At 42.1% G+C, this 72,089-nt stretch overlaps 1 protein-coding gene across 1 annotated transcript; it reads left to right on the forward strand.

The window, feature by feature from the left end:
- Window positions 1–6,290: 6,290 nt before the first annotated feature.
- Window positions 6,291–40,546, forward strand: LOC106939108 (teashirt homolog 1-like). The gene is made up of 2 exons (XM_015021403.1): window positions 6,291–7,002; window positions 36,870–40,546. The coding sequence occupies exons 1-2, from the start codon at window positions 6,750–6,752 to the stop codon at window positions 40,403–40,405; spliced, it is 3,789 nt and encodes a 1,262-aa protein (XP_014876889.1). The 5' UTR covers window positions 6,291–6,749; the 3' UTR covers window positions 40,406–40,546.
- Window positions 40,547–72,089: the final 31,543 nt, after the last annotated feature.

Consider the following 72,089-nt stretch of genomic DNA (forward strand, 5'->3'; position numbering starts at 1 on the left):
GTGTGTGTTCAGCTTGGAAAGGGTGGATAAGGGGTGCTTGTGGTGCCGCTGAGACGGAGGGAAGTAGGGGGATCTGTGTGTGTGTGTGTGGGGGGGGCGTGGGTGTTGGTGGATGTAAGGTTGCTTCCTGTTGGCTTCATTAGAGAGAGCCCTAATTATCTGCGGAGCTGATGGATTTGTGACAGGTCCTAACGATTAATGCTGACAAATTCAGTAAGGTGTCAAGTCCGCAGCTGCCTTGATGTAATCAAGTTGATATTATACAGTCCCCGTAGCCCCTAGTGCAGCACCGACTCAATTTACCAGTGCAGGTGACAAATGGACTTTGCTACCTGACTAATCACGTCAGGAGACAATGCCAATTAATGACCTCGGCGTGCCCCCCCACCCGTCTTTTACTCCCACCGTCCTCATAAGGTCGTAATAAGAGAACCCGGACCTGCTCCGACATGTCCCAGCCCTTTTTTCTGTTTGCACGTTAGATACAATTTTGCTTTTCTTCTTTCTTTAAACGCCGTGACCATTTCCACAAAAAAAAAATCCCCGCTCGAAATGTTCCTCTAAGTCGCCATCGTGGACGTTTTCCATATTTATTGATATTATTGTTATTTGTCAATGACACGGTTCAGGCCTCTTGGTGTATCAACTCGCCGAAGCGGTCCTGAGAGTCGTGTTTTATGTTTTTTTTTCTTAACGTTCTAGACATCCTGTGGGGGAGCTTTTTACGTTTTTCACATGTGTTGCTTGTAAATCAAAACAGTTTCCATGTACTTCAGCTGAACACACACACACACACACACACACACACACACACATGAGCTCCCTCTCTCCAGCCAGCTCACTGAAGGCCTCCGGTTTATTCCGACCCGGAGAATCGCAGTGCCCAGGGATTAATGATTTTGCATGTTCGGGGCGGATCAGATTACACGGTGACCTTTGTGCTCCCGGTTGATGACGCTGTTATGTGATAGTCCTCCCCTCAAAATAATCAGCAGGTAGAGATTTATGCCCACCCACCCTACACACACACACACACCACCTTTCTGATTTAATCGCTCTAAATATCTGTTTTTGTTTAGTTTTTTTTTTTATTTGACCAACTACTTCCTGCAAAAATCTGAAAAGGAATCTGGAGGGACTTACAATTTCAAAGGCTTCACAGTGTCTGAGTCAACTGTTGGTGTTTGAGCTTTGCCAAAAAAAAGAAAAGAGAGGAAAAGTGTGTGTGTGTGTGTGTGTGTGCGTGTGTGTGTGTGTGTGTGTGTGTGAAAGAAGCAGAAACAGCCGGGACCATGAGTGTGTGTGCCTCAGTGCTGACCGGTGTCAGTTTTCCTGGAATGAATAACTCAAACGAGCGCAGCGGCGACCACGCCAACTTAGTCATCCTCTTTAGCACGGCCAGCCTTCGCTTCTCATCCCCACCCTCCCCCCTCCTGCCTCCAACCACCGCCGCCGTTGCCTCGTTGGACCAGGAAAAAGAGCTGGAACGGTCAGGGTTTTCTCTCGTCTAGCATATTTTTAGCCATTTCCAATCAAAAGCCTTGAAAAAACTGGGACCACCTATTGATCCCCCCGCTGCCTGTCCGGTTTGTTCGCTTCCGGTGTGTTCCACACACCCTCTGAGTTCGTGAGTGAGTGTGTGTGTGTGTGTGTGTGTGTTTGGCACAGCGAGAGCTTGCGGCGCTGTACTTAGCAGGTGGGCTTCAGCTGACCTGGTCAATAGCTTTTTTTTTTTTTTTTTGTTTGCTCCTGCACCGGCCTCTGAAAACGATAGTTTAAATTTACATCTGGGATTCTGGGGGTCAGAGGTCAAACATGCTCAGCTTGCTCCTTTTTAATGCCTCAAGTAACCACATGTGCCTTTGCAAGCCATGGACTAGAATGAGATCATGGCTGTGTGTCAACCTTGAGTAAAAATATCACAGTATCACAGCTCTTACACAGAGATTTTATTTGAAGCAAATTGTTTTTACACCTGCATAAATAATATAACATAGTGCTTATTAAAGTCCTAATATAATACACTCATTGTTACCTTGATGTTTAAAGACCACAAGCCTGCATTCCGCTGCTTTACAGATATGTAGCTCGCGTCTTGTCGGATGTTAGCATAAGTGACAAGCGACGGATTCTTTTCCACCAAATATGGTTCCGTTGTCGCCTCCTTTCGACCAGCTGACCATGGGGAATGGGCGTCACCCTGCCGGTTACTGCTCCTCCAGTTCGAGGAAAACCCCACGCTGACACCTCGTTAGCAGGATTTTGAACTTTAAGAATGGCGTAATGGAAAAATCGAAGCTAACTTTCTAGAACCTCGCTTTTAGTTGATAACAGGCGTACGCCACTTCAGTTAACGTTTGTCAGAGCTCTTCTTGTTAGCAAACCACTAAATTAAGGCTGTTGCATGCAGCGCTATTACTAGCGAAGGAATCATTTTCAAGAACACTGCCTTGGTGAACGGTGATCAGCTTTCAGATCTGTCTCAAAGGCTGCATTTATAGCAAATGTGTGGCCTTTATTGCCACAAAGATCACCCTGTTTATGTGTAATTATACTTAAATGATGCATTGTTCTTTAGTCCTTCCAATCCCAATTGTTGCAGATAAAATGTCATATAACGTGTGACATTTTATCACACTTTTCTGTGAGGCAGCTGATCCTGTAGATTCAAAAAAAAAAAAAAAAGGGGGGGGGGGGAGTCAACGATGCAGTTTTGTTGCTATCTTCACCCGTCCCAAGCTTTTAAACCTCAGAGCACTTTTCAATTCATCATCCAAAAATGGGGGATGACACAACTGGAAACCTACAGAGACGGGCAGAAAACTCTTGCGCTTCCTCCTCGAAGGATGGCACGTTGAAAAATGTTTGTGATTTTTCACAAATTTTATTTTGTCGGTAATCGGCCCGTGCTTAACTCTAAGGCTTGCTTTGGTATTCTAACCTAAAGTCAGCATAGATAAATAATCAAACGGGAAAAACAGCTAATCTTGAGGTTTCTCCATTCACGTTAGTTTTCACTGTTACATCTTAACGCCAGATTTTGTCTTTTTCTTTTTTTATATTTCTTTACAATTCTTTTTCGGGGTGTTCTGACTAAAATCCTTTCCCCCGGCGGGGTGGGGCACGCTCCCGCCACCACTCGCAGTCTGTTGCCCCTCGCCGCACTTTAAAACACACATGCGCACTGTGAACCATAAACACCGTCAGACACTCGCACATTCACAGACACACACCTATACCTAATGCTTAAGTGCAGCCAGCATGTCTCTGTGGGAGGTCATAATGGAGGTGGCTTAGTATGATGGGAAATCATATCATTAAAGCAGCCAGATGTGCTTTGTTGCCTGCCTTGCAGCACATAAAAACAGCAGCAAGTCATGGGATCTGAAAAGGAAAAAAAAAGAAAAGAAATCCAAGTCTGAGAAAATCAAGTCTGAAACAGATAGAAAGCAGCCCTCTGGGACTGGGGCTGACAAGCAGTCTTACTGCTGACTGCCATAGAAAAACAATTTCCACCCAAATAAAGTATTTTTTCCCCTCTTCCCGTTTTTTAAAAATATTGCAGCAGCAGAAACAAACTCTTCTCTGAACTTTTTTTTTTTTTTGAGAAATTCCGATAAGGAACGAAAAAAAAGAAGCTTTGATAAATTGCTTCCTGTCACTGTTATCAGCTCTCTGCGAAGTGTGCTTAATTACGATGTAATAGTGGTGTTGTGCTGAGTAATTACATTTTGTTAAGGGTCCACAGCGGGGATGTAAGACTTAAGAGCTCATTAATAGAAAACTGTTGATATGATTTTTTTTCTTTCCTTCCTCGTCTGGCACATAGTTGGAGACATGAGGAAGATAAGAGGGGAAATGTTCGAGAGAACTAGTCATGCAACATTTAAGGCTCAAAAATTGATATCTCAAATTTTCTTAAGTAAAGTATTACATTAGCTGTGGGTAAATTTGCTTTCTTGATCAGCGCCGTGCCTCCTCAAGAGGCTACGAGAGAGTCTGCTAGAGCCAAATTTAACATGTTACTACTATCAATAAAAGATGAGCAATTACAGAATATTTTGTCTAATAAGTATTTGAGTTCCTCGGCGCTTGAAAAAACCCCAGAAAAAAAAAAACAACAACAAAAAAAAACATGTAGCTTACCCACTCATTACATCAGTTAGCAGGGGGAGTGAGAGGCAGCCCTTTGATGCTAACAAATAAACAAACAAGACAAACGAGACGAGGCCCTCTACAGAAGAACCAAAGCCCTATCCAGGGACACCCAAACCCCTGTGTACCCCTCCCTTCCCCCACTTCTTCTTCTTCTTCTTCTCTGGATCCTCCTCACATCTCTGCCTCTCCATCTCTTTCACGTGTCTCCCGTTTCGTAGCGCTCCCTCTCCTCTTTCTTTCGCGCTTTCCCGCCTCTCATGCGCCTTTCTCTTCTCTTGGAACCAAAGAGAAACTTTACTTTTGAGCATTTCGTTTACGGCAAAAAACTTCCCGTTCCCTCCTGCGTCTCATCAGGCAGAAGTCAAGGCGAGATAGAGAGGGGGTTTCCGCTGGGCGGTCTTTTGATTTTTAAGCTGCTTTTCCCTGCAAATAACAGATTATCCAAGCAATGTTTTGGTAACGCTAAGCGATGAGTAAAATCGGGTTTTCTTGATGTCAAGGTGCTCGGGAGTACCGGCTAAATGACGATCTTGGTCGCTGGTGTTGTGGTGTTTTTGTTTTTGAGTGGGAAGGAGTAGTGCTGGGGTGAGGCTTTTAGGAAGGATATTTAAGCTGACAGATGAACGGGACGACGGACAAATTCTCCCACAACAGCTGCGACTGCCACCATTATCCTGACAGGTGTCAATTAAGAATTACTGCCTGGCCCGCTGAGCGCCCCTCCGGACTCACTCACACGTCCCTCCGTCCCTCTAGTACGCCACCCCACCCCCCTTCCTAGGTCCAGCTGTCGACTTGTGAGAGAAATAACAGTCAGATCCTCCGTTTCCCCATCTCTTGATCAATGGTAGCACCCAGGATCACGATTATTGTACATCTGTTGACGACCAGCGTGCTGGTATTACTGCTTCCTAAATGCTTCTTGCTTTGCAACCCAAATAGACAGAAATGGTGCCTCAAGAAGCAGTACCTTGCCTTACACCAGCTATTTTGAATATAAATCGTCCAGCTCTCAGATCTGGCAGGTTAACAAGCCTCATTTCATCTCTGGTTGTGTTTGTACGAGTGTTTGGATCCATTTCGTGCATGATATGTGCTGCACTTGCCTTGAGTTGTTGGTTCTCCCGCTGTTCACTGGCTTTCATCGAACGAGTTGATGGACATGCTTTTGCAAACTTTTTGCACATCTTGATGGCTCACTTTGACAAATGTGCGCTTGAGTATCAACAGCAAAGATGCTTCAATCAAGCCTTTTCTCTGCGACACCTATTGTGGTCTAACTTTGTAACCCTTAAGAGGAAAAAATGCACCACAGGTTCTTTGAAAGATGCAAATATTTTTAATCCGATAGTGAGTTAAAGTACATGCAGTGGTTTATGGTAGGTTTGGTTTACGGTAAGTTTTTCCGCATTTGATCTGTTGAGCGTCAATCAAACGGGAAATCTTTCTTACTCTGACGTCTGGTCGAGTAATCGGTGAATCTCTACTCGACCATCTCACGGTTTTACTGCAAGAAAGTGAAACGCTAATTTATTTGGCATCTGCCTACCCACTTGTCTCGGTTTATGAGGGTCTTTAGTATGCAGTTGAACTTTTTTTCTTTGATTGGAAAGCTTTAACGGAAATGGGTAAGTCAGCGGGACATTGATTCCTGCAGGCATGAGGAATACAGAGGGAGAGCCTATATTTTCTACATACAGTATGGAATTCACCATCATGTTTACTGATTCTATGGTGATGTGTCATGCCGTTGACTCTGTAGTTATTGCTCAGACTCTGTAATGAATGCAGTTTTCAGTGCTGCCGCAGAGTAAACACGGGGAAGGCTTCAATCGGCTGAAGGAGGAAGCAAAAACAGCAACGCTTAAAAAGCAACACGAGAGTGAGTGAGTTTAAAAAAAAAAAAAAAAAGCTCGCCAGGAACACACAGATAGATTTGCATGTTCACTTGGGAGTTAGACTTTTGGATTTTTTTTCCTCCCTAGAAATCATTTGCCAAAAAAAATAACTGGGAAAGATAATATCACTGTTTTGTGTGTGTGTGTGTGTGTGTGTGTGTGTGTGTGTGTGTGTGCGTGTGTGTGTGTGTGTTTGTTTTATTTTTCCTGCTTCTCCTGCTTTATTTGCATATCACTTGTTTTAAATAAGGAAAACCCTCTGAGAGATTTCTCTCTCTCTCTATTTTTTCCTGTAGCTATGGTCGTTTTCATCATGACAAAACTATCATCTCTCTCGGCCTTTTCTCTCACCTTCTCTCCCCTCCCCACCTCTTTTTCTCCTCTTTTTATTTCATTCCTTCCTCAGGCCTGCCTCCATTCAGTCTCACTCCAGCATTATGCTGCTCCGAGCGATTATCAAACCTGAGAATATTTTTTTTTCCCCCATCCCCATGCAAATCACCTCACCGTGTTCTTTTATCTGCCCCCGCCCCACCCCAGCCAACCCCCCTCCGAACCGTTTTGTGTAATCAAAGTAAACGGCAGCTAAAGCAAAAAGGGAAACGCTCTTTGTGGAGATGGATGGAGGGATTAAATATTAACCGGATGCGGCCGACTTAAGGCGAGTGTTTTACATAGCTGCTCCCGCCACGGATGCCGCACATTGATCCCCCCCTCCGCCACCTCCTCCACTCACCCCACCTCACCCCACTTCCCTTCGCCCCGGTGCCTTTACTTGTTTGGTCGCCTGCCGTTAATTTTTCACCATCAACTCGCCGGCTGGGTCTGGAGAACAGAAACAGAGCGGGTGGAGGAGAGGGAGGCCAACGAATGGTTCAGCCATCATCCACCCTCTCTCCCTCTCCACCACCACCACCACCCACTCCTCTGCTTTTAACAGGGGCAGGTGAGATGGATGATAGCAATTTGAAATTTTGTTTGTGCGTGTGATCATGGAGATTGTTTTCTGTATTACCATGGTGTAACAATTCCAGTGATTAATTGAGGCGAATGCCGGGTTCTGACTGGCTGAATGGGGCTTGGGGTATTTGTGTGTGTGTGCGTGTGTGGGTGTGTGTGTGTGCGTGTGTGGTGGCTTCCAGAATGTCCACCATCCTGCAATCCTGGCTCGTGAATGTAGTGTTTATCAGCTGACCTTGGCTACTCCCTGCCAAAAAAAAAAAAAAAGAAAAAGAAATCGGCCCGTACAAACAGCGGATCCAGCCTGCCACACACTGCCCCTTCTGTTATATCGCTTCCTTCATTTCCTCCTTCCTCCTCTTCTCCAGCTGTGATTAAACGTAGCAAAATCAAGCCACTCAAGTCCAACTTTTTTTACACCAAAAAAAAAAAATGGGGGGGGGGGGGGAGGCGGTGGGGGAAAGACTAAACAAAAACAAAATGGCCACAGTGACTTCACTATTTGCGCTTGAAGGACATCAGAGGTAGGAATGCTCCTCCGGCGGCGGCGCTGCGGGTTCGCTCTCTGTTTGTTGTTTACATGTGTACAGCAATATCCTGTGGGTTACAGAGGCAGCTTGTTAACGAGGGAGGGAGAGGGGGCTCCGACCAGAGCCGGTTCATCCCACCCAGACCCCGCCGCCCCCAACACTCATCCCAGGCCATATACACAGACACTCTCAAACACGCACATACACAAAGTTGTTACACCAGTGCTGGTGACAGCACAGTGAAGGCCCTCTGGCATTTATAAATGTGTCCACCCTGCAGCAGAGAGAGACCCCCACCGCCAGCGGTCCCCTGTCCCTCCCTGCCTCTCCTGCATGCACCCTCCAGCCGGCGCACTCGTCTGACGAGGTCGTGGGCAGGTCGTGACCCCCAGGTGGCCACAGTCTGGTCTACGCGGGTCCTTGTTTGCTCTCTTTTGTTGTTTCTCTGCCCTGCCGCAGAATTCCGGTGAAATTCCTGTTCAGAGAATCCTAAAAAAAAAAAAAAAAGTTAAGAAATAACGCCTGTGTTTCACAGCTGGGAGGTTTCTGATGCCGCATGCTGGTAGCTCAACAGTTTTCATGCCACAAATCAGTGTAGTTTTTCTCCTTCATTTTCACAGAAAGTACCACAGTGTGGCTCTTCCTTAAACGCGTTCTAACGTAGGTGTCATGTGGTACCCCAATGTCTCTTGTCTGAGTAGTACCCGTCTTGTGAAGTCGTTATCTGCATGAAAGTTTAGGCTTTTATTATGACACGTGTTATGTTTTGTATTTAACTACTCTTATTTTGAAGTGAGAAAGGAAGTAGTTCTTGAGTTGCTCCTCTATGTTGCTAAAGGCAATAAATGATCATCGTTTTTAGACCAGTTCTTCTGATTCTTACATGATTGGCTGTTTGATCGTTTTCAGTAAGTTTGGATCACATTTGGTAATCTGTAGTTCAAAACAAATGAAATACAAACTTTTAATTTGATTTGAATGGTGAAGTAAGGTTATGCTATGGCAGGATATGAAGGATCCTTTAAATCTGGAACTCTTTATTTTGAAGTAAATGGCTGTATATACTCTGGAAAAACTGAGAAAAATCTTTGGTGGCAGGACGTTTTATACTTCACAACAAACTCGAGGACAGAACTCCTGGGAAAACCTTTCCAAGGTAAAGTGAGAATAAAAACATTACTCCTTTTGTGTGTGTGTGTGTGACCAAACCCATTTGAAATTTTCTGACCAATCACAGAACAGTTCTCTGATGCTAAGGGAGAAAAGCGCTCTGTCCAGCTGATGTGTCGAGAACAAGCACAACCAAGCACCAAATTTCTTGGTCAGTTCTTGCGGCGTAAGTGTTTTAAGACAAGAAGAAGTTCTTGAGTTGCCCCGTTGCATTGCTCGTCGTGAGCGGCAACGCAACAGAGCAACCTTGGGAATTCTGAAGAAAAAAGAATTGCTGGCAAAATTAAGAAACAAGTCATAACCGAGTTGTAAGGACGGTGAGGATAGAGTGGCTAATCGTTATGCGCTGACAATGCTAAAGTTAGCATCTACATCTTAGCTGCCAGTTATTGTCAAGCTAAAGGATTGTTTCCCAGTTTTCAATGAGTCTGGATTACATATGATCATCTTTAGTTCAGTATCTGAGACATTTAACTTGAATTTGCAAATTCCACACTAAAGTGACTGTCTAAATACAGTTTTGAATTCCTGAACGCTTTATTCAGTTTGGGAAAACACAAAAACGGAGCGTTTTCGCATACATTTTTCGTCTTTTCGCCATTTGGGACCTCTGAAAAAATGACACAGGCTAGTAAAAAAGACTAATATTGTACACTGATTACAGATTCTTTAAAAGACACTTTGTTCTCAGTGTCACATTTCGTCATCTACACCCCCATGTTACTAGCTACTGGTAACTCCTCCTCTGTCAGATCACAAACTTCTCCTGCTTCTCTGTTCTGTATCCTTCCTAGTGCTCTCCTCCCTGTCTTTTCTGTGTCTCTGTCTCTTTTGCACGCCTTCAGTAAAAGTAGCCCTGGTCCCCATAGCAACACATGGTGAACTCTTACTCATTACCCTGTGTATGCAAGCTGCTGAATGGCATGAATCCTGCTCCTCATTGCTGTAATTTTATGCCAATGGGACTGTCATGATTTTATTTTTCCCTTTCTCTCTCTCTCTCTCTCTCTCCCACCTGACCACCTTGAGCAGAAAATGACGGAAATATTTAATCTCCAAAATGTTAGGTCAGTTGGTTTGGTGTATGCCATCCATCCTTCGTGTTTCCTTTTCTTTCCTTCTTTCTTTTCCTTTTCTTTTCTTCTTTTGACCGTTAAAGCTCCTGTGTGCTGATAACAGGTCAGCCGTTGAGGGCGAAACAAGAGGGTGGGAGGAGTGGTGAAAAGTGAAAGGGATACAGATGAAGGGAGGGCAGGCGAAGAAGAGGAAGAAGAAGAATCAGGATGTGATTATTGAGAGTAAGAAAGTGTGTAAGCAAGAAGGGAGGAAGAAAAAAAAAGAGAAAGATTTTCTTTATGTTGGCTCACCCGTAGCGTAGGCGGTGCACGGAGTGGAAGAGGTCAATAGGATGCCGTGATAGGCTAATCTGCCAGGAAAGGGAGGGTTAGGGCAGGCCTCACGGGAGCAGCTCATTGGCTAGATTCATTTGCCCCTGTGAAATAAAATCTCACTGTGTCTTTGTGTTGCTTTCTTTTTCTCTCTCCCTCTCTCTCTCTCTCTCTCTCTCTCTTTCATCGCTCTAAGATTGATAGTGGAGGCATTTTGCTCTGAAAAGTTCCTCTCGAGTGTGTGAATATTTATCCGCTCACGTACATATCCCGTATCTGCTCGTTTAGCTGTGTGTGTGGCATACTTTTCTCAGTCCATCCCAGTTCCTGTGGGAGCGCGAGTGTGTGTCTGTGGGCGTGTACGCTCAACATTTCCAGAGCTCTGTGTGTGTGTGTGCTTCCCCTATTCCAGTCAGACACATGGATGACAGATGACCCAGTGGGAGACACCAGCCATCCTGCCCAACCGGAATCTCTCCACACTCCCTCCGCCCTCCTCCCTTTTGCCTATTAAAAAGTGTGCTCTTTGTTTACTTCCTCGGCTTTTTGCCATAAATCCTGGATCCACCTCCTATGTGGCGCTGCCCTCTTTTCCTCAGGTTATGGCTTTGAACGCGATCATAATGGCTGCGTCACGGCGACTGTGTGTGTGCGTGCATGCAAGAGGGAACAAACCAGCCGCAACCTGTCTACGTGCGAGCTCGTCTGTCGTTTTGTGTGTGTGTGTCTGTGTGTGTGTGTGTGTGTGTAGAGGGGGGCTCAGTGGACCAGAGGAAACCTAAATCCTTATATATAAAAAGGCCGTGCACTCAGCCCGGGCCGAGGGAATGGAGGGAGGGGAGAAGAAAGAAGGGGGACAGAATCCGAAGGAGAGAGGGAGAGGGAGAAGGGGAAAAAAGTTGATTTCCTTTTTCAGCAGAGCCATATATCACCGGGCCTCCCAGCTGCAGTGTCACAAGCTGACAGAATGACATGTGTCATTTATCAAAGGGGCCAGGCGGGGGCCTTGGGAAACGTGCACCACAAAGCCTGAGAGAGTTCATTCCAACACTCAACCCTCCCTTCCTCCTTCCCTCCCCTCATCTCCACTCCTTCAGCCCGCCCCCACTGTTCACTCTCCTCCTCATTCACCCCCCTCGACATCACCACCCACCCACTCACTTCGCCTGGTGCTGAAAAAAACAAAAAGAGAAGGGCCCTGTAATGTTTGCTGTCTTCACAGCAGCTGTGTCTCTGTGTGTATGCAGGGTTACCCCCACTGAGTTCAGAGCTGGGCTGCACCTTAGAGCCAAACTCTGCTCAACTTTGAGGCAGAGAAAACGAGACGGGAAGAGGATCTTCGTTCGGTTAAGCGAGCGCTCATAAACACCTCGACCTGATGCACTAAATATCTTTCTGAAGCCGTTAAACATAAAAGCAATTTCAGTGGGTTGCAAAAGTAATTATACCCCTTAAAATTCCTAAACGTTTGTTAGATTTGTAACAAAAAAAAAAGTGTTTCGGTGCATTTTGCTGGTGTTTTATGACAGATCAAAGCACATTAGTGCATAATTGTAGCCTGGCCATCGCCTTCCTACGCTATTCCTCCCAGTTCTAATCTCGCTTCACAGCTCAGTCTGGGCTTTTTCCTGTTGAAGTGGATTCCTCTGGTAAAATTTCTACCGGGCCAACCAGCGAACAGAAGAGGTTGTGAATGATGTTGATTTTCTGCGCTGTTTTAGAATTGTAATCTGCCTGTAGTTTTAACAATTCCAGCAGAGGAAGTGAATGAATCTGTTCAGTCCATGTTGGCCACATTTCCAAATGTTAAATTAGCACCAGCAGCCATCTCGTTCAGCTGGGCTCTTCTTTCCCTTCAGTGGCGATTGGTTGTTTACAGCGCAGGCAGCTTTTGGTAAGCTTCATAGCATCAAACTGAAGCATTGCATATGTCACGGGCAAATGGTAGCGATTGGGTAAAAAAAATAGTTTTTTTTTTTAAGTCTGGCATGCATCATCTGTCCTCAGCTGGTGTTTTGGACCACCTGTCTCCACCAGGTCTGCACACCTAGAGATTCATTTTTTCCTTGCAAAACAGCTCAACATCAATCAGATTGGTTGGCATCCGTGAAGTTCAATGTTCAAGTCTTGCTATAGGTTTTTATTTTATGTCTGGACGTTGACATCCTAACACATGTATGTGCTTTTCTCTAAGCCGTTGTATCGCAGCTCTAGTTTGAATGCTTAGGTTTATTCTTCTGCTAAAAGGTGAACCTCCACCTCAGGCTCAAGTCTTCTGTGATCCAGGATTTTCCTCCCTGTTGTTAACTCCATCTCTGACCAGCTTGGGCCACCATGTAATTTGCACAGTTATAAGTCATGTAGGCCAAAAAGTTCTGACCGGAACGTCTTCTTCCCACATGCTTTGTGGAAAACGGAACTCCTTATTTTGCTTTCTTGTTGCTGCTACTACTTGTTGTTTTGGCAACAAGATTTTTATATCTGTTCCAAAAGTTACCAAGGGCCTCTTGACTACTTCTCTTCTTAATGCTCTCCTTGGCAGTGGAGGTTGGTGTCCAGGTTTTCAGGCCTTGTTTTCACGATTCCGTGTTTTTCTCAGCTAAACCTGAGACTTTCAAAGAACAGCTGGACTCATACAGAGATTAAATTCCACAGAAATGTACTCTATTTACTAACTAGTTGACTTCTAAAAGTAATTGCAGTGAATGGAGCTGAATACAAACACAAGTTACGCTAAGAAAAGACTGTGATTCACTTCTTTCTACTCCAAAATTAAGAGCTGCTTTGTGTTTGTCTAGCACATAAATTTCCCCCTAAAAATATATTGAAATTTGTGGTTTTTAACATGACAAATAGTTGATACTTTTACATAGCTGTATACCGAAGCATTGATCTTAACGCTCTGGCTGTTTCAGTTGTGGTTTCAGACTGTTTAAAAGAATCACCGTTTGCATCCATCAGCCAAGAGTTACACACTGCAACTTAGAACAAAGTTACAAGAGTTTTTTTTTTTTTTTCCCCCTCTGAGAGGCTACAGCTTTCATGGTGTGCTAGATACCGCAGCCCCTGATTTAACAGCCCATTACGTCGATGAGCAGAGGAATGCATTTTGTATACAATGTGCCACCTACAATATAAAGCAGCGTCAGTCCAGTCGTGGCATGTCTGTCTACCAGCTTTTTCTCCCCTCCCCCCCCCCTCTTCTTCTTCTTCTTCTTCTTCTTCTTTTTTGCCGAAGTCTTACCTCAGCGCACAGACTCCAAACCTGACTTCCTCTCATCCATCATCGGCTCACCTTTTATCCCGGGCCTTCATCCACCCCCACACCCGGCCTCAGCTGGGGCAGACTCCATTCTGGCCACATCCTGAATGAATGACTTAACCTACCTGTATGCCCTTCACCGCCATGAGCTCCCCCTTTGTTTGTTAATAGGCCTCGTTGTCGTTTCTGTTCTCTCTAATGTTGCTTCTTCCTTCACGGGAAGTTTCTTTGTGAATGTTGTCACCAGGTATGGGTGTTATTTGTTTTATTTTATTTTTTTTAAATGATTTTAAGCATTACTCAAAGCATACATACTGTTTTGTCATCTGTCTAGACGGGCTTGTGATGCTTTCTGATTAATTTTTAACCACGCTCACATGGCATAATGAATGTCACAACATACACCTTTTTTCTTTTCACTGAACTTGCAACACATAGAGTGCAATAAATAACTAGATAATTGCTTTGAACAGAAAGTTCAGAAGGTGACAGTAAGTTTGCAGAATCAACACCTCTACAGGCTGACTTTGTTAACCTATAGGGATGTGATAAGATTTTGTGGAACAATAGGAAAAAAGCACCGTATTTGTTGTCAAAGTAAAGACTCCCTTGTTAAGCTGCTGTTAGCGTTTGTCTTTGTCTCGTGACGCAAGTTTAAACAACCATCGTGAGTACGAGATAGAAAGGCGTGCGCTTTAATCTTGTCACATTGTGTAAGTTTGAGATTCTTTTTTTCGAAGGAAAAAAGGAGGCTTCTGTTGATTTGGTGCCATGCTGACAGAGTCGGGTAATCAAGACGTAGTCAGGCTAGCTAGCACAAAGTCTGTCCAACGTTCAAAATGCTTCTATGGGAGCATTTTGAGAACCGAGTTAAAAATTGAAATGGTGGCAGAATGATTGACAAGAGATGACATAAGCAGTATGACTACCATGACTGGCTAACCCGAGCTGCTAACAGTGGACAAGTTTGTTGTTAGCTTAGAGCTTTCTGCTAGCATTCAACTAAAGGGATATTGTGCTGGTTTTATTGGGTTTGAACTGCATTTAATTGTCATCATTTCTAAACTCAAGTAGACTTGTGAAACCTGACATCGGATGATTTTTACACTGAAAAGAAACTCTTCAAATCGCAGTTGGAGTCGTATGTTCTTGTGTTTTTATTCATCCTCTCCCACGTACATTTCTCCTGAATGTTGAAGATGTTGAAACTGCAATGTTTGCTTCAGCTTCTTCTTCTTTTTGCTTGACCTTCATTCATCCATTGCCTTAATATTTCCAGAATTTAGAAGCTGCCTCATGTTAACATTTTTGGGGGGTTTAGCTTGTGCTTCTTTCTTATTTATTTATTTTTTTCAGTTTCTTGACAGCTGCTGAACTATTTTGGTTAGAGTTTGTTTGATGTTTTTTCACTAAGTAATACATTAAAGTCTTTTCACTTGACTAAAAAAGAGCTGCACATTTGAAAGCTTAAGCCGCTTGTTACACCAAAATAGTGGAGTGACTGTTTGCACCTGTGCGTTACACATACTGCAATAATTCGCCTGAACAGAAGGGGTCACTGTTGAGGACCCCACTACTGCTACACATAAGTAACTTTAGCAGAAGAGTCAGCAGGAAGCAATCTCTACATTAAAACATAAGTCAGAAATGTATACTTATCTTTGCACTTTTGGCATCAAATGTGAAATCAACATCATGAATATGCAATAGTACAGCTAACTCAAGCTATTATAATTAGATTTTAAATAAATCACAAGTTGTACAGCTTTTATCAGGATTATTGCCACAAACATCTTGCAGCGACTTTCAGTATTGAATGCAGGGACATTTCTAAAGGTTAAGAAGAAGAAAAATCAATGCAGCTTGAACAGTCGGGGTGGGGGGGCTTCCGATACAAACCATCGAGATGCAACTTGCAGGAATTCGTCCCTCCTTTTTATGCTGACTCGTGATGGCAATTACAAACGTTTATTCATCTCTAAACAGAAAGCATATCGTTTTGCGGTGCAGACAGCCTCGTCCTGGCAGACCAGACAGCCTCAAGAAAAGCAGAGGAGCTCTCTCTGGGTGGAATTCTCCTTTTAATTATTCAAAATCTAACACGGCGCAGACCGAGGTAGAGAAGGGGAGACGGGGAAAGTGAATGAGAGGTGAGAAAGCAGAAGAAGACGAAGAAGAAGAGGTGGGGGGTGGGAAGGAGCCCTACTGACAGTGTGACGCTCCTTTGCTTTGTCTGTGGGGGTTAAAAGACGTGGTCGATCATTAAGGGGAATATTCAGCGGCCGCGTCACAGAGGAGCGACCCTTCAAACAGGTCGCGGACAGTTCACTCTTTAAACACTTCCTCCCTTCCCCCCACTGTTCCTCTTTGCGTGCTGTGAAAGGTGTTTTCACTCGCACTGTGACAGGTTTTAGGTCTTCGCTCGGTAACCAGCATTCAGACGCAAGTTGATTTCATGACTCAATTCGGGTTGGATGAGCAGTCACCTAAAATCATCTGCATAAATGTGGATAGAATCTTTGTTTTGGCTCAACATATTCATCCTTTTCTCCGCTCCTCGCTTTATTTCCGATCGTCTATGTGATTTTTGTCTCGTTCTGAGTGGGTAAGCGGAAAAGTAGAAAGCAAAAGAGGAAAACCTGTTTTTATTTTATTTTTAATCTGTCTTCATAACCCATATTCAGGTATGCAGCTAAATATGAGCTGACAGATATAACTCAATCGCTGAAAAGCCTTCATATGATGGCCTTTCCTCTGTCAGCACCTTTAGGCCATCAATTGCCCTACCGCCCGCCCAAACCAAGAGAGATCCTGAACATCTCCCCCACCACCAGCATCTTCAACCAATTCAGCATTTTAGGAGATGGATGCTTCTTTAAAGCAGAGATTGATTGTGGGTATCAGAGTTATGGTGCCATTCATCACAGTAGATATTATTCAGATGAGCAGCAATGAGCAGGGAAGTGAGACCCTTAGCCCATTGATGAGGAGGGGAAGTGGGGGGAGGGGGGGCTGATGGATTCTATATGAATGCATGTGAGTTTCAAGGGGCCCTTCCACAATTAGTACCTCCTTTTGGGGCCTTTATAGTTTTATTTTTGGGAATAATGAGCATAAATAGTCATAAAAATGCTCAAATCTCATCTATGATCTGAATGAAGTTTGTAGCATTTTCTGAAAGCTTTTGACTCCACCCAGTTTCCGATCGGGCTTTTTCTAGTCCGTTCTGATTTCCAGTTTCCCTTAAGGTCAGAACTGTCGATTCTGAATTGGACCTGTTCGTTTCTTCTTAACAGAATTGCATAGAGATAGATGTGAAAGTTCTGAATCCGACTGAAAATGAAGAAGTATATATATATATATATATATATATATATATAAAAACATATTTATGCTAAATTTGGTTGCAACAATATCTTGCCGCTGGGTAAGAGCTGACTGGCAGACTGAACAAAACATCCATGACGGACCCGTCTCCTTAAGTTACCAAGCGACCAAAACTACAAAGCGACAAAATGACTCGCTCCTTTTTTTTAGGTGACACATAGTTTTGCCTTTATTGTTGGTAATGTTTCTGCATCTTGCTGTTAATTATATATACATTCTCATCGGTGTGTGAGTGTGTCTGTCTGCATTGGTCTCCGCTGATGCGATCTCTCTACTCACCGGTCTCGGATTTACGGCTTCATTAGGATCCTTGCGCTACCTCCCCGTCCTTCCTCTTTTTTTTTTCTTTTTTTTTGTACGCGTCTGCCTCCTTCTGTGCGGCCGCATTTGCAGACAAAACGCACAGCCAGCCGTACGGTCAACACGCCGCTCTCTCTCTCTCTCTCTCTCTCTCTCTCTCTCTCTCTCTCTCTCTCTCTCTCTTCAGGGAAAGCTGCAGCTAAAGTACTTTTCATTCTGGCACTTTGTATAGTTTGTTTCAGTTCTTGTTTGTCATCCTTATAAATAATCTGTCATTGTTCGTCAAGGCTTAGCACCTCATTGTGACTCGAGAGTTGAGGCGCTGTGGCGGTTTTTCGGAGGTGCTTCCCTGCCCCCAGGCAGCCCCACTCGTCTGAAAAGAGCCCCCTTATTGTGTGTGTCGTCTTTTATGGCGCTGTCTGAAAGAGAGGGATGCACTCCAGTCGGCATTCAAATGCACGTGGTGAAGCAGCCAGCAGAGCAGGACAAACACCACTGGTTGTAAAACGCTTTGAAAAGGAGTGTCTGCATTTGAGTGTGTGAAGGGGCAATGGATGTGTGTGTGTGTGTGTGTGTGTGTGTGTGTGTGTGCGTGCGTGCGTGAGTGAGAGGGTGCAAGCTTGGAACTGAAAGGATTTCACTCACTTTACATCCACTTTTTTACTTCCTTGATACAGCTTGTGTCCACCTGTCTCCTGTAATCGCCTGAAATGACTTTCTTCTTGCAGGACTAAGAAAAGAGCCTTAAAGTTTGGGCTTTTCAAAGTTCCCCCTCCCCATCACCAACACTATTATCAGGAGTCAAGTCATGCAGAAACATAAAAAAGAAAAAAAAGAGAAGGTAATCATACTTTGTGCTGGTGCTTTTGTCGTCAGTCCGTGATGGAAATAGGTCTAAATATGAGATTAGAACCTGCCAGTGACTGATGCTATTAGGCAGATATGCCATAGACTTCACTATCTTCTGCGAAGGATTAACGCAAATTATACTGGGAGACGGGCTTGATTTCTCCTCTGCCTGGCTGGATGTGGGCATTTGAGGCACTCTAAGTTGACAGCGTCTGTCTCTGCTTAGTTCTCCGAGACAGGTTGTGTGACAGCTGATGCCAGCCGAGGGCTTAAAAAGTGTGTATACGTGTGGGTGTCGATTTATTTTTTTTGCATGTGTGTGTATGTGTGTTGGACGCCGTTTGGTCTGCTCGTGCGGCGAGTTTGTCTTTGCGTGTGTGTGTGAGCAGGAGAGTTATAAACTGACAGGCGAACGCGTTTGAATGTGATTGCACGTCAGTGACTTTTTCTCTTTCCTTGATGTTGGGAAACAGGTTCTCTTTGAGTTGGGTGACAATTGGGAAAGGCTAAATTTAAGCTTGGTGGCGTCCTCTTTATTTCTACACTTTATTTTCCAAGTGTTTAGTTAAATAACTCCAACGTCTGCAAGACTGTCCAGGTAAAGCCAGACGGGTGGTTTGGATAACTTTCCTGTGATTATTTGAAGTGTAGTACTGTTGATTCCCATCAGGACTGTTTTAAAGTCTGTGTAGATGCTTCCTGTTTTAGCCTGAGGGTTTCCTCTTGGTGCACAGATTTAAAAGGGGAACATGTTCTATAAGTCTGTGCAGTGAGCTGGAAGACTGGATGTATAGTCTGAATCCCTGTTTCTCCCATGAGTAAGTCTTGCCTTGTCACCCTCATGATTATAACAAAGGTTCCACCTTAAACTAAACTTGGCCAAAGATTGGGCTTGAGATTCACCTTGAATCTTTAACCTTTTGTAATATCATGAATTGGGGGGGTCACGTTAGTGCTGGATTTAGAGACGTTGGTAATCTTTTGGAAAGAGTCTATGTTCTACAGTCAGACACTGTTGTCTCTACGGTTTGTAAAGCTAACCATACTGCTCAGTAAAAGAAGACACTTTGGCCAATTTAAAATGTCAACTCCATTACAATTTTGTTTGTTGAAGATAATAACAAAACCCTGTTTGACCACAGCTACTCTCTTGTAAATATGCCTCGATCTCCAAATCCCGATGGCTGCATGTTTAGTTCGACTGTCTACTTAGTAAAGCCTGGAGTTGGGTGACTAGCAGGCAAGCCTGCTAGTCACCCAACCGTAGGGCTTCGTTTCTACACTGCAGGTGATGAGGACATTCCCACATAACTGTCTGTGTATTTTATGACCAGAAATTTCTGATACCTTGAGCTTTATTTCTTACATACAAAGGAAAAGATCTCTACCTTTCTCTCACCCAGATGGCCATCAGTGCACAGCAACTGCTGGGAGAGACAGGCATTGCGGAGCTGCTTTGGTTTTACATTTAGTTGGAGGAAATCGTGGTCACACCTGTGCCTCCTGTGGCATTTCACAAAAAGTACCTCGGACAGTGGGGGAGATGTGATGCAAACTCTTCAGTGCTTTTCTTTCCTTTGTGCATCTTAGACCTGTGTTGGGAATTTGCCACACAGAAAGCAAACAAAGAAGTTTCTTACAACAGAGGACAGTCGTTTGAGTTAAAAATAGAGACCTCAACCCAACTGAAGCCTAATCAGGATTTTTTGAAGGGTTTCCTACTTGAGCAAAAATTAAAATTTTAAGTCCTAAGGTACAAACTCCTCCTTTCTTCCAGTGTGTTTTGCTGTTTCCCTCCTAGAATTACTTGAGATTAAACTTGAGGAATCCGACCAAAACCACCTCAAATGTCTAGAAAACAATATTAACACCTTGAAGTAACTTTCAAAATATCGATCTCCACTGTGTCTCCTCCTTGTTCTAACTTCAGCTGCCCCCCCCTGAGATTTCTGCCCCTTCCACCTACTCATCACAGTCCTCTCTCGTCTTCACCTCTCTCCTTCGTTTGTTCTGATGTACGGCCCGAAGCCCTCGCTTTGCTGCGTCAGCAGGACCGAGCGGGTCAAAATACAGAGTGACTCACATAAGGCTGCAAAGATATACCACATACTGTTAAGGCTGTAAGTCGGCCCACTTCTAATATAATGTCATTTTGACAGCTGCTAAGTGTGCACGGTTAGGAAGAGTTCCCTGACTGTCTGAATGTGGAGATTTCATTGTTTTCCCTTTCAAGGGTACTTTTGAAACAATCCAGCGGATGAAACTGATCCTAGAAGAAGAACAGTAAATATTTCAACATTATAGAAGTGATGTTAGCTGTCACTTAGGCACCCGAGAAGCCCATATCTGTCTTCTTATATGTAGCATGTGCCAAATCAGTCTCTTCCTGTCCTAGACGGGGTTTGACTGATCCGTCCGAGGCACAGTTTGCTGCTGCCAACATGGGACTTGATGTTTCTCTATTTATTTCCACGGCCGATGCGTTTTTCCCCATATAAAGACAGACTATGTCTGACCGTGTCACCCAGTGATGGATTGCTTAGTCCTCTTCTCTCAGGAAGAAAAGGGTGGGGGGGAAGGGGAGGAGAAGGATGGAGGAGGAGAAGAAGACGGGAAAGAATGAGAGGGAGAGGAAGCGGAGTGGTGCGGTACGGCAGTGAAGGACATGGCAGCTTAGCGCTGGCCAAAAAGACTGTGCAGAACACCTGCTCCTGTCTCCAACGCCCCTTCAACCTCCTCATTACCTGTCAATCTATCACAAGGCAGCCAGATCAAATGTCTGCAGCAGCCAGGACTCTCAGAGGGAGGGAGAGCAGGGGGTGGGAAGACGAAGAGAGGAGGGGGCTTAAAAGAAAGAAGGGAAGGACTGGGACAGATTGCGTGTGTGGGAGAGCTGAAAATGAAGATGAAGTTATTAGAGCAGCTGCATGTGCATATATTGAGTTTGTCGGGGTAAACTTTCTTTGGGGCGTGATTACTTGAAACTTCTGGAGGGAGCTTGACGTGTTGCTGCTTTGCTGGCAGAACTTATAGAACGCTGTCGTCAAAACCCCCCTACCAAGCGGGCAACGCATTTTTTTAAATAGCAGCAGGACACATCTTCTCACGTTCATGAATAATTCAGTTCCTAGCATTGAAGGGTTAATACAGAGACCTAAAACGTGTTTAAGATTTGTTTTTTCAGAAGTCTATGTTTCTCATTTGAAACGACAACACATAAAGCTTCCCCATAAACAATAAAAATTGATTTCGATGCGAGGCATTTTGAGTATTGGTGAACTGTTAGCATTGTGGAATACTGTGGCTAGCTAACTGTTATCCGCTAACACTTTGTAGTTGTTCATTGACTTTGCAGTATTTTACAAAGAAAAATACAAATAATAACCAAAAACTGTGAGAGTACAATCCCCGCTTACTGTTAGCGCTAGCTTCGCAGAAATTACAGTTTGCTTCATATAGCTTCGTCTCCACCCAAAATTTTGACATCTGGCACTTTGATTAATCAGTGGGGAATTTCAAACAGGAAAGTGACAGATAAAATAAATGTGATTAATTAAAAACTACATTAATACAGGGACATAGCTGTTAGCTGCTAACTATGCTAAAATTGGAGTGTGCTTTGTCCCTTTTATTGCAGAAACAAAGGATAATTTCATAACATTCAGCACATAAAAAATTTGCTCATGAAACAATAACAAACATTTTCACAGTATTATTTTTGATAATATTGGTTACGCTTCCTCCAGATCATTATGGCAATTCATGAAAACTTATTTCAATATTTATGAGCTTAGTCTCATCAAAATGAGAAACTTTTTGACAAACTGAGTTTTGGGCAACTCTCCACCATCTCATTGAAGTATGTTCCTATATATCAGTCGTAAAGGCCTACTGAACTGGTTAACAACCTTGTGGCTGAATCCCTTGATGCAGCACCATCCAGAACTATTACAACCCCTACTAAAGACGAATATAAAGTCTCAAAATAGATTAGCCCTCAGTGCAGTGGCATAATGCCCCCCTCCCCCCAATAAATGCTGCAGTTCTCTTAACAGTGAGCTGTGGAGATTTATTCCTAACCAGGCTCCTCAGTGTCCTCGTTGTGGGTGGTGATGGTGAGATAAACTTATCTTCCTATCCCGCCATGTTTGTCTCAGTTTCGGTTGCTTTAAACATTTTGATCCTAATTCTCTAGAAACAGCTGAGGACCATTTGTATTTTCTTAAAACCATCTCCCGACTTATGAAGATCAACACACATCTACATTACCTGAATGGTGTGTTCCTCTGACTGTTAAATATGACTGTCATGTTACATTTATATCCCACATATACAGCGGCAGATTCCTGCCGCAGTTTGGTGATTTACTTAATTTATGCATAGGGTTTATTAGAGTTGAAACTATTGTAAAGGTGCTGAAATTAAAGGTTTGATTTAGGTTTTCTGGCTTTTTAAGTGTGAAATTCTGCTACTCCGATAAAATATTTTATTTTTAGATGTTACTGCAGAGATTTTTCCAGAGAGACCAATACCTGTGGGGAGTGTTGAGTGTGATTCTGCATTGTGATGTTTTAGATGTGTTCCACAGGATCTTCCCATTTTCTTTTCTATATGTCTTAGATTTGAATTATTTTTAAAAAAAAAAAAAAAAAAAAAAAAAAAAGAAAATACATGCACATCTGTTTCCAAGCATGGCCTGTAGTTTCAGGGTGAAACGAATTGCACATACGTAAGCATGCGGTAATATGTGCATTTGTGCAGTCAACACTTAGCATCTGTGAGCTTTAAAAGACAGCTGAATTTCAGCTCATCAAAGTGCATTAGTGCACACATGACAAGTCCCAGCCCTCCAGTTCTGATCTTTTTTTTCCCCCCTGTCTTTACTCTCTCTCTCTCTCTCACCTTGTTTTTTAACGCTCTCTCGGCCCTCTCTTGCCTTTAGTATGTGAGCTGCGGTGATTTACGGTAATTATCCATCGTAGGGTCATCTATCAGGCTTGCTGTTGCTAGGAGATGGAAGCAGCTGCTGCTTGCTGTTGTCTCGTTGGGGACGGTGCATGTGTGCGTGTGTGTGTGTTTATGTGTGTTTATGTGTGTTTCCTGCGACCTGAGCAGGGACGTGTGCACGGGGTGGAGTGTATTTATTGGCGGTGTGCGAGTGTGTGTTTGCCTTGATGCGGGGATTTAAAAGCACAGGTGGTAGGAGCAACACAGAACTGTTAGTCAATGGAGGTAAGGATTATCAGAAGGAGGCAGACTTTGGCGAGGGCGGGGTCAGAGGTTGAAAAGGGCCAGGTGGAGTCTGAGTGTATGTTCTTTTTGGGGTGGGTAGGCGGGGGTGGGATATGGGGGGGCTTAAAAGACACAGGTGTGGTGATAGACAGAGGAGCTGGATGATAAATTCATCCGGCCATATGGAAGTTGGAAGAAGTCGAACCTGGGGGGAGTAGTTTTCACAGCAGTGAAAATTGCAAGATTTGGTTTCTCTCCTTGTGTGTGTGTGTGTGTGTGTGTGTGTGTGTGTGTGTGTGCGTGTGCGTGTGCGTGCATGTGTGTGTGTGTAGAAGAGCAAGCCGCATTTCCTACGGCAGCTGATCGACCACAGATGGGTGCTGGTTCAAATCCCTGCCGAGGGGGCCCGCTCCCTCTTCACTGTGCCATTGTAATCCGGCGGTAACCCATTGTGTTGACACCGTCTCATGTTTCGTGTTATACAAAAACCATTAGACATCAGCTCCCACACACACACACACACACACACATACAAGTAGGACACACCGAAAGGTCAGCTGCAAATATTATGTCCTTGCAGCGGTGCGCTTTTACTGGCAATCAGACAGGAAGTTTCAAAGAAGAGCAGGAAATTGTCACAGGTAACCTGGTTGAAGGTTTCCAGATGTGAAAGAGAGGTGAGATCAACAACAATAAATAACACATTTACTAGAGCCGTAACAAGACCTTATTGTATTGAAATGGCCCTGCACTTTCCATCAAGTCAAGTCTAGTTGCTGTCATCGTGTGACATCATCTGGTGAAGGAGGTTAAAGCTGTTATTGTGTCGTATTTATGTTGGAGACTCTCATCCTAAAGGAAGAAGGAAAGTAAATCTTGACTTGTTTTGACAGAGTTAGCTTGCTAATGCCTGCTGGTGGGAGACCACAGTTATAGAATTGAGGGATCCTTCACCATTCTTAAAAATTGTTTGGCATTTTGGGATTTTCAGCAGAAAACTGAAATTTTGACAGAGTGACTGACAGGTTAGGAAGAATCCGTAAGCTAGCAGCTAACAACTATAAATGTGGCGTCTTCGTTGCAGCTTAAGCTAAAAAGCTATTTCAACGTTTTCATCTGGATTACGTTTGATCCTGTCGCTAAGCATGTCGCAGCTAGCAGTAACTCAATTAATCGCTTGATAAATTAAAATGTGCTCGATGGTTTCCTTTATTATTATGGCAGTTTTGTTTAGAGTGATGTCATAATTTATGTAAGGTTGTGTGTTGTTTTTGTTTCCTTTTTATTTCTTGTTTTTGGTTGTTGTGCTTTACTTTGAAATTTTAACGTCTTCCAGTTCCAATATGGAGCATAAAATTTAATTCACTACAAGTAGAGAGATTGAACTTGCAATATAATGCCATTTTTATTATATTACTGGTTAATATTACATTTCTCACAATCATTTGTGGGACAATTTATCGTCCAGTAAGATTTGATATCATGACTACCTGTCGTTTTAAATCACACCTGGAGTGAACCATTCTAGTCTGACCATAGACTCATTAAAAACACAGTTTTGAGGGGGGTTTTTGTGTTTTTTTAAGTATGCGTTTTATTTGTAAAAACAAAAAACATAAGCATTTAGAGTGCATCAAAAAGCAATCTTTGGATAAATAAAACCTGGACTTTTTTTTGCAGCAAAGTATGTGGAGCTCATAGTTTTTCCCCAAAATGTTGCTGAACTCTTCTCTCGTGTTGTTGACATGAACCTAATGTAATGTCTCATGAGTTTAATGTATGCCAACACCAAAGATATGTACAACAAATTCCAAGGGTTAGGGTTGAGTAAAGCAAACTTTATCAAATAAAATACCAACGCCTTTGTCCTGAATATCCGCCTCAACGCTTTTTTTTTTTTTTTAGCCTGTCTGTTTACGGAGGTTTTATTTGCTTAACCTGTCAGCAGATCTGAGGGAGGGAACCGAACGCGTCCATATGAGCCACAGCAACTGTAAATACAACCTCCACTCTCTGCTCCCCATACCAGCCTAATTAGCGCCAGTTAGCATTTGTCATTGCAGTTAGGGGTGAAGATTAAGAACACCTCTCAATTAATCTGCAATCAGCCTGTTTGTTAATTAGCTAACCTGTTCTAAGTGGCCTTCGGGGCTCTCGTGTAATTAGCTAAGCTGCTGAGAAGCGGGCCCGTGTGTTGACTTTGACCTAAAACGTACACACGCACAAACAATGCACAAACGCACGCACACACACACACACACACACGCACACACACACACACACACACACTTTTTTTTGTTCACATATATTAAATAAGACAAACACTTCACAAGGCATCTGCAGTCGCGTTCAAGTGGGACAAGAGTCGATGTAAATTACATGCAAACACAAACACGGGTTCTGCGTGTTCAGGAGAAGAAAAAAAATAGAAGAAAAAAAAAACCGGTGCACACTCACACATATTTATTAGAAGTGCACTCAACTCCCATCCACGTATAAATATTTTCACATTGTCACGCCTGCGCTGATATGCTGATTATTTCCCTCCCTTCACTCCGAGGTAAAACCGCATCCCTCAAAAGCATTCTTAGATAAAGCTAAAGGAGGAAAAACTATACAGTCCCCCCCTTTCCCTTTCCCTTCTCTTCCAGCGCCCCCCCACTTTCTCGTGCACGCACACCCTTTTGAACATTTCATCCTTTTCAAGTGCAACAACATTCCAACCAAAAATGAGCAGCTTCTTCGTTGCTGTGTCGAAGCGTTTTTTTTTTTTTTTTTCCCCTTGCTCACTTCAAAGCCATTTGTTTACTCTGCTGCCTCCTGACATTGTCTGTGGTAATTAAAGGAGCGCGCTGAAATTTATGGTTTAATTATACGGGCCTTGTTATGCAGAGAGGACCAGGATAAGGTGATATGCTCAATAAAAATAAATAAATTCCGTACGGGTTTATTGAACTTTTTTTCTTATACGCAGAGGAGGCGTCCCTTTTCAGGTGTGTGTGTGTTCGTGTGTTGCATGGTCGTGCTCGCGCACCCTTATGTATGCAAATGCGTGTCCGTTTATTTATGTATTGCCCCGCAGGACAGCTGCAGCTCAGTGTGCAGTGCGTGAGAGTGAAATATGAAAAAATAAATAAATAAAGAGAGACAGATGAATTGCAATCGATTGGGCGCTGGTTCACTCTATTGATCCCTGAACATGTTAAAGCCTGCTGTACTCCATGAAGGCACTCTCAGTCAGTAAGCCCCTCCACCCATTAACACATGCTTACACTGTGCATACCGCGCCGCGCTGGACGCGGAGGCTGCAGCTCACATACGGGGGCTATAAGAGAGTGTGTGAGTGCGTTATTAGTGTGTGTGTGTTTGTGTGGGTTGTTGTGCGTGCTCGGTAATGGAGAGTGATCTTGGCTCTGGCCCATGAGCAGCTTCTCTGAACTGATCTTTGAGTTGGGTATAAATAGTGCTCACTCTATAAATAAAACAGCAGCACCTTTTAGTCACTCACACACACACACACTCTCTCTCTCTCTCTCTTTCTCTCTCTTTCTGACACACACATTCAGGTCAGGCCTTTGACTTAATGGCTCTCGCACCTGTCCGGACGCGATCATGTAGACAAATGCTCCCGTCTATACTCTGCCATTCATCCCCGCGTCATTTTTCTAAAGGTCACCGAATCGCGAGTCTTCGGACATATTGACGTGTTTACACGAGTGCGTGACCCGGACCGACCTTGTTCTGGTTGAGCATCAGATGTCTGACACAAGATTTCAAAATGTGCTTTCTGCCAGACGTGTCGCATCCTAATCAAACTTCTGTGTGTCTTACTGATGGACCCATTCAGTGAATTAGAACATTATTGAAAAGTCCATTATTTCAGGAACTTTATCTCTAGTTGAAAACACATTATATTGATGAACTGCACATAGTCTGGTGTGTGTAGTTGATGGATTTTCTGCTTAAAGTATTGCAAACATGACATTTAAAATTAGAATGTGACATTAGACCAATAAAAAAAATTCTGCTTAATTCCAGCTGAAGGGTTATTTTCCAAAAGGCACTTCTCATCTGACAAATGAGCCTCATCAGAAAGTACATCCTAATTTATTCAGTATGACTGGAGTACAACAATGTGAACCTGAAGCTTAGATTTTTCGAATTTTGTACGAATGAAAACCTCAAAAGTGTGGCATGCATTTGTATTTGGCAACTTTATTCCAAAACCCCAAAATGAAATCATGTGTCATTATATCCAGCTGTTCTGTGTGAGCCTCGGCGGTGCATTGGAGGCAAACAGCAAACAGGTTGGCTGTTTAGAGAAGTTTAGGCGTCTTATAGATACTTAAACTTCGACAAGATGCTTTGAACATTATGTAAAATAATGCTCAAGCCATTATTCTACTTGGAATAGCATATGGCTCAATTTTCAAACCTGCCAAGACACGGTAGTCCACCTAAAGTGACAGGAAGACTAAAATCTGATGAGGCATCAGTAACTCAAGAGGTAGATGTTTGTCGTCTGTCTGTCTCAGTTGTGTCACTGGGCAAGACGCATCAGTTGCCTAGCCTGGTTGTCAGAGGGTCAGGTGGTTTTGATTGTATGGCAGTCTGTTAGTCTTGTCCAGGAAATTTATACGTGAATGGGTGTATGACTGATCCTCTGGATTGGATAAACCACTATTCAAGCATTGGCCGTGTACCAATACCATGAACTCTCCATTGCCACCATGAAACAAGGTGGTGGCAGAATCATGCTGAGCTAAATACAAGACATTCCTGGACGGACGCTTGTTAGAAAACCTGCCTGAGCTTTTTGTGAAACATTATTTAGATGCGTAAAGCTGGAATAATGGCAAAAAGGGTTCTTGTCCAAAGTGTCGACTCGATAGGGCTGAATGCAAATGTATGCCACACTTTTCAGATTGAATGTGTCCTTTTTCTCCCTCTTCACATTTATGCTTCTTGTTGACCTACCATATAGTATCCCAACAAAATGCACTGAGGTTTGTGTGAATATTGCTAAAAAAGAGTGTGAACCTGAAACCTTTCTGGGACATTTGTGAAGTTTAAGCAATGCCAACTTCTACCCTTGACGTTGAGTTGAATTTGCCGCTCCAGATTTGGAGCAACCTTCTAGAGACTGCAGCCACCGCCTCGTCACCCTACCTGCTCGCGAGGCGAAAACACACAGTCTGCTGTCGGAAGCATCCGCAGCATGATTTTCCATAATGCCACAGGCCAAGTGTAACTCAACATGACTTGAAGCGTTTGCATAGAGCCACCAGTGCGAACGATTACCAGGAAAGCCGGCGGTTAGCTCGCGGAATATCTGCCAATAAAATAGCATTTCCACACTAATCCTGTTTGCACAGCACTTATTCACTTTCACACCACTCTTTGCATCAGTCTATAATAGCAGCTGTGTGTCTGAGGAGCAACGTGTCCCATCCGCCGCCGTCTGCCCCAGCTCAAACTCGAGCTAGGGGTGTTTTTTTTTTTTGTGAAACGGCGGGGAGGGGCGGGGAGATAAATTGGTACAGCGAGCTGGAATGCTGCAGTAGTTATTTAAGGCCCTGTAGGTGCTGCCTAGGCCATATGCTCCCATTATTCCGCTTGGGAGGGGCCCATGTGGGCGTATGAGTGAGGCTGAACAGAGGAGGGGAGGGAGGGGCTAGTGAAAAGGAGGAAGGTAGCTGAGGAATTATTTTAAGGAGAGCTCTCCTATCAAGCACACGAGGAATTTTAGGCAGGGAGAAGCCTTCAGATGAGATTGAGAACGAATTAGCTGGGAAAGTAAACGATCACCTTCGATCGCTCACCATCATCTTTGCATAATCCATCCCGTCCAAATCGGACACAGAGTGTAAGTTGTGAACTTTTGCGGGTTTTTTAGCAGCTAAACATAATGAGGTCTGGATGGAATCCTTCCTTATGAACTTTGTTGGTACTTGTTGATATCTTATGAACTTTTGTTTTCTTTTTTCTTTTTTAAAATGTGGTAGGGATGCACTCATCCATTTTTTTTCACTGCTGGTATTGATACAGATATCTGAGGTTTTGTATCGGCTGATACCGATCCGATACAGAAAAACATTGCTGAATTGTCGTCTTTTTAAACACAGAGGTAACTGTACCGAAATACACATTTATTTATTTAACTCTGCAGCAGTACAACACACTTAAATATACCAATAACTTCACAAGCTTGGTCTAACATGTAAAAACAACTTTTATTTGTTCAGTCAGTGCAATGTCAGTAAAATAAACAATAAAGATGCTGAAACTGACATAAACAATAAGTTTAGTGCTTTGGTCAAACATGTAAACAATAAACTGCAAGAAATTTTTCAAGCGGTTCAGAAAGTCTGATTAGGATTTCTAAATATGATGCAAAATAAACAATAAATTATGACGTCACTCACAGCACAAAGTATAGAAATAGACTGTATAGATGTGCCCCTTTGGGCACATTGTCATCAATACTCAATATCCACAATTTTTGTCAATATCAGGATCAATACATATATTACAATCGGATCAATGCATCTCCATTTGCATTCTGACTGGGATGAAACTCCTGCTCTCCTTCAGTTCTGGATCATCAGACTAAACAGCTTCTCTGCTGCAGATAGCTCAATATTTATCCGTTCGGGAAAACAAGGCCCACACGCAGATTTTTTGCAGTTTGATTCATATCTCTTTCTCTCTCCCTCTCTCACACTCTCTCTCTCGCCTTATTTCTTTCTCTTCCTCCTATCTGCTCTGTCTCTTGTCAGGATGGGGCCCGCGTTCCTGATCAGGGGCATTGCTCTCATGTTAGCCGCTTCACGGGAAGCACATCCCAGCATTCCCTCTGACACGCCGGCAGCGGCATTACCATAATTGGCTTTTCTACATGACGGGACAGAGGAAATAATAATGTCATTTTATTTACAGCCCTCTTGTCCCGGCCCGAGAGCTATCAGCCCGCCCCGCGCCCCCCCTCTTCCTCCCTCAGCCCCCCTCTCTGCTCTGCACCATGCGCTGACATACACCCTCCTCCTCTTCCTCCTCCTCCTCCCACCTTCGCCTCATCTCGCCCCGTGCCTGCGACGGGCGCGGGCCGCGTTCTGCCACGGCGTGTAGGTCAAGCGATGGCTTTTTGATCAGCTCCTGTCCGAAGCCATCAGGGCTGAGAGGCACGTAATGGAGAGCGGGGTGACAAACAGAATCTGGGGAAGGAATAAGACTGCCAGTTTCCTATTAGGGGCCCGGCCTAAACGGCCCCGGCCCTCCCCAACCTGTACCCACCACCTACCCCACTATCCCCTGCCACGGACCCACTCCTGCACTGCCTAAATCACATGAGTGAAGGGGTGCGTGATTGGACATTAGTGCCGCAAATGACTGCAGTGATTGCCCCCTCTTCCCGAACCCACATCAAATAAATAAAGAAATGTGTGTAAATAAATAGAAGGAGGGGGGCGGGGGGAACGTCGGGGAAACGGGGCCCCGGCGGTGGAGGAGTGGGGGGAAGCCGAATCGTTTCATCCCCTATCTCTCCCTCCCTCTCCCGTCTCATCGCCTTTCTGCCTTTCTTATCTGGTTTGTTTGGCTTTGACAGCGGCCAAATGGTGAAGCTCCTCGGGCCTGACAGAGAGTTATATTGATTTAACAACCAGCAGACTCTCAGCAAAGAAAAGGGAGAAGGCAACAGAGAAAAAAATAAAGCCAAAGAGGATGGGGAGAATAGCAAAGTTTTGAAAAGGAGTGATATGTTTCTTGCCAAGAGGCTGACGTGTCTGCTGGTTCTGTTTCATTCGGAGTGTTTACAAAAATCAAGACATCCGATGAGTTACGGCGCGCGAGTAGGAGTGTTGCAGACATGACCCGAACTGGATCGTGTTCCAGTGCGAGGTTCAGCGTCGGTTGGGATTCTAGGCCGTTCAGCATCATCAAAAACAAACCGGCGAAGACGTTGGTGCTCATTGAATCTTTCCATGTTTCGTCTCACAACCACAAGCCTGCATGTTGATAAAGTTGCCTGTTATTGCAGAGTAGAAGAAAAGAGATTTTTTTTCCAGACTTTTCAGCCATTAAAAATCTGATGGTTAAATTCCAGTATGGAAAAAGAATGTTTCTTTGCCGCTATCGTTTTTGGTGGAAAACTATCATCCTGCCAACGGGGCAACATGGTGGTGGCAGCATCTCGGATTGGGATGCTTTTCTTCTGCAGAGACAGGGAACCTGGTCAGAGTTGCTAGGAAGACGAACGAAGATAAAGACAAGGCAGTTCTGGGGGAAAAAAAGCTGTAAAGCAGAAGACTTGAGACTGGGGTGGAGGTTCCCCTTCTAGTAAAACAGCAAACCTAAAGATACAGCCAAAGCTACAGTGGAATGGAGCATGATTGTATCCAGCTGAGAACGTGTGGCAATGCTGCAAATGTCTGAATAGCAGTAAGAAGCTTGTTTCTATTTGTAAAAACAACATTGCACTTTACAATTATACACCTCCACTGAAGTAGTCCTTCTGGAACACTTTCATTTATATAATAATAAGGACAGGACCCAAACACATACATGGATTCTTTTAAAAGTTCTTATCCAAGGTAATGGGCGTATCTGTGTTATTCTTTGTAGCTGGAGACATAGAAACCTTTGCAAGTGCAAGTCAGTGTTATTGTGCGGTAGGCTATTTTAAGACATCTCTATAGCATATTCAGCATATGACATTTTTCAAAAAGCTTTATGTGTTTTATTCAGATTTTATGTAATAGACCAACACAAAGTAGAGCGTAATTGTGAAGTGGAAGGAAGATGTTGTATGTTTGCAACATCCGTTTTCAGTTTTTTTTTCCCCCACCCACAGATCCTCAACTGGAATTTGACTGGGTCACAGTAACACAGGAGCATTCTCTGCTATGAACCGTTCCTTTGCAGCTCCGGCTGGATGTTTAGGGTTGTTCTGTCTGCTGGAAGGGAGAACTGCCTTCTATTTACCTGCTTCAATCTGCCCATCAACTCTGATCAGCTTCACTGTCCCTGCTGAAGAAAAGTGTTGTCACAGCACCATGCAGCCTCCACCATGTTGTTAAAGCTCCCACACACTTCATCTGAAGTGTCGAAATGGAAAATTCATCAATTTTCAAGTGATGAAAATTGTCACTTTATTCGACATCAGGCCTGAGTCAAACTATTTCCACAGACCTACGTGCTAAGTGTTGTGTGATTGGTCAGAAGTTTGCTATTTTGTGTGGTTTTTTCTAGAAATGCACACGGACAGCAAAGTTTATATTTCTCTTGAACTAGTCAACTTCCACTATCCGGTTTTTGTATCCAGACCAAACAGGAGTAATGTTGATGAATGTTTGTTTGACACAGTGAGCCTTTTGTGCGATTTCTCTTTTTCACTAAATAACTAGTCAAATGGCTAAAAAACCCAGGATTGAAATTTCATCATCGTTGTGCTCAGAGAAGGTTGTCTGAACAGAGGACATAGGGAGAGAATGGAAAATCTGGTGCGTTGGTGGCGTGACTTATACTGAAGCAAGGTGGAGGGCAGTGTGTCTCCTAGGTGGTCTGTGCCATTGTATGAAAGCTGTGTGCAAAAACAAACATGCCAAAACCACATTACCCTTCATCCACTGCTCACCTTTGAATGAAGTACATAGGAACGTTTAGTCTGTTTAGGGTAATGACCTTTGTTTTGGATGTAGACCGCAGGTCTCCAACATTGGTCCTCGAGATCTACTGTTCTGCAGGGTTTAGACGCAGCTGAATCAAACGATTGAATTACCTTGTCAGCATACCAGCAAGTTTGGCAAAGACTTTCTAACAAGCCATTAACTGATTCAGCTGTGTTGGAGCAGGGTTGCATCTAAAATCTGCAGTGCAGCAGATCTTGAGGACCAGGGTTGGAGGCCCCTGAGGTAGACGTCTTTTCCCGTGAGGTGAAAAAATACCAAGGGCTGTGAGCACCTGTGCAAGAAACTCGGCTACAAAATAATTTTGTGTCTTATTGTGTTCCTCTTTGTCAATACAGCATTAGTAATAGATCAGTGAGAGAGGGGTGGTAACATGTTTATGTATTTTCTGGGAGTGTGATGGTTCTGATCTGGCTTGGCTGGTGGCGGCCTTGATCGCTGCCGCTTCTGACAGCGATTACGCCGTGCCGTCCTGGCCGCACTGCCGCCTGTCTACTTGACGGCGGCGTGTCCCCGAGCAAAAGTGACAGGCGCTTTGGCGCTTGTGCAGCTGGCCCTGCTCACAGGCATCACCCACTCTGCAAACCAAACCACCAGGGACGGCCCCTGCCAGCCCCGTGCCCCTTCCTTGAGCCCCGTCCTCGTCGCTGCCGATGCTCGCTGTGCCTATGTGCGCCCAGAACCAGACAAGAGGGCATGGGAGGTGGAGGAAGTGAGAAGCCTAATCTGCTCGCCAGTCAGAAGCATGCATCTTCCAAGTTGCGGTGATTGAGCTGATGTGCAGCTTTTGATATTCTCTCTTCATCACGTGCCGTGTTTCATCGTCCCGTCCGAACAGATGCAGATTAAGCGATCAGGCTCACGCTAACCACATTTCATCACTAATATCGCTCGCTGGTGGCGTGCAAAGCCGCCCACTTTGCTGCCTGTGATTCTTACAGATGTCGGTTGCTGCCAGTCTTTTGTCTGCATGCTTTTGATATCTCCTCTCTTTGTTGTTTCCATGACAACATGGCAGGACAGGAATTGATTGACAGGGATCGTCAAAGGGTTCCCTGGTGACCTGCTCATCGCTGCAAGCCCCTCCCTGGCGCATTTTGGGTTTTTTTGTCACTCACCCAGGGATATTTCTGATCCGCCGCCTCTCAACCTGCTCTCTGTGTGTGTTAAACACTGCCAAATATTGGGGTTTAGCTTCTCTTTTTTTTTAATTATTTCTTTTTGGCTACAGCAGACATGAGTTGCTCACGTAGGTAATTCCTATCGCATGTTTGCACTGTGCCGCCGAGCTGGTGAAGAGCGGACAGCCATTCTCCAGGATGCGTTTGTGTATTTTGTTTTTTCTTTTTTTTTTTTTTTTTTTTAAATGGCTGATGCGTATTGATAGCCCGCTTCTCTGGCAACATGTTATGGGAGAGGAGAGGTGCTGGAACAGAAGACGCTCTGCAGATGTGTTGTAGGGAGAACAGCACATAATGCTAATCTGCTGTGTTAGGGATTTTCAGGAGTTTTAGAAACTGTCTCGGTCTCAGTCTGTCAGTTGGATTGAAGCGCAGCCAGGTTCTCCTGTAGTGCTCTCATTTCACAGAAATCTTGTCAGGCGTTAGGGGAGTATGTTGCTCATTTGGGGGAGGGATGTATCAGTGGGTACCCGGCGAACTCAGACTTATAGGCAACATTATGGCTGGTGGCTGCTGGGTTCGCGTTCTACAAGCAAACGTATGAAGTGTAAAAAGTGCATACACAGATATGCACGGGAAGGTAAACGTGCGGACAAACTCGCATTTACAAAGGCGTGCACGCGCGCGCGCACACACACACACACATGCGCATCATCATCATCATGCAGTCACAGTTGATGGTGCAGCTGCTCACCTTCCCCCACCCCTTCCTCCACCCATCTCCTCTCAGGCAGCAGTAAATGGTGCCAGTGTATATATATCAGGTATTATGTCCACTTAGATTATGATGTGACAGGTTAGCGTGCCGTTTGAAGTTGACAGCACATCTGTTTCATCAGGAGAGACTGATACTGGCATCTAGGACTCACATCTCACCATGCAGGAAGGAGATAAAGGAAGAAGCTAGGGGGCTGTCTTTCCTGTCTCCCTGCTTCACTCACTTACTCCTCTCCCTATGTTTTTTCTTTCTCCCTTCTACAGCCCTTCCCTCCACCACCTCCTCCTGCTTACTTTTCCTTTCTTCCCCACATCTTTTCATTCACTTATCCCTTCCTTACTCGCTCGCTTTCTTGCTCTGTAGCTTACAGATGCTTAGCTAACTACCACAAGCATGTGGATGCACACGTCTTTTCCAGGGACGGGTTTTGTGGCCGATTTCCGGTTACGGAATTTACATTTTGAGCTATCTTTTAACATCTACGCTTTGCCTGATTAGCATTCACGACTCTTAGTCAGAGATGTGTATCCTACCTTAACTCAGATGTAGGAGACTCATTCGACTCTTAAGACATTTTGAAGACTTAAAAGGATAAAACAGGACAAGTTTGTTGTTTTACTCTTAGCCTTCTTGTCATCTGCTGAGTAAGATGTCAGAACGTTCATTCTTACTTTTTTGTGCTTCGTCTCACTTCATTTTTAAACTCCTCGCTCGTTCTAAAAATAACTAGTTTTGAGTCTCTTTCCCATAGTAACAGCTTCCACCCAGAGGAAGGTTGTTCATTCACTTTACAACCGCAAAGCTTGACGACATGCAGGTATTCTGCATTCAGGATTAGCTTTAGAGACCAAGATTGTGTGTGCAAACAAGGAGTTTGACTTCAGTGTTCAAGCTTAGATTTACAAATCCAAACTTGTTTTCCTTCACCAGTTTTTTTGTAAAACGTTAACCTGCAGATACAGATTTTAGCTAATTCCAGGTCTGGTTGTGGTAAAGGGTAGGCTAACCATTTGTGTGTCAGAGAAAATTTGCAATGAAATTACAAAACGAAACATTCGCTATCACTAAATTGCATAATATATTGGGCAGCTAGCATAATTAGCTGTATTCCTTCATGAATTTAGAGCCTTTAACTGTCACCCTCAAAACACTTGCATGTAAGTCAACTAGACACTGGACACCGGTTAAGGGGTGTTTAACCAAAGGGCTGCAAGCATGTTACAGGACAGTAACATGTTAGTTGAAAGCTGAAAACTCAAAATAATAAAACAGAACAACTTTGGTGCAATGCATTTAGCCATTATGTTATCTAGTGATGTCTCAACCCCTGTTTAAATCAAGATGAATTGTGAATGAGTGTATGAATTAGAAATAGCTGTCTTTCAAATGGTTTCATACACATTTAACTTCTACTGTTTTTGGTAAAAAGTAAAAGTGCGAGTCTCCACACCAGAGACTGTGCATCCTGTCTCTGGACAGTGTGGTGCATTTACAGGTCAGTAAAAACAACGAGCTTCGGGTCAGGGAAGATAAAGTGGAACATTTTCTAACTCATTTCTTCATACATCTATGAAAATCAACTCAAAATTTGTGAATTACAAAAAGCTAGACTATCTCCAAAGTAGAATTTTACTAATTTCAGGTACGAGTTTCTGATGGAACTTAAGTGTGTGAAGATGTGGACTTTATGAAGCCTGATGAATAAAATGAAGTAAAAACATTGGAGAAGAGAGAAAGAGAGGGGGGAAGAGGAGTTGAGCATGCAAGCATGCAGCTGGGCTAACAAGGCCAAACAGCCAGTGATTTCCTGGGGAACATGAGACACGTGTGGAAGAATAGATAGCCGAGAAGGAAAAGGACAACTGTCAGAAGCTCAGCGATTTATTTTTCCCTTGGAGGCTTTTTTCACCACTGCCTCTCAGAGCCACATGTGTGTAAAATACACACAAGCTCACGCATGCATACAGTCACACACACACACACACACACACACACACAGACACTCTGGAAGAGAATAAAAGCCTGCATTTCCATCATTGACTATTCATTCCTTGTTATTTTGTCAGTGGTCCTGTTAGTGTGGCGTTAATTTTTAATTTCACCGAGCTGACCTCTTTTTTTTCCCCCTCTTTCTCTTTTCTGCATTACAGCATACATGCCCGAGGATGAGCTTAAGGCAACCAGTCATGACGAGGAAGAGCACCTGCAGGATGATGGCCTCTCTTTAGACGGACAGGACACGGAGTTCCTGTGCAATGACGAAGAGGAGGATGCGGATGGAGGCCAGCCACCTAGCTACAGAGACTCTCCACTTAGCAATGGTACTAACCCGGATGCCGGATATGGGTCTCCACTCAGTGACGCTAGCGACAGACTTGCAGATATCAAGAGCACCTCTTCCAGGGATGGTCAGGAGAGGGAAGGCTCTGCTCCGCCCTACCGTCCCAACAACGGCCTGTCTTTCCAGGACAGCCTGGCACAGATGAAAGCCGTCTATGCAAACCTCATCTCAGATGCCTCTTGGTCTAGCATCACAATGGACATCATGAAATCAAAGCCTGCTGCAGCCGGCAGTGTCAACACTGCCCACACGACTCCAGAGCCTGTCTCTGCTGTCTCTGTCTCACCGACTACAACCACAAACAAGAGCAGTGTGGTGAACATGGCCAACAGTCACCACAACGGTAGAAGCTCCACCAACACTGTCAACCACACAGGCAACGCGAGTGCCAACACCAATGGTACGACAACTAGCTCCGCAAGCAGCCACAGCGCGACGAGCAGCAGTGGAAGCAGTGCCGGTGGAGCCAGCAACGGAAGTGGTGTAGCCTATGACTGGCACCAGGCAGCGCTCGCCAAAACTCTTCAGCAGACCCCATACCACCTTTTACCTGAGCCTAGTCTCTTCAGCACAGTGCAGCTCTACCGGCAGAACAACAAGCTCTACGGCTCTGTTTTTACTGGTGCAAGCAAGTTTCGCTGCAAAGACTGCAGCGCCGCTTATGACACGCTAGTGGGATTGACAGTTCACATGAATGAGACGGGCCACTATCGCGATGACAACAAGGACAAAGAGGAGGACCAGGGCAAGCGCTGGTCCAAACCACGTAAGCGATCCTTGATGGAAATGGAGGGGAAGGAGGATGCTCAGAAAGTACTGAAGTGTATGTACTGCGGCCACTCGTTTGAGTCCCTACAAGATCTCAGCGTACACATGATCAAGACCAAGCATTACCAGAAAGTGCCTCTCAAAGAACCCGTGCCAGCCCTGGCTACTAAGCTGGTGCCAACTTCAGCTAAAAAACGTGCTATTCAAGATGTTATAGTCTCTCCATGCTCCCCAGACTCCATCCATGCTGGTAGTGGTGGCGGTGGTTCTGTGTCTCTTGGGGATATGGGCAAAGATTCGAAAGCTACCGCTAACCCCTACGTGACGCCGAACAACCGCTATGGCTACCAAAATGGTGCCAGCTACACGTGGCAGTTTGAGGCTCGCAAAGCGCAGATCCTTAAATGCATGGAGTGTGGGAGTTCACATGACACACTGCAACAGCTGACTGCCCACATGATGGTTACAGGTCACTTTTTGAAGGTTACAAACTCTGCATCTAAGAAGGGCAAACAGTTGGTCTTTGATCCAGTGGTGGAAGAGAAGATTCAGTCAATCCCACTACCACCGACCACCACCAGACTCCCTGTTCCCAGTACTGTAAAATCCCAACCAGTATCCCCTGCCCTCTCCTCTGGCTCTGAGGATAAAAGAGAGGTGTTAGAGGATGAAAAACTTGAAGGATGTGAGCCTATTGAGAAAAAAATCAAGGAGGAGAAAGATGACGCAAGTGAGAAATCAGAAACTGATACTACATCTTATAAATACCTTAGAGAAGAAGATCTGGAGGAAACGCCTAAAGAGGGTTTAGATATACTAAAGTCTCTCGAAAACACTGTATCCAGTGCCATCAGCAAGGCCCAGACGGGCACTCCCACATGGGGTGGCTATCCTAGCATTCATGCTGCCTACCAGCTGCAAGGTGCAATTAAAAGTTCAGCTACTGTTCTTCCCCCAACCGTCCAGAGCGTTCAGATGCAGCCAATGTTTAATAGTGGGCTACGAAGTCTTGTGAGTGACTCCAACTCCGTCATCCACTCCCCTCGTAGCCCTTCCTCCCCGACTCTCCTCAGGAGTAACGTCACTGCCATGGAGGAGCTTGTTGAGAAAGTGACAGGAAAAACTGCCACCGTGAAGAAAGAAAAAGAGGAAAAGCTGGTCAGTCTAGAGCGTTGTAGGCCACCGTCATTAGTGAAATCGCCCTCTCCTGCACTGAGAGAGCAGAGAGAGCAATTACCGTCCCCAAACGACCTTTCTGTAGGTAAACTGTCCGGCCTGAGAAGTATCAGCCCAGGTAGTGTAGACTCTGAGCTTATTTGTAAGAAGGAGCCCAAAGAGAGTCTGTTGGACGGCCACAGCAACACTTCAAAAAATGGCTCAGAGGCATCCCAGTCTCCAGTAACAAATGGGAACAGTCTTGGCATCATCACGGACCACTCACCTGAAAGTCCTTTTATCAACCCTCTGAGTGCACTCCAGTCAATCATGAACACGCACCTGGGAAAGGCTTCTAAACCTGTGAGTCCAGCAGCGGATCCGTTGTCCATGCTTTACAAAATCAGTAACAGCATGATGGACAAACCAGCTTTTACCCCAACTCCTCAAAGCAAGGCGACTGAGCCCGTTAACCACTTTCAGCTGTATGAAAGTAATGACCAGCCCATAGACCTGAGCAAAAATAAGGCCACCACTAATAGCAGTACCAATACCAACAGCAGCAGCGTGTTGTTGACCAACAATAGCGTAAACGGCAACAAGCCTCTTATCTCCCTCCCTGAATCTGTCTCCTCTCCTCTGAGAGAGAATGCTCTAATGGACATTTCGGATATGGTGAAGAACCTCACAGGACGACTGACGCCCAAATCGTCAACTCCCTCCTCCATCTCAGAGAAGTCTGATGCCGATGGCAGTGCATTCGAGGATGCCCTGGAGGACCTCTCGCCGGTACAGAAGAGGAAAGGGAGGCAGTCCAATTGGAATCCTCAGCATCTTCTCATCTTGCAAGCACAGTTCGCCTCTAGCCTGAGGGAGACCCCAGAGGGCCGTTATGCAATGACCGACCTGGGCCCTCAGGAAAGGGTCCACATCTGCAAATTCACAGGGCTCTCGATGACCACCATATCTCACTGGCTGGCAAACGTGAAGTATCAGCTGAGACGGACTGGGGGCACCAAGTTTCTCAAGAACATGGACTCATGCCAGCCCGTGTTCCTCTGTGGTGACTGTGCCTCTCAGTTCAGGACTCCCTCCTCCTACATCAGCCACCTGGAATCTCACCTGGGCTTTAGCCTGAAGGACCTGTCCAAACTGTCAGCGGAGCACCTACGGGAGCAGCAGGCTGCCTCAAAGGTGATCACAGACAAAATGACATTCGGCAGCCCACTGTCAGCCTTGACCACACCGGAGGACGACACGGGCTCTGTGTACCAGTGCAGACTTTGCAATCGGACATTCGTCAGCAAACACGCAGTCAAACTGCACCTCAGCAAGACCCATGGCAAGTCTCCAGAGGACCACCTGGTGTTTGTCACTGCTCTGGAGAAACTGGAGAAGCTCGACAAAATGGAAAAAGTTTAATCAAGCAAATCCGTGAGCTGCTGAGGGAAAAGACTGACAGCTGTGGAACTGACTAGAATTTCATTGCACTAAAATGACATTGTTCACAGTTACTGCACTGGGCCGAACTGAGCCGCCAGAAGAAAGAAAAAAAAAAAAAAACGAAAAAAAAAAAAACAGTCTTACTATTTTTAGTTGACGACTGCCTGACTGGACCATTTCTTTCAATGTTGTTTTATTTGTTTTGTTTTGTTTTGCCAAGCTTTTTTACACTTATTTTGTAAAATATTTATATGCTATTTGTCTGACCTGTGCATGTATTTTAGTGAAACAAGGTTAAACATGAGATTTGAATCTGTTCATGGCAAAAATACAACTACTGCTTCGATGGCGAAAGTGGCATAAAATTGGTGGAAGTCAGGACTGTGTAATACTTGATATCAAGAAGAGGAACAATTAAATGTGTACGCCAAAAGAATGAAAGGAGGATGTACCCTGAAAGACTGAAGTACAGTAGCACCTTAGACAGTTCAATTTGTGAAGAGGACATGTTTTCAAATATCTCGCATTTCTTAAAATCTGATTTGGAAAGATCCGAGGATTATCATTCCCACCTTCCTAACTCCTCTCCCTTGTTATTATTATTCTTTTTTTTCTCCACTTTTTTTTAATATTGAATAGCCTGCTCATAAATCTGTTGGTGTATTTAAAGAAAAAAAAAAAGATCATTTGGAAAATTAAAATGCTGCTTCTTGGTTACAAGTCAATCGGTGAAAGTGAACAGCCATCGGTATGCAAGTTTGCTCTTGAAAAAAAAAAGAAACTTTCCTTGCTGTGAAGCATCACTTTATAGCAATTTTCCAGTTGTATGGTTTGTTACGAGTTTCTCTTTCTAAATTGTGTCGCTTTCTTCAGCTGTAAAGAGAACAGTCCGTTACATGTAAATGACCACCAGTGAAATGTCAGTGCTCCATGAGACATATCTTATACCATTTAAAAAGGCTCCACTTTCTTTGTATCTTAAGGTGTGTGCATTCTCTAACTTTTATATTGTCATTTTATATAGAAAAATGATTAAAAAAAATAGCATAAAAACAGATGGTGTACATAAATATATGCTGTAGAGCTACAAAATGTCATTTTTTAAAGAAAAATACAAATTAAGCTACTTTGGCTCGGTTTACAGAAATGATTTTAATTATACTTGCATCCAATTTGATGCATGAAATGGTGTGGAAAAATAAATAAGCGATGCACAATGACTATACATTTCAATGTTTTATTGACAATATTGTAAAAAAGAAAAAGGAAAAAAAAAAAAGAAAACAAACTTTTTAGCACCGGTTAGTTTGTTTCCTTTTCTTTCTCAATTGTAAAATAAACCCCAAAGCAGTTGTTAACAGTCAGATATTTGTGGTTGTGTGTTCTTTTGGTAGCGGTGTTGAAATAAATCTCAGCTTTGTAGATATTTGCTCTCGGGCAAATTAAAGCATTCACATCCATGTCAAATGCTAACCCAGTGTAACCGGATTTCTTTTCATGGTTATTCTAAACACGGGCATTGCAGAGGTGCCGTTTAAAATGGACCCCCTCCCGTTTTCTGCCACTTTTAACTTTTAGCCATATTTTTTTTTTTTTTTGGCAAGAATAAAAATAAATAAATAAAGAAGAGAGGGAAGTCGTTAGTGTCATACTTCTAACTGATGACGGAGCTGCATCATACCGCCAATGATTATGATGATAAAAGTGACGAGGATGATAAGCCTGTAAGGGGGCCTATTGTACTCTCTGAAACCCATGCTAGGCTTGTGACTGACTTTCAGAGGGCCATTCTGAATGAATCAGTGTTGTATTAATGAAAGCTGTGTACTTTTGCATTTCTTCTTAGAATAGGATCAGATGGGGTGTCTGCCTACGACAGACTTACCAATAAGGATGTTATTATTAAAGAAGATCTCAACAAATACAGACGGAGTCATTAGCACCCCTGTTAAGGACATTAAAGTGTTCTTTTTTCTTTTTTTTTAGCATAGTCTCATTAGAAATAAAAAAGAAGAAAAATCCAGCTTGGTTCATCCAATAAATGCATTTATCTTAAGGGGGGGTGGGGGAGGGACATGTTTTTAGCTAAATCAGTGTTGGAACAATTGTTTCTTTTGCAAGTAGTGATTATGCAAAATGTCACAATGTAAAAGCGTACATACAGAAGGATCTTTGCATAATCTCTCCAGAATTTCACTTCTTCTCTTAAGGTGTTCTGGACTGAGGTTAATATGTGTCTGAATAACAACATATGTGTCAATTTTACCATATCTATATGTTTATGAGAGGCTTTTTAGGTAAATAACACATTTGTCTGCTTCTGCAAACACTTCAAGTTAAATGCCAAGCAGCTTTTAAGAAACACCACAAGTTTGTGTCAAAAGAGCTGAAAACTTACAACTTAATGTGTGAGTGACCACAACCTGACAATTCCCCCTTGCTTGGATCTGGTTTATGATTGGATTTTATTTAGTTTTTATTCATTAAATGCATTAAAAGTTTAAGGAAAATCAGATAAAGCTGAATACAGATGTAAATGCATAAACTGGGATGATTTTGTACCGCCTACATTTTCAGTTGGATTCAAAACTGCTATCTCTATCAAGGAACCATCTTTTATGTGTATTAGTCCTTAAAACAAACAAACAAACCAACAACAACAAAAGCTGCTCAAGGTCAACAAGTCCAACCGACAAAAGCCACTCACTGAAAACATTTTCAGTGTCCAATTACACAACCGTAACAAGCGACATTTAATTTAAACCTTGGTCCACGTTGCTACCTTGGGTGCCAAGAGCTTTGTCTCTGTGCAATTTCATACCGCATTTTGCATCATCAATAATCCGAGACAAATATCTGAGTTATGGGGGGAAGAAAGCTCCTTTGAAAATTTCCTCAGAATTCCCAGATTAAGATCAATCCATTCCACCTCATTGGGAGAGAAACTATGCAAACATAAAGAAACGTCTGCAGAAAGCGAAATCTGGAATCTGTTTTACATTCAGTCTTTTTGTTTGGTTATGAGCTTTATTATGTTTCCCCACCAAACACACACACACAATATTATTATAAAAAAAATGCTGAAGGGATTAAATCCACACCAGGGCCTTTAACATTCAGCTGCTGTTTGAAGCTGAAGGTATGCACGGTGACCTCTATTTGCTCCCCCGGCCAGAGCGCGGCACAGGCAGCCAGTCTTCCCTGTTCCTCCGGCGGCCCTGCAGGTGAAGCGTCCACATCAGGAATTTGATCTCTCATCTCGCCCTCATGTCTCAAGTTCCTGACAGAGAACGTACAGTGCCGGCCTTTGTACGGAGGAAGCCATGCTGCAGTGTTATGACTGCCATTCCTCGCGATCACAATACGGTCTCATGTCAGTCGCACGCGCGCGCGCACTCACGCATATTAGCACGAGAGTCTTTGTGCGGCACCAAACACCTCCTCAAATCTGGCGGCACCTCGCTGTGTTGATACACGGCTTCGGTGACAAAGGAAACACAGGCAGAGGGGCAGATTAGCCCGGCTGAAGACGCAGCCTTCCCTGGAACGGAGCGGCCGCCCGACTCGGGTTATAAAACAAACAAGGCAGATAAACAAGCAACATTTTGGGGGCAAGAGAGGGGGGTAGTGTACCCTGAACAGCAGACACCTTGTAGATTTAATACCCCACAGCTAAAACCTGTAATTTTGCTGCGCCGTCAGATAGCTCCTGAGCCGATAGAGGCTCCCCCCCCTTTTTTTTTTCTTTCTTCCTCCCCCTGCATTGTTAAAGATCAGCGCGCTGTTTCCTGCGCGTATTCTATGTAAATTACATGCGATAATCGCCACGCAAGGCACAATGCTGGTTCCCGTGGTGCAAGCGGAAACCGAGGGTAGATAAACGCAGGCTGGGCAGATTTGCATAGCCTTTGTGTTTTGGGCGCCGGTGAACGTGAGCCCTGAGGATTGGTAGGGATTTCCTCTAGGTTTTGTATAAGTAAATGCCTGCTTCCTCCCTGGGCTGGGACCATTATGTACAGCAGACAGGGGCGGGAGGTGGAGGCAGAGGGCACAAACGGAATAGCAAAAATCACCTGGGATGGTGGTGGGGGCCACAGCCTCCATAAGTTGCTTCTGTCGAAGGAAGAAGCCGGGTTATGTTGGGGCTTGGATGTTAATTCGTGCACTCTGATTCACTTCATTACGCCGAGAACAGGTGTTAATCTGTTGGAGGCTGTGATGGAGAGGTGTCACCTTACAACTGGGGCTCACAGAGGAGTAGGGCTAAAAAATAAAAATGAGAGGGCGTATTTATCTTGTGATGTTTGATCTCCTCTCTGAGGTCCCTCTTTAAAGGTGTGGTATTACCTCAAAAAGGGATGAGTGCTTAGGGGGGAGAAACACACCTGTACCTTTCCCTAGAAGGTCTTTAGTTATGGGGTGTGTGTGTTTTTGGTTGTTGTTCATGGCTTGTAGCTATGTGATAACGGCCTGGAAATCGTTGTCAAGCAGAAAGACGAAAGCTCACATTCGTGTCTGTGACGCTTGGAAGTTTGCGGTGCAGCTTCGACGTATGGCTTAATACCCATCCCAGAGAACCTCAGACTAAACAAACAGCGTCTGACAGAGAGTCAACACAAACCGAGCCTTTATTCCGGATCAGAAACCAAAGTCGTAGGAATCTGTTTCGCTCCTGATAAAATGCCTCATTGTGGAGATTGCCTTTCAGAAGGTATCAGCAGCCATGTTTGGACTTTTTCAGTCTGGTTTTTATTTTAAATCTTAAGTAAGTTTATAGCACTCCAAAAACTGCTGTTTTATTAAAAAAAAAATTTATATTTCTTCGTATTAAAGCACAAGACGACTGTGTTTGAGTGATATTATGATCTGATAATTGCCAACCACATTAATCTGACAGCAATTCAGTTCCACTTTCAAATATCCACCATCTCGAGGTGAGTAAACAATCTGCATAGCATAGTGTAGTGATAAGTAATGTTATCATCAGGTCATTATTCCTGTATTTAATTTAATTGATTCTGGAGCAGTGGTGGATACATGTGAGAGCAGTGGCACTATTGGCAGACTTTTTTTTTTTTAGCCTTTTCAAAAAAATCTGTCAGATTGGGTTGTAGTAATTAAATTGTGTTAGCAAAAGTATCATACGCATATAGCAAAAGTGTGTCCAGATTGTTAGCTTTTTAAACCATGAAGGGAAAACGTCTGATAAGAGGGATGAGTTTACTAACTGGATGCAGGCAGAACTTTCTTAAGGAAAAATAACGAGGTTCCTTTCGGTCTCTTCTCTTAACCCTTTGGCTAAAGCTAGCTTACTTCTGGTCCCACAGAGTAAACACGGAATTTGGATGAAACGAATGACTCAGCAGTTATTTGTTCATAATATAGATATAAAAAAAATATCTTCTTTATTTATATGTTCAATGTTCAATTCCAGCAAGGAAAGTCTTTCAAATTTGAGTCTGTGCGCTTCTCCTCACGGCTCCACAGAACTGCTGTGTAATTTTGAGGCGACGCGACGACAAAAACACAATTGTGGGCGTCCCGATCTGTTGTTCATTCTGTTATTACTCCGGTTTTACACTGTCAAAATAAAGTAACGTCTGTCTGGGATCTGCGGTGGAATTCGTCGTTAGCTTTATGTTGCTCATAGCGTAGCTTTGATTAGAGTGAGATCCGTGGCTCCCAGTGCACTTTTTTACTTCCACAAGAACACTTTTATTTTATTAAACATATTCTTCCTATTCATCAGAGCCATGCCACATTGTTCCAGGCAGCACACTGTGATCCTCAGACAGCAGCACCCCAGCTGGTGTCAACCATGGTGTATTTGTACTTCCCCCCGCCCCCCTCTCTGCCTCTCTCTCTCACTTTTTCTCTCTCTTTTTGATAGACACGCAGCAGTCTTTCATCAAGGTGGGTTCATCTTGCTGTGGGACGGCTGATGTGACAGAGTTGTCTTTAGAGAGGGTTGGTGTTTGACAGCGGCAGGCTAACGGATGTAGGAGATCATCTCAGTCTGCCGAGGCTTTAGTTATGATGTGGTGCCGGGTGCGATCTGCAGGTGTGTGTCGCCAGGCCCTTCATCCATCACAAGTCCGGACAAAGCATAGGGGAATGAAATGTTTCTTCCATCCTGGCGGATGAGGGATGTGGTTTTACAAAACAAGATAGGATACCTATCCATTCTGTCCTTGCCCTGTCATTATTCTTTCTTTTTTGGGGAAGGAGGATGAGGGGATTGTCCAAACCTGTTTGTTGGCGTGTAAATGTTTGTTTCTTAAAGAGAAACACTTCAAGAAAGTGTTTGCAAAGAGCGCGTTAAGTGAAAAATGAATAGGCTCAAAATGCCTTTAATAAGATATAAGAGAAAGTAATAAAGTCTCTACGGCTCTTCAGACAACAAAAGTGATGTGCGCAAGTAAAAGTACAGCAAATTTTGCTTAAATATAAATGTAAAATATTAGTCAAATAAAATGAAAAGCTGCCTCATTAAATTTTAAGTGACAGTTGAGGGTTGTTTTTTTCCCCAATGAAAATAGAAAAGCCTATTTTATTCATCTATTAACAAATAGTTAATTTAATACCAAATTTAAAAAAAATCAAAAGCAATTTTAGCGCATTTTATAACAGCCATGTTTGCCATTTAGTTAAGGCAACAAAAGTGTAAAAGAAAAAAAGGACTTAAGGTATTAAAGTACAAAACGGTCAGCAGGATGAAAACATAAAAAGAAGCACTTATTGGATTTGAAGTCCAAATAATGAAGTTCTATAAAGTCAGTAGAATAAAATTAATTCAATTTATTAGCTGAATTCTGCTTTTAACGTTTAAATTGAGATTTTATAAACTTTTTTCCCCACAGTTTAAACTAGCAGAACAATAACATCAGCTGCATAAAATCAACACACTGAGACTCAGAGATACAGAGCTTGGTATCAGATATGAGAAAAGATGCTAGTCTTAATGTTCCTTCAAACATTTAGAGGTGAAGCGTTTGGCTTGATAAGTATCAAAATATTTGGAGATCTTAAATGTTTTTTCTGGGTCATCATTAACACTAATGGTGTGAAATGACACAGTCCAAAAGAAACTTTGTTAAGTGTCCAAATCCCTATTTACCATCTCTTTACTTGAAACACTTCCAAACTTCAGACCCTTTAAAAACTTTAAAATCCTCTAGCCTGCTGCTGCATCCTGCCTGTCAGCTTGCTGAAACAAGACACACATTCTCTTACAAGAAAGACAAATTTGAGCGTTTGGAAATATTTATGGTTGAAAAAAAAAAGTTGTAGAGACTGAAACAGTGTCACTAACCATTCATATCATTTAAAACTACAAATGACGAGCTATTACTGGCACGTCTGTAAGGCAGCAGACTGCAGGTTGGCTAACGGAGGAGATTAAATGTCCGATATCAGCCGGTTATTCTGGTTATCGCTTTACGAAGAGCAACACGGTAAAAATATCCTGCTGATGAGTTATTGAAAACCGTTCTCAATTTAATTCTTACATGTACATGTAAATATGACATAAAAACACTTGTAAATGTTATGTTTCCAAGCGTAGTAATTTCCTAATTATTGCTTTTACTACATTGAAGGGTTTACTATTCTGTATTTTTGCTAAACTCCATTAATCAAAATCAAAATGTCAATAAATGAATATATATATGGCACTAATATCACTGCAGTATGCTATGTTATGCTTCATTTTAACATTTGTGGAGATATCTATCTATCTATCTATCTATCTATCTATCTATCTGTGAAATCATGGCATTATGTTATATTTACTTGTAGTTTTCTTGTGCCGACTTCCTGTATATGATCTTCTTTGCAGATCTTTCCTGTATTGCAGCTAAATCCATCTCTATTTGTCTGCTCACCTGGGGACATGCCTATAGCCACAATAATAATCCACACATGAAAGATTAATGATATATTTCCCCCCCAACCCCAAATGCTGTCTGTAGATGTATGTGTGTCTGCATGATTTAATCATTGACCTCTCAGGGATTTTTTTTTTCTTTTGTGTAAGAGAACAACTACCATGTTCCTGTCATTTCCTATTTCGAATCAAAGAGGTCAACGCAGAAAATGTCTCAAAACCAATTTGTGTTTCAAAAAGACCCTTGAGAAATAGTGGCTTGTGCTGCGTTTGATATGTACAAAGACACTTATCCCTTATCTATCTTTTCAGAGAGAATGAGAGAGAAGGAGAGAGAGAAAAAGAGAGAGGGATGGAGGAAGAAGTGCTCCAGGAATCAGTGCTGCCTCCGTGAGATATGATGCTGCTCAATTTTGATCATTGACATTTGCTTTTTCATGCATTCCGAAAAAAAAAAGAGGGGGGGAAAAAAAAACAAGGCCTGCCTTCCATTAAGGAATTATTCAAATGACCTTCAACGGTGCATGTTTTCGTACAGTTTTGTTGTGAGAATATGAGAACACATCCTGACATCTCAATTACTTATTCAAGGCTCAGAGTGGGCCCAGTGGATGCAATCACCGTGTGTGCAATCCTCAGTCACTCCAAATCACCAAAGCTCCCGGACAGACACACATAATTCAGACAAGTCAGACAGGATTTGCATACAAAGACTACCACAAAAAAAAAAAAAAAAAGAGGGCATAAATAAAAAATGCTCTGTCGTGGGTAGGAAGAGGACACAGGAAGGTGAGGAATCCCGGAAAAATCTAAAAAAAAAAAAAAGAAGAAAAAAGAAAGGTCTTGCTTAAACTTGCTAAAGTAACATGAGAACGTATCGATATGTCTTGAACATCATCTCATCACGATACAGCAACGAATTTCAGCTTATTTCATTGGGATTTTATGTGATAGGCTAACAGAAAGCAGCACACCGCTGTAAGGTAGAAACAAAATCGATCCGTGGTTTAAAAAAAATGTGGCATCTACATGTTCTTTGCCTTCTTTGCAGATTCATTTGGGTCCCACAACACATGGAAAAAGGAGTTACGGTCAGAAGACGGCAAAAGTGAAACTTTTGGGCCATTTATAAAAGGCATATCACTATGTGTGAAACATGGGGGCATCGTCACGTCATGCTGATCAGGGTTGATGGGAGGTTGGATCGTGATCCGATCAATAAAGAATCAGTGGCAATGCTTGAATCCGATGACCATAGAAACTTTCCATCCAGTATAACTGAGCTTGTAGTAACTATATATATATAATCTGTAAATGTTTACAACAGGTTGATGGATGTTAGAGATTTTTATTATTAATTTTTTCTTCCACTGAACCATTACCTAACACTTTGTGTTAATCTATAACATAAGATCCTCAAATATACATACGTTTATGATTTGTTTAATAATAATAATAATAATAATAATAATAATAATAATAATAATACAGAAGTTAAACTTCATTTAAAGCGAAATTAAGTTTTGAATGTGCAAATAATGCTTGACATGACAAAGCACCATTACCTGATACTTTATGTCAGTTGATGACAGAAAATCCCCAAAATATACATTCATACTCGTGACTAGAATTGTTTTGTTGCTGTTGCATGTCGCTGGTTAGTTTAAAGGAAAGAAGAAAAATAAAAAATAAAAATAACTTTAAAAAAATATATAGTAATTTTAAGGGAAATTAAGTTTAGAAAGCAAAATTAATGATTGACATGACAAAGTAGAAAGTCAAAATCTCTTATTTTCAAAATTCCCAAAAAGGCCCTCAATGGCTAGCCATCCCAGATTCACACATAAAGAACCAAAAACACTGTTGTCCCTCTTTACATTTTTTTTTTTTAAACCGGCATTTTTTTTCTTCTTTTTTTTTCATTCCAATCTTCTGCCCTTCTTGGAGGTGACACACTGTCTTACGGCGGATGACGGGTTGTGGGGGCGGGGGAGGTAGTAGGGGGCTGAGAGAGGGGTTGGGGTTGTAGGGGCATGCAAAAAAGCTGGGGTGGAGGGCTAACCCGGCATCCCGTCATTAGCGTCGCGCGGCGGAGATGCAGGGGCACCCTGACACATGTCACGGACAGCCACCCGAGAGCCCACGTATGAAGCTGACACGCCGCGCATAATTTATCCCGTGACACGATCTGCATGTCGAGTTGTTGATCTGTTGTGTTTGGTTTGGACATGGGCGCTCTCTGGCAGGGAAGACAGAAGGGGCGGTTATTATGCAGGTGGGGTTGGGGGTGTTGGAGGGGTGCGGAGTATCAGGGCAGGAGGAGAGCGAGGGCGAAGAGGTGTGTTGTTTTCAAGGGACGACCGAGGGGTTAGGATGGTGGTGTGGTGGGGGGGGTTGAAGTAGCATCTTGGTGTAGCACACACTGAAGGGGCGACACGTTTGTCATGTCCACTGAGAAGCAACATATACATAAACAAGTGCATTCAAATTCACTAATGCAGACAGCCAGACTGTCTCTATCTCTCTATCACATAAACACGCAGACCTCCCCTCCACTCCCCCCCCATCACTTCACGCTTTGCTGACATGCACATTGAGCCATCTTGAAATCGCAGCGATAATCTCGCCCCTTAAGACATCTGTTCATGAGTGAAAATGACTAATACAGTTGAGCTGACCCTGCGCCGTTCTGTTGGACGCGAGTGTTTCCTGGGCGCCACCGATGCTACAGCTCATCAAGCTAAAGCTGCAGTTTGAAACTTTAACAAAAATATGGTTTATTTTATTTTAAGTTTTATTTTTTACATATTTGTTTAAACCGTCACTTTGTGGCGACAGTGTGAGACAGATAATATGTGGAAAAACCAATCAGGGTCCTTCACTTTCTGCAGACTGTTACCGCCTGCAGAAATGCACCGCTGCCAGTTCAAAACAGCCAATCAGAGCCAGCAGGATGGTCTTAGCGATGTCAATCAACCCCATGTACACGTTCCTGAATGTGCTCACGGCAGAGAAACAACTTACCACTGTAGGAAAACTGTGTATCTGCTCTCATTGGTGGCAATGCTAACTAGCTTTAGCATTGATAGCAGGCCCTGTGGTGGGAACCCAGGTGCAGCGTAGTAGAGAGCCAGGGGGAGGATGTGGGTAACACATGGGTAACACACCTGACTGTAACTGTAGTCATGTAATCGGATAAAAAGGGGTGCGTGTGTCGGCCCGCGGCCCAACAGGTGAGACACACCTGCTATCAATGCTAAAGCTAGTTAGCAAGGCCACCGATGACAGCAGATGCACAGTTCTCCTACAGCGGCACACGACCGAGATGCGGCGAGATGATTCCCTTCAAGGATGTTAAACAGTCAAACATGAAATGAAAGACAAAAGACGTAAAAGGCTGAGTTTGCCGTCCTGCGACACGGATCTCGGATCAGGAACTGTTGGGAGCTTTCCGCCCAGATGGACTTCACCAGGTGAGAACTATCTAATTTCTTGTGGTATCATAATTGTTTTAACTAATCTTTTTGAGGGGATTTTGCTCTTTTGGAGTTTTCATTTTGGATTGAGAAGTTGTTGTTTATTTTAGCATATGAGACCATAGAGTTTTTTTTCTGATTTATATCAATTGAATTTTGGGTCACTTTTTGCTGACATAAACTGAGTTATGTAAATTTAAACTGATGATTTGAGAGATTTCTGCTACTGCTCTGTTTATTCTTCAGCATAATCATATATTCTTACTATTTTAACATTTATTTTGACAACAATTTAAGAGTGATTATCAAATTTTGCCTGATACCTGCAAACAGAACCCCTTTAAGTCAAGCTGAACATTACACTGTCATAGTGACAGTTTTAACAAATATGTAAAAAAACTAAAAGAAGACATTTTTACATGCTGCAATTGAACATATACTTGTATATTAATGCTGTTTAGCCATAAAATGCCACACAAGTACAAGGTTATGTACTGTAACAGCTTTTACAAACCAGAACATGAGCGTGTTTAACTAACTTGCGAGTAAACCTCATGGTGACTGGTGAACAGTAGTGAGGTGTGTGTCCTCTGAATGTTCTCATCAACTTCTCCTCAAACACCCCCCGCACCCCCATCTTCATCCACCGTCCCCACTGAGGTTCGTTTACATGAATTATGCATATGACTAGTCTTTTAGAAGGCCCCTCCCTTATCACACTTCCTAATCCCTGTTGTTGCCATGGTAACCAGATTAGACGTGACTGTGATGTACAGTACAGGCCCTCGAGGCCTTTTATTTTTCTCCTTCTTTTTTCCTGGACAAGTCCTCATTGTGCGGCAGGCGGGGAGGGGGTCCCGGAGCCCCCCATGCCCCCCCCCCGCCGTAGGTCACCTGTCCGGTTATATTACCATGTTGGTGCTGGTGTCTGATGGAAAATATGAGTTTCAGTCTGCTGCTCTGTTGCTGTGAACCTCAGATTTCACTTGAGTAAAGAATGCAAGGACGGATGTGTAAACATGAAAAATGAAAACATTGTGAGTAAATCTGTTAGGTTTCGGATTCAACCAATTGGAAAAGAGATTTCAAAATTACCCCACCGTACATGGAAATGGGCATCCAAAAATAAATAAATAAATAAATAAAATCCAGACTTTCATTTGAGTTTTGATAAGAGTAAACCGAATTATTCCGGTCACAAAAAACAGGAGTATTTCGGATCTTTTAACGGTTTGAAGACACTCGTGGACGGTGTTGCCAGACTGGGCGGGTTTCCACCCCGACGGGCTTCTTTTCTGAACATGTTCACAACATTTGACGGGTTTTTAGAAAGTTTTCACTGGAAAATTCTGGGAAATAATTGTTATTGTGTGACAGAAAAGCAAAAACAACAACAAAAAAACTTGCACATATTTTATCAGTTCATCTATTCTGAAAAGGCGAGAAGCGTTTGAATGTGACATCATTAATGTTTAATAGTCATTAGTTAATCAAGTGACAGAATAATAATGATGTAACTTGGAAGGTTGTAGGTTTGATTCCAGCTGCCTGAGTGTGAATTCAGTTCATCTACTTATACAGCGGTAATTCACAGACATGTGGTACATTATCATAATGATGTAGAGGCGAAGTGGGCCTCTACATCATCATTATTAATAATCTTTGGATTTAATTCCATTTGTAAACAGCACACAAACAGAGATTCATTTTATCTGTTTTGCAGATGATCCTAATCGGTGTAGATTGGATTGAAAATAATCACCAAAACCAACAAAACAAAACAAGTAAAAAAAAATTAAAAAAAACTTTGTTTCCTGAAAATAAAATTTTAAAAATATATACAATTTTCCAGCCTCTCGTCTCCCGTCTTCATGGGTTTTGTTTGTGGACGGAGGGTCCAGTGCAGGGTGAGAAAGGTCAGAACCGGTACCTCGAATCCACCAACCAGTCTGGTAGTTTTAACCAGGCTGCTGTGACAGAGCTGACACAGACATTTCATTTAGGCCTTAGACAACAGAAATAAATAATTTAAAAGGGAGGGATTGTATTTCTCCTTTACTGCAAAAGGGGGATGTGGCTGTTAGGTTCTGAGAGTGGAAATGCGGAGACAGGCTGTCAAATCAGCATTTACAGAAACCGATGTACAGGAGAGAGAGGCTTTGCCAACATACGAGGATATATAGTGATGTTTATTTTATGACAGGATCATGCTTCTTATACCTTTATTAAAAGACATTTTACTAGTCCAATATGTCGTCACATCCACATTTATTTGCAGCCCTAAAAGAAAATGTAAAAAGTTATAAAACCAGCTTATGTGAAACTGAAATATACTCTACAGTTTTCTGTGGGAGATCTTCAGATTTCATTATTTTATGCTCTCTAATAGTTTCCCCAAAGCTTTTGAAAGAGGACCTGGCCCACAGCACCACAGATCCCCCACTTTACTTAATGGTGAAAACCACAGTGGAGGATTTGTTGCAGAAAAAGTTGCTCTTTAAACTCTTTGCTTCAGACTTTAGATGTAAGGAGATTTTTCTGTGCAGATGTTTGCATCTCATTTGGTTTATAGAATATTGATTTCATCTTCACTAACATGAAATATTTAACAAAACAGACATTTTCTGTTGCCTTAGTTGAATATCATTGTTTTCTCACCTTCACTTTTTTGAAGCATGAAGAAAGGAACCACTTGGTCCAGATCTAAAATTCAGGAAAACAAACAAGTACAATTGCTAATTAAAAGTTCCCAGACTGGCTGGTCGACTTCTAAAAGATAACACAAAATGATTTGCCCAATGCTTTTAGTTTCCTTTAATTGTTGAGCCGTGCCTCTAACTGTTTTGGCTGAGATTTTGTAAAGAAAAATTTCTTCTCCCTAACTAAAAAGAGTCGTTTATTAAAAGTTGAATTTGACCAAAAAAATAAAGAAAAAGTGTGATAATAGGCTCCAGCAATAAAAGCTTCTTTTTTTTTTTTTACACACTTACCAGCTTGAATTGCACTTAAATTCAAAAAAATTCCCTTTGAGGAAACTCATGTTGACGCTGCAAACTCTATCTTAACTATTGTTCCAGTTTGCTCTCCAGTTGATAAAGGGACGGCTGTTTTCTTGTGATGACTCCATAAACATTGAACACCAAAATAGACAAAAACCAAGAAGTTAACACAGAAACTTGCACAACTGCAAATAATCGCCATCTGATCTTTTTCGGGCCTTAATTCACCCCCTCTCTGCAACTAATCAAAACGTCTTCCCTAATATCCCTGAGATCAGATGTGAGGCCACACAAATAATTCCCACTTTAGTGATGGGATTTTATATTTCTGGGGGTCCAACAAAGAAATTATTTACTGAAGAAGTTTAGTGTTCTTTAAAAGTCAGACGGCTGTTCGTGGGAACGCCGTTAAACGACTGCTGCCGCAGGATTTGGAATTTAGAGGGTATCTATTGTACATTCATCCTCTGTCATTAATGTTCAACCATGGGTTGTTTTTCTTCTTTTCTTTTTCTAATGGAGGCTGTGTTCCCACATGGCCCACACCCACCTCAATTACTGCTCCCTTGTGATCCTTATTACCATTATTCATTCAAGTTTTTACATGTTTTTACATGTCAACGGAATAAAAGAGAGAATATAAAAAAAGCAAATGTATTCTTTTTGGCTCCGTATACAGATTCGGTGGGGCGTTCAGGCTGAATGAAATAGTGAACCAGGTATTAGAATACATTTCGTCCACATTCATACAGTCCTTTGCAGTAAAACCTTCGATCATCATGTGACGACTGCAAACTTCATCATTTTACATTTAGATATCATGTGACATTTCTACACAAAGAAACAAAAAAAAAAATCAGTTTTTTATCTCTCTTTTTTTGCTAACAACTTCTCAGAGAGAAAGTTGAGGAGACGGTTAAAGTTTTATTAGGTTTAAAAAAAAAACATCACAGAACTTAAAATTTCTACAAATTATAAATGACCTAGTCAAAGTTTGGATTTAAATCAGGTTGATAAACTGATATTCCTTCACGCTCTGCATCCAATCTGACTGAGCTTGAGGCCGTTTCGTAAAGATGAATGGACAAAAAAAAGGAAGTCTCAGCTTGTGTAGATGTGCATAGCTGAGAGAAACATACAAAATACCCAAACCATAAAAACACCAACGCTACATAAATCACAAATATGTACCTCTGTTTTCAAGCATTTATTTGGTAAACAAATAATAATACTAATATTAATAATATTGTTGTATTTTAATAAATTCTTTGAAATTATTTAATACTCTACTGTCTAAATGTAACTTGGCAAAATGTGGAACAAATCAAGAGACAATAATACGTACTGATGAAAAAAGAAGCAAACATAAAATCAGACAACACATTTTTATTCCCTCTATATAAATATAAATATATATGTATAAAAAAAAATTGCATCCGGGCCATCTAATCTTAGAATGCAGTTTGTGTTTATGATTTACACCTAAAATTCCCCATTGCTTCTCCTGAAGGAGGGATGAGTGAAAGCTTTGGTGTGGAGAATACAGATTGGCAGTCACCCCAGTTAATGACCACCATAGCAGTACTAAGGTAGGAAGCTGCAGTTGGGTGTTGAGTTAATGGACAGCCTGTCACTTCCTTGTCACTTCACCAAGATAATTTTACCCTTCTCATTGTTCCCATTGCATGCACTGTATGTGCAATGAATTGGACCGGTTGCAAAGTATCCCAAAGTCAATCTCACTGGGAGTTTTTTTTTTTTTCTTGCTCCTGCAGTGGTTGGTTTAGGAGAATGAATGCTGCTTTGGTTTATTTTCTCCATATGTTCTGAGCACAGTAATAACACTAAGAAGAAAGGAGCTTTTTGACAGTGTTTCCAGAGCAGCCCTGCAGAGCTTTTCTCTGACACAAAATCATGTGATACGTTTCCTTAAAACGTTTTGTGAAAAATGGCTCAAGGCAAGTATTTTTTATTTTTTTTATATATAAAAGGCCTTCCCCATATCTAATTCCTGACGAGAGAGAGAAATGACTGCTGCTTCACGGCACTTGTTGACAATGGGAGGTTTGAAGGGTTTATTTTTTCCTTTTTTTTATTGCTGTGCTGAACACAAATGAACAACCAGAGAGACTGAAAAGATTAGATCTAAAATTAACCAAACCTGCAGGAATGCAGCTTACTGTTGCATGATTATGGCTAATTGTGCAATTGCAAACTCATCACAGGCTTAAGTGTCATAATGCCATAATGTTTTTTTCTTTCTTCAAGATAAAATTATTATAAAAACATAAGATTTTTTTTTACAAGAATTGTTTTCTCAGGTCTCAGCTTCTTACATTTTTTTTTTATCCACATAGGTTTAAATATTTACATTTTGAGTCATGTTGTTGAAAACTGGACAAAGTCCCAACAGAACAATGATCCCAGACACAGATCAAAACTGGTTCAGGACTGTACCAACTGTCAAGCATAGTGGTGGTAGCATCATGGCGAGGGACTGTTTAGCTACCATTGGTAGTCATGCATTGCACAGAGCAAATGAAATAATAAAGAATGCTGAGATGATCATGATGTACTCACCGAAGCTAATTTTTCCATTGGATAACGCAGGTTAGCATTAAACTTCTGCAACTTCCACAATCTTACCCCTGTGGAATTTTACGCAAAAATCTGAAATGTCAGCCCTGTACCTGAAAACCAACCAGCAATTTCAATTGACTCAACCATTTTTTATAAGAGTGGTTAAATATCCAGCCAGAAACATGCCAGAAGCTTGTTGATGTTTACAAAAAGCTTCTGGGTTATTATTATTTTCTTTTTTTGTTTTTTTTTTTTTTTTTACAACTTATTAATGGAACAAACTACCAGGAAATTGCAAAGATGCTGAAACACTGAGCTCCTTTAAATCAAGGCTACAAACCTCACCTGTGACTCATAATATCTGGAACACTGATATATGTGATATACATTTGCTTGACGATTTTGATGATGGCATTCACGTCACGTTTATTGCTTGTTTTACAATTGGTTACTATGTTTTGTTTTTATGCTGTAAAGCATTTTGAATGTCCTTGTTGCTGGAATGTGCTAAAGAAAACAAACCTGACTCGGTCCAATTAGGGGCCTCCCACTCCAGCCCCTAGGAACGACCATCTTGCAAAGTCTAGACGCATCTTTGACTCATAGCCAGGTGTTTGTAGGACTTAATTGCACTTTAAGGAGGTAATTCAGCCCATAACTAAAGTCCGTCAGTCAGGTCGGATCAGGCTCATGAACAATGATTATCGGATCAGCCTGGATTGAGTTTTTTTTTTTTTTTTAGGCCCGATCTAAATTCTATTCCAGACTGAGAAAAAAAAGAGCGGCTCAAGTGTCATTAAAAGCCCCAGATTTATTTTTCAGTAATACCCACACTGATTACTTACACCGGTAAGTTTCCACTGAATCTGCATTCTGCTTCCTGTTCCCGATGCCTATATGGAGGCGAGACCATGTGACTGCGCTGCCATCACATTTTCTCCACGGCTATAGCCCCACCCAGCCTCTGACAGCCAGCACACCACCACACTACCCTCCTCACCTTCGCCCACCCACACCCTTCTCCACCTCACCTCCCCACCCTCTCCTTTGTTAAGCCAAGCTCAGAGTGCCATAGACACAGATGAAGGCGTGGAGAAAACACATGCCAAAAAGGCCCCCCTGCCACTCTCACTCTTGCACAGCGACAATGATAGGCTGTCATCACACAGCGATCAGCACTGTCACCCACAACATTGCGGTGCACAAATAACACGCGTGTATACAAGCGCACGCGGGCGCACAGGCTGCTGCGGACACGCACTCGCCACGCGCGCGCACGGGGCGGCGGGGAGGGGACCCATGGCTGTGAAAATCCGCACCAGCCTCGACAACACTGACAACCAAGTCATTTCTGTCACTTCAGTTATTTTTACACCGGGGCCTGACAACACATCAGAAATCCCTCTCTCTATGGGAACAACATGAGACCACTGCATCAAGCCCATTAGACGCCACGTGTCACATCAAATATCTAATTATCTGCTATTCAATATTCCCAATTAAGTTGGAAATGCTCACTCCTGCATATTCGCACAAATCATTTAGCGCGGCGTTGTGTGTGCAAAGTGAGATGATAAGCCCGGCCTGGCTGCTAAGAGGAGAGACAAGAGAGGGAAAGAAAAACAGCTGCATGGCTGTCCTGGTGACAGTGAGGAGGCTGAGAAGCGTCCTGGAGAGTGATCGCTTGCTGCGGTTCAATCTTGCTTCCCGCAAATAAAATCTGACCAAAGAGAAAGAGAAGCACTTTTTTTGTGTGTGTGTGTCCAGACTGGCGGAGTAAGAGTTAACTTTTTTGGCCCCGGTTGCTGTCAGGAAGCAGAAGGCAGCTACATGATGAGTCTGATTGGCAGCCGATAGCTGCGAGATCAGTGGCAGGGCTGTGAGATGGATGCCATCTTGGCCGGCTTGTGATGTGCAGTTTGTTGCCCGGGCTTCACGAGGAAGGAAAGCCTTGAAAAATACTGCTGGCTGTCACTCAAAGAGAAATGTGCTGAATTTCCAAAACACACACTCACCAAAAAGAAAGAAAGAGAGCGCAGCCCTTCACCAAATACCTTTAGATTCTCTCTCACTGTCACATGGATATGAGTGTTATAGTTATATATTTACATAAAAAAACCCAGAATAATGTTCACAGTTGATAGAAGTCAGAAGGATAGGAAACTGACATAATAATGGACTTTACAAGTTCCATATTGAACATTTTGACCGGACAAGCCCCCAGATGTCAGAATTTCTCACTAACCACATCCTCAAAATCTAATATGGCTGCCATGAATGAAAATTCATTTTTACTTTTTCAATACCAAAGACTTCAGAGTTCAACAAAGATCAAAATATCAGTGAAAACGAGTAAAAGGTTGGTCAGTCATTCTTCTATCAAAGATCTTTCCACTGATTATGGAGATTAAGGTATTAATAACATCTAATTTTCCACAAGCCATTTCAGTCAAATGTAAACTTTTTTTTTTTTTTCAAAATTGATACATTTTTAACAGTATTTTATTAGTTTTTTCAGAGATTCCTGTCTCAACTCCTATTAGAAATACCATCATTTATTTAACTGACCGGTTTAAAGCTAAACATGTTAGGTGTGTGAGGAATTTTTGTCTTAACTGTAAATATATATATATATATATATATATAAAATCCAATAAAATAATTCAAACTTTTTTTTATTATTAAAAGTATATCAATTTTAAGACTTGTAAGGACTTTCAACTTGACAATTTTGGGCCACGTGGCAATCAAGTTCAGACAGCAGTGGTGTAAATCTTTTGGGAGTTGGCAGAAGTAATCAAGTCATGGCAAGTAAAATTAGACCCTAAAAATAGCTAAAACTTCCAGATATTCAAGAAACATTAAAACGTTACAGCATGATTATACAAATGTTATTTTAACTTGATGGACTATTGAAGAAATTCTATTTAATTAGAGGATAATGACAAATAAAATAAGTTCCAATGACTAAGAATGACTAGGACCTATCTAGGGAGAACCCTGCCTCGTGGCTTCTGATTGGTGGAGGCAGGTGTTAACCTCCCACAAACAAGGAGTAAGCTGATGTGAAAAGACAACATTTTTACTGAAGAGTGGATGATCTGCTTTTTTTACTGAGTGCAGAATGCAAACAGCAAAGCAAACCAGTCAACATATTCCCAACACCTCAGGGAAAACCTTCCCAGCGACCCCAACGTGTTGCCTCCCTTTTCCCCATTTAGCCCCTCGTTGGCCATGACAGAGTGGGATTAAGCACAGCGGATAATGCTCCACTTTGGAGCATCTCCCTTTTTAAAGTTGGTGACAAAACGGGCAAATTAAGCCCTTGCCCCCTTGTAGCTTTTCCGCCTCTGCTCCCTCTTTCCACATCCATCCATTCCACCCTGGCATGTTTGTAGCCCGAAGCCAAGATCTGCGCCGCATCACAGACAGTCGGAAGAGGACAGTGGGGTCAGCTTTGCCCGCAGGCATGGAGGCCCCCTCAGAACCGCAGCCGCTTCTCATTTCGACTCACCAGCAACATGTACAACAAGTGCGGCAGTGGCTGCGTCTGCTGACCGGGAACTAACACGATAACGTCAGCAGACCAGTGCAGACAAACTGGGCCTGGAAATGTGAAAGAGGTTACGTTGTCATTAACCTAAGTTGACATGTGAAGGGATATTTGTGACGTTTAAGAAATGTCTGGTAACATTAAAGGATGTTGTTCATTTAGGGGGTAGGAGTCAGAACAGCACAGAACACGGATGTAAGTCACTAGTTCAGGGTTTCTGTGGGTTTCACCAACTCAATTTTAATATCCTTTTTAAGACTATTATGATGGAAGTTTATGACCTAATATCAGGATCGTGGGTTGTTCTGAGTTTGTGTTTTTCTGGGTTCTTAGTTCTAAGATCAGCCTTGTTTGTTTTTTATTTTAGTTCTATCCTTTAGTTAGTCTTTGCTACAGTTAGATTAAATTTCCTAATTCCCCTGTTTGTACTCTCCTTCCCCCCTGTCCAATTTATTTTGCTCTCTCTCTCTCCTCAGCCTCTGCCCTCACACCTGTAACCTGTTAGCTAATCAGCCCCAGTCTTTTGTTCCAGCACTCACGCTCTGAGTACTTCACCTCTCCTGGCTGGTTTCTCATGATACCCAGTTATGTTCCTCCATGTCTCGCGCCTTGTGTTCCTGCGTGTTTGTGTTCTCCTGGCTGTAAGTTCTTATTTTACCATTTTTCATTAAAATTTCATCATCTACTCAATACTTCTGGTTAGGGTTGCCACCTTTCAGAAATAAAAATAAGGGACGCTCCCCACGGCGCGTCGCCCTACTCTCATGGGGTGGGACGTCCGCTGCAGTGATAGACAATATTTTATGGCGGTGTTTTTTGTTTTTAAAAAGTGATCCATAGAGCAATCGTTCATGCATAGAGGTCGGTTAGAGTACCCCAAAATTGTACTCCAATCAGAGTAGCATACCTTAAACACGTTTAATTAAGCAAGTGTAAAATGTATTTGGTAAACTACTCAAGTACTGAGTAACTGATCATAACACCTGATTTCATATTTAAAATGTGCCCTCAGCCAAAAGTATAAAAGTTATGTGAACATTCTGGTATTTTAGTTAGTGTTTTTTGAAACAAACAAACAAACAAAACAAACAAAAAATCAGAGCAATATTTAATCATTTGATATATTAAATGAGTCAAAGAGCCACATCTGTCTCCAGAGATCCAGGTTGAAGATCCCTGGCAGATGGAAAGTGTGATCCTATCTCTATGCAGCAGCTAAAAGTGCAGCACTAGAATATTTAATTCATTGTTAAGGTAAAATTGTGAAAGTTAAAAAAAAATCCATCGCTGAGTATTAACATAAGGCATTTATTTAGTATAATTTCTTTCCATTGGCCCCCATCTAGAACCGCTCCTGGGCTGCAGGTCTGCGTCTGGTACATTAATAATAATTAAGTGACCACTGAACACTGAATTCATAAAATATATCAGCATTTAAAAATAAAGCATACAGAAAGCATTAACAAATCTTTTAAAGTAGGAAATATTGATGTCTATTTGTATGATTTGTTCTTTAAATGACCATTAGTATTATTTTGGCTGATATTATTAATAAGCAAATAATCAAACCAATATAGCCAATTAAAAGCACAATAAAAAAAACCTTGATAATAAAATGTTCTACCATATCAGCCTCAGGAGATGATTGAGAGATGAAGAGATGCTGATTTCTGGTTCTTTCGGCTCTAATGTGTCTACATTTCCTCTCCTGATCCATCCTGTCTATCACCCTGCGCCACGACGGACACATTTTTAAAATTGTCTTTATTCATCCTCACAAACATTATTCCCACTCACGTATGTATCTTTACGAGATGTTTTGCTTCTAAGGACGGTGGAGTATCGGGTCAAGGACATTTTAAAAAGACCCGGGTTGATAGCGCCTTACCGCGGCTGCGTAGTGTCCGTTTCTAGGCAACCGTGACAACAGCGTCGGTCCGTAGCGTTCTCGGGTTCTTTAGCTCCCGCCAACAGTGTTTTATTTTGGTTATTATTGTTGCACTTAATGTTGATATGTGTGTGATAGGCGTGTCTATTGGACATTTATAGAAATACGGAACGAATCGCGTCCCGTATCGGTTCAATACGGGACGCAACATTTAACAGCCAAATACGGGACGATTCCGTATTTTACGGGACGGGCGGCAACCCTACCTCTAGTTCATCTGCATTTGGGTCCAACTCCACCTCAGCACAATCATGGCACCCAAAGGAATGCAAAAACTTCATCCAGCCAACTGGTGATAACAATGCACTTACCCATGACGATAGCTCTTCAAAAAGCTAGCAAGCTAGCTATCGCGTGGTAGCTAGCTGGCTAGTGTGGTAGCTAGCAAGGATATGTTAGCAGTGTGTCACAGAACACACTGAAGATATGTATGTGACTTTTGCCTGACAGAACGGTTCCATAAAAAAAAAAAGATTAACTTGTCCTGCAACGAAAAAATGTAAGACCTGTGTAAGATCACTTTTTGAAATTAATTTAAGAGCCCTTAATTTAGACAGCTTGCTAGTTCCTTTATAAAAGCAACATGATTTTGTGTATTTTAATTTTCATTGTTTTCAATAGTTTTTCTTTTCTGAGGAGTATCTCTAACGTCCATGCCGTTAAATCAGTGGCACGCTTGCAGGTTTATGTCAAGAGTGCAAATTCTATTGAGCTCTGTTGCCAAGTTTAATAAATATGTCACACATTAGAGTATCTTTTGTCCAGTTGATGACATTTCTGTTCACCAGTTTATTTATTTTTTTGTTTGTTTGTTTTGTTTTTTTGCATAATCTGACCAGGTTGAACCACACTTCTTCCACATTTGGGTGCTGGAGACAGGAACCAGCCTCTCTGGAAGCAGTAGTTCAGGTATGGATGCATTTTCTTCACATGTTTTAATTGTTTTTTTGATTTTGAATTTTGTGAATTTTCTTTTTATCTGTTACACTACATTTAAACGCTGACATAACTATTCTTATAATCTTCACACTCAATAGTACTTTGCAAAAGATTTCATAACTTCAAACATATTTATCTCCCTGCACTTCAGGGTGGGTCACAACAAGCTTTTCTCATATAAAGACTGAAACTGGGTGATTCTCTGAATTCGGTGCCTTTTGGGGTCTATGGTTACTTAAAAATATACCACAAAAAAAATTGTGTTTTTGAACACTGCATCTACTGAAGGACTCTTTGAACCTCTAAGTAAATATGTCTCCCCACCTTATGCATGAAATACCAAACATTAATACGAATTTCTATGCTGCTGAGGTCGCTTCAAATTCAACCCCGTAACGGGACTATTTCATTCCTCTCAGAGTATAACTGCATAACATAATTAAACTAATTATTCCAGTTCCTTTGAGATCACCTGTCCCTTGATTAAAATAACTAATTGTAAGTATATTTTATTTGTTTCTGAATCATAATAATTAGACTGATAAGTAGAATATGGCAGTTTGATGTAAAAGTGCTTTACACTTAAAAATAAAAATGAAATCAGGCTTTTCTTATCTTTAAACTTTGCAAACAGTCTAACAATTAGTAGTCTAATATTTGCTGTTATTATAAAAAAAATTACAACAATGTATCGCGGTTGAAGCCATTGTAAAAATTGAACAGACTGTAACGGGGCTGAACACTCTGGCTAGCTTAACAACAGTCCAACGTTCAACCCCGTTACGGTTGAAGATTTTTGCTAAAAGTTGCCATAAGCAACATTATGATATGATGAAAACAAGAAATTAATATGTGTTTCAAAGACCATTCTTTACTTTTTTCCCAAACAACAATAAATATAATTTATGTGCGTAACAGGGTTGAAAGGTTGAGCTTGACGATGACGATATTTGGGTAAAAAAAATAACCAAATATAGGTAAGAAACTTTCATAACACTTAAATCTCTTTACAGTGTGAGCAGAAAAAGACTTCAGTGATAGGGTGCAGAGGAAATTGGACTGAATCATTATTTATAAAAAGGAGGAATTAGTATGCTATTACGGAGTTGAACAAAACTTGAGGGACAGGATTAAGAAGTGCTATTTTATATATAATTCTTGTATTTTTCTCACATTTCTTTTATTTAGGTTAAAGTAGACCTAAAATGTTTATAATGGTACAAACAACTTGCAGTTATTGGCTATTTTGATTTGTTTTATATTCATTGAAAAATGAACATTGGTCAGTGGGGAGATGCTCATTTGGCTGACCTCTACACTTCAACAACCCATAACATTTTTCGAAACATGATTTTTAAAATATATTTGCATGTTACATTACCAACACACATGGATATTTACATTTCTTGATTTTCTCAAAAAATTTTGTTTGCATTAAATGAAAATCTTTGAGAAAAAGGCACCGGATTTGGAGAATCACCCAACTGCTGTGCACTGTGGATTGTGAACATTCATTTCAATCTTGTCAGATTTTCACCTGGATTTAGGTCTGTACTTTAACCGGGCTGTAAAGTTTTGTTCTAAATCATTTCACAGTTTCTCTGGCTGGATGTTTAAGGCTGTGTCAAGTCCTTCCCATCTAACATTTTCTTTTACACTTGCTTTATATTCACCTCCCCATTAACTTTGAATGCTTTCCCTGCACCAGCCGTATGGGATGAGCCACCACCGTGTTTTATGTTGAGAATTAACGTGCAAAATGAAGAATTTTCTTCCACTTGAGCTGTGAATCTCTGGAGCTCATCCAGAGCTAGCTGCTTCTCATAACAATCTCTTTGCCCCTCCTCAGTGTGGTCAGATTGCAGTTGTGGCAGACTCTTTCCACTTGTCCATAACTTTCTTCCAGGCTGCTATGTTCTTTACAATGTGATTTATTCACTAAAGATTAAATAACAAACAGGTGGATTCTATTAACTAATCACTTAACTTCTGATAAGTGATTAGTTGGTTTTATTTTGGGGCATCACAGTAATGAGTATATTTATGTCTCCTCCCACTTTGCAGGATCTATTTTGTGTAATCCTACTTAAGGGGAACGAATACAAATGTATTTCACATTTTCAGATGTTATTTTTTTATATATACAAATTTTAAAACTGTACCACCCAATTCAGAATTACATTATGTTGCTTTAAAATTCAAAAAGAAAGTGGATTGATGTTTGTGGTTGTAGCATAACCCAAAGTGAAAAGGTTCAAGTTATGTGAATACTTTGGTGAGGGAAACCTCCAGCATTTTAACAAGTACAAAATAAAAGCCTCCACAAAAATATGCGCTAAACTTTTACTTCATGATAAATCTTCAAATATAAATACATTTTAAATAATCCCCACCTCAATAAGCAAGTGATTACATTCTACTTTTTCCAGTCATTGTTTTGTTATTTCACTCTGTGTAATGCGAAACAAAATGAAGGGCAGATCTATAGGACATTGGTCCTTAATGGGGCCTGTTTAGGCTTTAAAAAAAAATTAAGATGAGGTCCTTATCAGACGTCGTCTTCCCTGGGGATTGTCACCCTTTCCAGAACACATTTCCACGTAAGAGATTTCCCTGACACAAAGGCATCTCTCATCTATCTGCAAAGCTTCTTGAAGTGTTTATCCACCAGAACTGACAGAGAGCTGACTTTAATTAGCACCATCTCCCTTTTCTTTTACCCCCACCCGCCGCCGCCGCTGCCGCTGCTCTCCACTCCTCTTCGTTAGATTGCGTAACTTCGAACTGAGTAGTGTGTTAGGCTTTATTCACTGATGTTTTTGAAGGACCGGTTCACAGAGAGAAGGCGAGCAAGTTGGCTGCTCTCCTCATTTATGGCATGTAATTAAAACTAAATGACAATTCCACTCTGCTATTTAATTAACCACTTTAGATAAATGCAAACACACATACAGTACGGAGCAGGAAGGCACATACACATCACTCACAGAGGCACAAATGAGTAATTCCACCCGGATACCAACCAAATCCACAAGGCAGACACACACATACACACTCTCAACCCATTGCACCGAGGCAGGTCACACCCCCACAAGTCTTATTAAAACCCATAATATTTCAATCTGGGGCTTTACTGACTTTGATAATGTTTAAAAAAGGAAAGCCGCCCCTCCCAAGACTCCTTTCTTTTTTTTTCCTAGCGGGGGAGTGTCAGTCAAGTTGACACCCTGTAAATACTCTTTCAAGCTCCCCGTTTCAGCTATCCCCCCCTCCGTCCAATCATTTGTGAGTTTTTTTCTCAGTGTTAATGATGAAGGGTTTAATTCATCATAACAGTATTCGCACAACCTCTAATTAGCGGCAACACTCGTACAACAATGCCAGCGTTATCTCCTCATGTAAATGAGCTCTCAGTGTGTTGCGTTTGCTAATTTTATGAAACGGTAGGGCGATAACTACGCAGGCTGTGCTAATCTTCCCTGCGTTTAACCCTGGTTTTTCTTTTTAATCCGCCATCCATAGCAAACACACAACAAACAACAATAATCCTATTATCGGCTTGATGATTCTTCTTCTTATTGCTTTTTTTTTATTATTCTCTAATTTAATCTCAATTATGGAGTGAAAAAACATTGATAAGCACTTTCTGTGTACATTCCGATTTTTGCTTAAGATGAGCTTACCGAGTTCATCAGTGAAATTCCCATGGTAATTCCACCCAAACAGTTTTGTTTCTATGAAAAATGAGTGATTAAGCACTTGTACTGCTGCAGAGTTTGGAGTGTGAATGATGAAATTCAATTAGTATCAGACTCTGGGAAGCAGCAGCTTGGAAGTTGCCACATTTAGTCACAATACGATGGGAAAAGAACTTTTTTGTATTTTCATGGGATTTTAAGTGAGAAAACAAGAAGAAGTGCAAAGTTCTGAAGTGGAAGGAAAATTATATACTTTTTACCTATGAAAAATGACATGCATTTTGATACCCTTTCATAAAATACAGTGCAATCAACCTTTTTATTCAAGTTTGGTAAATCATCAAACGTCTTAATTTTTAGGAGTTTTTGTGGCTTTTGCTTTCTTTCTTTTTTTTTTGTAAAAACCTTGGACAGAATTTGGACAATGTTTGTCTGCAAAATACTTTGATAATATATTGGTGTCATACACAGAAACAATAGAAAAAAAACAAATAGATTTATGTACGTCTTTTCCTTCATAAAACAAAATCTTTTCTGAGGTAGAATTAGGAAACTACATCATCCAAAAATAGTATAAAACGTTTAGAGAGAATCTGAAACTAAAGTATCATTCTCACCATACTAGTGTGGATCTGAGATTGATGCCGATTTGGTATCGATATTATTGATATCTTGGATCAATCTGTCCACCTACGTTAACCAGACAGAAGTCACACATGCCAAGGGAGAGAATGTGAACTTCATGTACCATCCAGGCCAGGATTGAAACTCTGGACCTTCTTACTTGTGAGGCAGCACCATGCAGCCATCACATGGTTGGGCTTAAAATTATATTTCTAAGCAATGAACATCTCATGGAGCGAAGTGAAAACCATCAACCCAACAACAATAAAACCAAGAAGCTGTGGCTGTCCATCTAAACCTACTGGTTGGACAACGAGAGCATTACACAAAAATGCATCCAAGAAGCCCGGATGACTTTGGAGGAGCTCCCATCTACTGACAGAGCATCTATCAGTCATACAAATCTGGTCTTTATAGACACTTGACAACAATGCCATTGTTAAAAGAGAGACTCAACAAGTCCTGTTTGCAGTTTGACTGAAGCCTTGCGGAAAACTGGCATCGGACATGACCTGATAAGAGCATCTCTACCGAGAAAGATTGTGGAAAAGAAAGATTGTTTTCTTTAGCAGAGACAGGGAAGAACGTTTTGGGTGATAAGATGGATGCAGGTAAACACTGGAGTACCTTGAAGGGAAACCTGTTAGAGGCTTTACGTGATTAGAGACGAAGCAGGGAGTTTCAAGCCTTTTAGTCAGGAAAATGATCCTGAAAGCACAACCAAAGCTGAGGGTGTGCTTAGATCAATGGATGTCGATAGGTTGGAAAACATCAAATCAATAATCATCTATCGACTGATACGAAACGCTTATATCGCGATATGTTTTTCATCCATATTGTCCAGCCCCACTTATTTACCTCTTCTTGTTGGTCTAACACATAAAGTCCCAATAAATTACATTAAATTTTGAGTTTATATGCGACAAAGCATGAAAAAGTTTAGGGGAGGATTCATGCTTTTGCCATGCCCAGAATAAAACATTCACATCGATCTAAACTTTTCAAGTATTTTAAAAAATCACATTCATTATATATATGGTCCGCGCCGGGCGCTCTGCTGCCAACGTGCTGTTTGTATTTATTTGGATGCAGAGTGTGCATGTTGTGGTGGGTGGTAGGGGTCTAGCTTGTTATGACCCCGAGTTCAGTAACCTTGTCCGTATTGACAGCTCCTGCTATTTGGGGCCATAACTGTGAGGGATCCCTGTGGTTAGATTAGTGAGAGATGAATGCTCTTTGCCTGTGTGGGAACATGAGAGGCGGTCTGTGTGAATACTATGTCTGTTGCTCATTACCCACTTTACCTGTTGTCTCTGTGGGGGGCGAGGGGGACTTCAGATACCGTCTCATTTCCCTCAGTGTCACGGGAATGGAAGAAAAGGCATCTCCGCTCCAATTTAGACATTTCGCAATCAGATTAATTCACTGTGTAATGCCTTTAGTTCATTGTTTATGGTGGTTTCAAAATTTCCAGAGTGCATGCGTGGCTGTGTGGGCAGAAAACACCTTCACACTGTCACAGGATACGTAGACCTGTCCACAATAACTCAGAGATTTTGCAAAACTGAGAGTTTTCTCCTGTGATTGCACCTCACATCCAAACAAGTTTTGGAGACACAAACTGAAGTTTTTAAACACTTTTTTTTATTGGTTGTGAATCCATTCACTTTATGCACATTCTAAAACTTTATAGCATAGAAAGCTGAACAACAGCTGAGCCCATATTATGTGTGTGTGTGTGTGTGTGTGTGTGTGTGTGTGTATCTATTACTGCATCTGTTAAACATGAACTTCATTTGAATTTTGATGTAGTTCATGTCAATGTTGCTACAACCTACAGGCATCCAAAAGGTAGAACAGCATTTTTGATTCAAATCCCAGTCATAACTTTTCTTTCCATAATCAGATGTAACGAAACATTCAGGTCAAAAAGACGTGACAATACGAGGTTTTGGATTCTTGAGTGGCACAACATTACAGCAAGATTTTTGAGAAACACTGAACATTTTCAATATTCTTCAACCATTGTTGTCCAACTGGAAATGATCAAGCTCACTTCAGTTCACCATGAGATTAATTAATTGAATGTTTATTATGTACATACCACCCATTTTTGTAAATTCTTACAGAAACCAGACCGTGTGATGTGAGAAAATTCTTCCCACATTTAGCTACCAACATGACGAGACCTCTTTACTTTTACCCTGAATTTCTGGAAAACCTCATAATATAGCGGCGGAAAACATCCTGTTTCAATGTGCAGAGTGTCGGTTGCCAGTATTTTTGTCGCATGACCGTTTGCTGCTGCCAGGTCCTGTTTTCCAGGCTGGGTCAGAGCAGACAGCTGCGGGCTTTCGGCTGCCGGCGACGACTGAATGCAGCTAAAGAGGCAGGCGAGGGAAGGAGGGGATCATCAGACCGGACATCTAATGGGCAGAGCATGTGTTGATACGGCTTCTGACGACGTCCTCCTTCCTCCTTCTGAGCCCACCAGCCATTTTCCTTAAACATGTAATGACTCCTCATAATTAGCATAATGTGCCAACTTGTCTGCTGCTTTAAGCTGTCACAGGGTATTTGTCTGAGCTCAGCCAATTACAGCCACAATGAGAGGGTGGGGGTCTTCAAGTGAGGGCAAATAGAGGCTCACATGATTGGCCACATCCCACTCGCTGTTAGTCCAAATCCAACTATAATGCATTGTTAATAACATTAAACTTGACAATGGGTTGTAAATCAGCTGAAGGGGAAGCTTTACTTCTTGCACTGGCTGTGCTTGTTCAGTGGATTCAGAGCTTTAGCTGCAACACGAAAGCGGCTGCGTTGAATAGATTGAAAAATCTGAATGTTTTTTAAGTCAAAGCAACTGATGTATTTGATGATTTACAATAAAATGTATAATGTAGTATGCGATGACAGTGGCAATATCTTAAGTTTTTGTCTTGACATCTTTGACATTATTTTATGTCAGATACAGTAGATTCTTTGCTAGACAATGTATGACTCCATCCATTGTTATAGTTGCATTTTATTCAATCTAAAACACTCAAATAGCCACAAGTTGTCAATCAACATTCCAACTGCAAATCAAATAAATTAATTCAAATAAAGTCAGATAAAAATAATTCACAAGTGTTGCACAAATCAAAAAGGTGTAAGTTGAGGCCATTCAACGTATACGTGCCAACCCTTATGTGTTCGTTATGAATAAACCATTTCCACTCCTCATAGCTTTAGTATAAGAAATGCTAACAGATAACAGAGAAGCAACATGAGAAGAAAACAAAACAATCAAGAAGAAAGATTGAAAAGTAAATCGATTTCCATCATGAAAGTTTCAGATTCCAAATGTTCAAATCCCTTTATGGCTTTTAATCATTTAAATTCCCCTTTAAACTGTGCTAATTTAAGAGATGCACATACTTTTTAATGTGGTATTCATGTTGAATTTATTTGGTTGCTCTCAAGATGGGAATGACAAGAGAGCACATAATTCTTGGAAGGTAAATGTTAATTTATTTACATACATCAGAAAACTATTACTACAAAAAAAAGAACAGACTTGCCGTAACTGAGAATAATCTAGGAGTTGAAAACACTTTAAACTGTGCCACCCTAGTTTCTTCTCTCTTCACATACAGCGAGAATGGCAAAAATATGCATGTATATCCAAAGCTCACTGACGGAGAACTGCAGCTAGGATTGGCATCATGGAGGTCACCAAGTCTCCATAGCAACAATTTATTCTAAAGATTTTGTACACATCTTTACCAGATGTGCAAATATTTGTGGGGGGTCGCTATAAATATCCATCTGCTAGGTTTGCTCCCTGTCACTTAGCTCCATAAAACCAGAAAACATGTGGCCTGAAATTGTTTACTTGGAGAATCTCTCCAGTGTCTGTGAGAAGTTTTCTCCACTCCCAGAGTTCAGGTGGCGGATTTCTGAACCACTTCTGAAT

The sequence above is a fragment of the Poecilia latipinna genome, unplaced genomic scaffold (genome assembly GCF_001443285.1).
Source record: "Poecilia latipinna isolate Pla-1442-1.1 unplaced genomic scaffold, P_latipinna-1.0 Scaffold2773, whole genome shotgun sequence".
NCBI lineage: Eukaryota > Metazoa > Chordata > Actinopteri > Cyprinodontiformes > Poeciliidae > Poecilia > Poecilia latipinna.

Bases quoted from the DNA above. Each gene is read 5' to 3' on its own strand.
- LOC106939108 (XM_015021403.1), top strand. From the start codon at position 6,750: ATGCCGCACATTGATCCCCCCCTCCGCCACCTCCTCCACTCACCCCAC. The intron at 7,003-36,869 runs GTGAGATGGATG...TCTGCATTACAG, and splicing joins TCTGCTTTTAACAGGGGCAG to CATACATGCCCGAGGATGAG.